This window comes from Nyctereutes procyonoides, unplaced genomic scaffold (assembly GCF_905146905.1).
Source record: "Nyctereutes procyonoides isolate TBG_1078 unplaced genomic scaffold, NYPRO_anot_genome, whole genome shotgun sequence".
Classification (NCBI taxonomy): Eukaryota; Metazoa; Chordata; class Mammalia; order Carnivora; family Canidae; genus Nyctereutes; species Nyctereutes procyonoides.
In genome coordinates, this window is record NW_026575145.1 from 13,376,558 (window position 1) to 13,448,646 (window position 72,089).

A 72,089-nucleotide genomic window follows, 5' to 3' on the forward strand; every position below is an offset into this window, starting at 1 on the left:
CAGTTACACTGTAGTCCCATTTCCAACTGCACCTCCTCTTCGCTCCCTGTACCTCAGGGTGGAGCCTCAGGCTGGCAAACACCCTTCCACGAGATCTCACCACTTCTCTGTCACTGGTTTCCCCGAAGTTTCCCCTCCATGGCCAGGGTTCTCTCTGGACTACAGGGAAGTTCAGATGGTTGACTTTGGTTTCCTTTGGCTGAGAACCCATGACTTCCCATGAAGAGTGTGTTTCAAAGTAGTTCTTCAAAATTTTAATAGCAAAATATTCGCAAAAGGGAACCGGAAGAAGACCAAATAAGTGCTGTTGTTGTTTTTTAAAACTTTTTTGATGTTTTCTTTGGACATTTCCTCACTAGACCCTTCCATTCCAAGGAATAGGTTGGTTATTTGTTTTGTTGTAATCATCATCTTATTCATTCAGTTCTGTATCCTGCTACTTTCCATTTGTGTTCTTTTACTGTAACTCTATGACAGAAGGATTGGGAGCAAATACTGGTCGGCTTTTTAATGATAATTTCTATTAGAATACTGTCACCTATTTAGAAAAATAGATTCTCTACTTTTTGGTAGGACAAACAATAATATGCATGTCCAAAACACATTTTGGGGGGACAAGAGACATTCCATATGCTCCCTGAATCTTCCCATCTTCCTCACTACCCTATATGGGGTAGTTGGGGTTGCATTCTCTGTCACTGTCAATGTAACACTGTGCTTCCTGACAATTTATGAACCAGAACTCTTCCTTTGCCACCATATTCACATTCAATCACGTCTTCTAGTCTCTATGATGGTAACGGGTTGGCCTCAACCACCAGGTTGACCTGTTTGCCATCTCTGATGTCTCGTTTATCGTGAAGGAATTTGTTGTAAAATAACCAGCTGTGAAGCCTGCACACCCTACAACTCTGTGAAAGCAGGAGCTAAGTATATTTATAAGTCTTTGCCATGATTCTGTATCCTCAGTATGATGCCCAGTATACAGAAGACACCTAAGAAATGTTCAGTGAGTGAATGAAGGGTAACTCTCTACTTGGGATTGCAGAATAATCTTCCTTTTTTGGTGACTCCAAAAGAAAAAAAAACACATCTATGTTGGGAATATCCTCACCAGAGTATTTCCTATAACAAGAGAAGAAACAAACTGAATCAGAAATTGAAAGTCAGAAAAGCTGAGAAGTATCTTGGGTAGGAATGATGGTCCCTGGTTTCTCTGGTTCTTGCTTCTTATGCTTCATAGCCCAGAAACCCTGGATAGTACAAAATCCTTTTTATCATTTAAGAGTCTTCAATGCCTGATTTTTCTTTGTTATTCTCCTTAATTTTGAAGCAAAATTTTGTTATTCTCCAAGATAGGAGCAACAAACTCCACTCTAAGGGAAAGCCCAAATCTTCATAAATTCCCCTTAATGCCTCAAAATCTTAGTCATGGGCTAACCTTGCTTGCAATGTAAAATTGCTTCTCAGTGGAAGACTATCCAGCAGTAAAAAAAGAATGAACAACATGATAGATACAACGACCTGAATGAGTCTCAAAATAATTTTGCTGAATGAAAGAAATCAGAGCAACAGTACATATTGTATGATTCCACTTATACAAAAATTCTAGAAAATGCAAACTAATCTGTAGCAATAGAAAATGCTTGACTTATAGGCAGGAAAGGAAGAAGTAGGAGGCAGGGGTTCTAAAAGGGCACCAGAAAACTTTGAGTTGTGATGGCAATATTCATTACTATGATTGTGGTAATGGTTTCACAAGTGTACATGTATGTTAAAGCTCATTGAGTTGTACATTGTAAATATGCAAATTATATTGGATGTCAGTTACATACCAATAAAGCTGTTTTTAAAATTATTGCAAGGAAATAGACTCCTATTCCCCATCCTATACTTCCTACCTCACTTTCCAGCTTCCTCCTACTAAAAGGTGATCACACTCAATTTTATTCCTCACATGCAGTCCTTCTTTATAGCAGACACTGAGATTTCTTTGCTTCTTCTGGAAGTAAAGAAAGTATTTAAACTGGGTCACCATTTCCTCCCACTGAATTCCCAGGCCCTCCTGAATGTTGCAGAGAAGCTTACCCTCTTCTGTCTATAGCCATTTGGGGACTGCCCCCACCCACTCCTGGCTCCAGTGACAGGTTTTTGAATAAACAGCAGCTGATTGTGTAGCTGGCACTTGCGTTACTGCAAGCCTGGGTGGGCCATGACTTACCAGCCCCAATGATGACAATTCTCAGACCCTTCACATGTCTTGAGGATACTTTTCAAATACCCATCGGTTCTACACAGGATGGTCCAGGACAGTGACTTGCCAGTGTTTGCCTGTCCCTTCTCATGTGGTTTCCTCATTGCTCTCCAAGGTGCTTTAGGGTTAGGTAGGTCCAGATTAGCAGCGAGAAGCGCAGGCAGATCCCCTCCAAAGGAAGTCAACATTATTCTAATGTTAGAGATATTTCTGGAACCCCAGGGAAGAATTGGAAATGAGCCCCTGGAACATACAGATGGGGGCATCGCTGACCTGCTGAGATGTTGGCTGCATAGACAAGAGGTTCAGGGTTTCTGTGGCTAAGTAAGCAGCAAAGGCCTCATGTTAGAGCAGAGCTACTCACACCTGTGCTGGCCTGGGAATAAGGTGAGAAATTGAGAGCAAGTGTTTAGAAGCGTTTATAGCAACATGCTAGTATAATTTTATAACTGTTGGATCTAATAACAAAAAAGTTGGACTTATATTTTGCATGTCTTTTAAACTCTTTTTTAGTAACTTTATTTTATAAAAGTTGGAGTTCATAATGGATTGGAAATTACAAAACAAATGAACTGGCTCTTCACTACACATCTTTTGAGAAGCACAGCTAGTTCCATGGCTTCTGAAGGACAGTTATGGGCACCTTCCTTCCAAAAACATGGTAGATGAGCTATGGAGGGATGTGGACAATGCCAGGGAGGAGGAGGGCAAGGAGTCACTCTTTGTCTCTAGTTCCTTCTCCTCAGCCAAACTGAACACACATCCCTGGGGAAGCATTGCACCAAGAATAACCACAGTTGAGACGAAATTGGAGGGGACTACAATCAGAGGAGGGACAGGAAAACCTGTGATTATCACCTGGAACTCCTGCCTTAGGCAAATGGATCCTTCACAATAGATCTTAGGGGCAGGTGGAGGAAGTAGCTGAGAAATAAGGATTTGAGGAGAACCATAGCTCATACTTTACTAGTCTGGAATGAGCTGAAAGTGTGAGTCCGACTTAAGGGAATTTTCTACATTTAAGATGCTTCTATAACCCGGGAGGAGGAGGTAGGAAGGTGGCAATCATTGCCGTGCAATAGATGCAAATACACCGACATATTTTTCTGGAGTCAGAGTGGGGCAACCATCCCTGTAGAAGGCAGAGAGGGAATAGCACACTGGACAGAAAAGTTTTAATGAGACGAGTTGGGCTCAGAAAAGGGCTGAGTGTAAAATGGCCTAATTTTTCTGTCTTAAAATGGGGAGGTCCAAGTAGCTGAGAGGCATCAAGAAGGACCCATACTTTACCATCATATTTTAGAGCTGTCTCTGCTGTCCCTGCTCTGTTTTTGTAGTAAGTCATGATGTGAGGTGGGATTCAAGTTCTCAGGGGACATGAAACACTACCGCCCCGCTTGTCTTGGAAGCAGTCAGCTGACAACCCCCTTGCCATTCCATATCCTGGAGAGGTGGTAGGACAGAGATGACAGATTCCTCTTGTTGCCTCTTTACGTGACTCAGTATGCCCTCGTCCCTGTTGTTGATTGAGAGGAGAGAATCAGGTTGGGTGGGTTCCGGCTCTTTAATATGGGGAAAGCTTTTGTGTCTTAGCTTTGGGAAAGAAAGGAAACACCCAGCCCTCTTGCTTTTTTGTTAAATTAGAGGGTGCTTTCTGCCTTGTAAATTCTCCTGAAATGTATGTTGGCGTTGACTTGGTGGTGACACAGGCATGTCTGAGTGTGCCTGCAGTGTGGCAGTGCAATGCATTATTTCTAGTCTGCAGTGTTGGGGTTCAGGGAAAGCTGAGATTAGACCTTGGGTCTCATGTTAGTTGGCACCATGCCCGGAAGAGGAGCTTGCAGGATGGTGGGCTATTGGAAAGCAGAAGCAGGACTGAAAACTTGGCTACCTATTCCTCTTGCGCCAAACCCAAGTGAGTGACAATGCAGTCATAGGTTACTTACTTTGAGGGATGCTTTGGAATGTCTGGACCCAACTGCAAGGAGTTTTAAAGGGAATGACAAAGGAGGGCAGGAGTAACATGAAGGCTGTTACCAGATAATGTGATATAACTTATGAAGCCAAGCTGGCAACTCCCTTGATCAGGGAGACCAGGCTGTGGTTCTAGGTCTTTACCTCTCCCAGTTTCCTGCCCTGAAATACTCAACCCACAGCCACTGCCCCCTAAAAGTTATCATCTGTTTGGCATACAAGATTGGTCCAGGAGGAAACAATGTTGGTAAGCATTGGATTGTGGCAAAGATTACAAGTAATACAGGTGTTTCAAGAAAGAGGGACGGATATGGGTCTGAGGACTCAGGGAAGGCTCCAGGGAGAGTGGGGCTTGGACTGGCACTGAGTCCTTCCCTCCTTGGGAATGGGGTTTGAGTTCTGGGCTTTACATTAGTTGAATATATGACACCTCTGGGACACTAAACGGGAAGATAACAACTACATCCCACACTCTCTGTGAGCATTAAATCCTAGCTGAGTATATGCTTAGTCACATTCCCTTTCTTCCTTCATTTCCATGGCTGCAAGGAGTTCCTTCTGGGACAAATTCCCCGGGAATGGCTCACCAATTTGGGTCCAGAACATAGATATGCAAGGTTGTAATTTCTCCGTGTGAGGAGGCAGTGCTGTAAACAAACCAGGAGTCAGGGCACCTGCATGGCTCAGTGGTTGAGCATCTGCCTTTGGCTCAGGTCATGATCCCAGGATCCTGGGATCGAGTCCCGCAGCAGGCTCCCTGCAGGGAGCCTGCTTCTCCCTCTGCCTATGTCTCAGCCTCTCTCTCTCTGTGTCTCTCATGAATAAATAAATAAAATCCAAACAAAACAAAACCAGGAGTCAGCAGCAGCTTATCCTAACTATGCACCCTGTTCCTCCACTGGGCTGAGTATGTCTCTCTTATGCCAGGATCTCCAAGGCAGAGCTTGTGTACCCAGAGAGATACTTTTTCCCAAGTACTCACTTGGCTAAAAATACCAGAGTTCTCAATATTCATATTGTGATTAATATTAATCAAGTTCTTGAACAGTATAGCTTCCTTCCTAGCTTCTCCTAATTTAGAAACATTTCCCTATTCTACTATACACAAAATAGGAAGTTAGAAAATCCTAGCTCTGTACTAATCCTAGCTCTTTCCTTCTGAAAAAACAGACCTAGGAATATGATGCCTTTAAAATTTTGTAATCAGGAAGAAATTGGTCACAGATAGAGAGGAAAGATAGCATGATGGGTAATAGCAGAGATGCTGGATCCAGAGTACCTGCACTTGCTTCCTGGCATTGCCACTTCACTAGCTACATGTGTTTGGGTAAATTATTTCACCTCTTGGTGCCTCAGTTTACCCATCTGTTAAGTGGAAAAATAACTGAGCACATCTCATAGGGTTGCTGTGATAAGTAAATGAGTTAAGATTTATGTAAATCACTTAAAGCAGTAAGTGGTCAATGTAAGTAGTAAACGTGTTGGCCATAATTAATATTATTATATCCTAGTGAAATGGGGGGAAGGAAGGCTACAGGTCTTGGGGGATGCTGTGCCCTAAAGAAGAGGGCCCCAAGAGAGCCAGCATTCATGGGGCCTTGTGACAATGGGAAGTGTAGAAAAGAATAAATACTCTTAGGGAGATAGGAACCCAAGTACCAAATCCTAGCAAGATAACTCAGGTTCGATGACTAGCATTGAAATTGCCATCAGAGAGTCCATTAGAATTTGACAATCTCTGTTCTAGATTCTGGAATTCCTGGATACAGCCTCTATGCCAGCCTGGCCCAAGACTTGTTTTGGTGAGGATGACGTGCTAACACAGGACTGAGTCAATAACAGGTCCTTTGTTCTGTCTCCTGGACCTCTGGGTGCCACTGTACGGACATGTCCAGCTTGGCTGGCAACTGGCATCTTAAGGGTTCAGGTTGTTATCAGATGGACACTCGCTAAACAGAGTCCCTCCCAATCTGGTGGTGTGTGCAGCAGCGCACGTAGGCCTGCATACCTCATATCTCTGCCTGGGCAATTACATCCCAACCACCCTGCCCCATTCCAAGGCAGCCGGAGCCAGCTGGGACACAGCACTTGGGGAAGGAGCCAGGTGTTTTTCCCCTTTCATCCTTTTTGACTCCATAGGCATTTTCTTCTAAGCTGGGGCTCTAACTGCAATGTCCAACATGGAAAAACAAATCCAAAAGGCAGGAACTGAGCTAGGTCTGCTCACAGTGCTTCATTTTGATGTTCTGAAATGAATCCAAAAGGCACAGCCTCTGTCCTCCAGGACAGAAAACCTAGAAGCAACATGTCCTTTCCCCAGCTGCTGCCTGCCTGGGGAGGGTACTGCATATCTCTAGATGTGAGTGGTTCACCGCCTGCTCTGATGTGCAGATCTATATATAAGTACCAATACGGGTTTCAAAATCCAAGTATATAGAGTGCATGTCTGGGCATGGTCTCTTGGCCAGGCCCCAGGCTTTGTAACCCACCCAGATGGTCCCCAAAGTTGGTCTCTTGCATCATAAGTGATCCCACGCAGTTTAGATGACATATGGTTCATGACAATTCATCCTGGTTTGGGAAATCTCCCTGCTAATGTTCTCTTATCTCAATGGAGAGAACCATGTTTGAATACTAACAATTGGTACCATTTATTGAACACATGCTATGCCCCAGGCAGCTTGCTAAGGAAGCCTTACATGGTGATTTCCCCACAGTCTTCCTGCCAGTACTCCGGTGCAGGTAGAGGATCAGCTCTACCTTACACATGAGGACCCTGAGACATGGTGATGTTAAGTAGCATCCTCAAGGCCACTCAGGAGCGAGGTGGTAATGCCAGTATTTGAACCAGGCCGTCTGGTCCAGGGCATGTTCCTACCCGCTACAGTGCCCACTGCTATGCTGTCTCTCTGTTTACACATCTCCAAGGATTGAATCGATGCCTGAGAATGATCATCCTCATTGTTATCATTAGCTTTATAGCCAGTGGGGCACAGAAGCCTCTACCTGGTTGATACTTTGTCCTGATTTGCTACATCTTTGATATTAGGGATAATAATGAAAAAATCAAGTAATTTCCTTATTGATTTCTAGTACTTTGATTCAATAAATATTTAGTGAGCATATACTCTGTGCCAGCCATTATACTAGGCCAAGCAAAGAGGGCTGTTGCAGGGTACTTGCTTTCAAAGAACCATAGTCTTAAAAGATAAATAATCTTGAATTTCCAAGGTGGCCCACAAGGCTGTCTGAGATGGGCCCTGCCTTCTCTTCAGTCTCATTGCTTTGCATTCCTTGCCTTTGTGTCCTTTTGTTTGTTGAGCTTCCTACCACCTCAGAGCCTTTGCACCTTCTGTTCCATCAGCCTGAACTACTCCCCACCATTGCCCAGTTAACTCCTCATCCTTCAGGTCTCATCTGAAACCGCTCCTTCTCTTCAGGGGATTCTCTCACAGTCCTAAAGATTACGTCAAATTCCCCGTCGCAGCTCTCATAGCTCCTTCTGCCTTAAATTTTTGTAATTATTTGATTTCTTCACCAGCTCCTAAAGGGCTTATATAATACTTTTGTGGTTACCCATCGTACTCCCAGCACACAATCGTTGCCTACTAAATACTCTGAAGGGAACAAAGATTATAGGCAATGTATTAGAGCAAAAAACTGGGATGTGCTAATAGTCCTCCAAGAATCAGACATCAACACAGGATTAACTGTGCCAAGATTTTGTTCGGGGGAAGCCATTTGGGGGAAAAAATCGGGAGAGGGGAGTCATCAGAGTGTGATGCAAGTCTAATCCTGGAGTGAAGAAGGGAAGACAGGAAGGTGGGGAGCATCATCACATGCATCTTGGCGCAGCCTAGGGAAAGTTCCAGAGGCCAGCCAGCCAAAGCTGAACCCTGGAGGAGTGCGGGTCTCCCAGGAGCAGCATCCCAAACCCCGCCACCTTCCCTGATTGGCTGGGAGCGCCGTGGGAGGCGTGGCCTGGCTGCGGGCGAGGCCTCCGGGGGCAGCTGGGGGCACTCCTCCTGTGGCTTCCTGCCCCGCCCAGGGCCAAGTCTGAGGGGCTCTTTCTCCCAGGGGCCAAGTGGCAGTTGCGAGGTGAGAGGGGATGACATCTGGTTGATAGGGAGGACGGAGATGACCAAAGGTATGGCTTCCACAAAAGGGCAGGAAGCCTTGGTTTTGAGGCTCAGCAAGTCTTTATTGGACACACACTATTCTCTGGCACTGAGGAAGATACAACAGGATTGGCTGTACCTGGGGCTTCCTCAGAAAGACTTAAGCTAGTTAAGAGACAAAGTCAACTCACACACATGCTCCTGAACCTTAGCTTTCTCGCTTCTAAAAGGATGATGACTGTGTCTACCTGGTGTGAGGTGTGACAGGTAGATCCAGTGGCTTCCATGAGTAGGGTAGGTGATCCACAAATAAGATTTGAATGAATTTAAATAATAAAGATTCCTTGTCTTCCTCAGTTTTTCAGCTTTTCTAGACATTTGCACAGGGCTGAGAGTTTTCAAAGAAACTTTTGACTGGGGATGCCTGCTTTCCTTGTAATCACTCATCAACAGTCCCCTGAGGCTTTTTCTTTAACAACATTTCAAGTAGAGGAACCGCAGTTTAAATATGTGATCAGCAACAGCACCAAGGGAAGATTTAGTGTTGAGTTACTACATTGAAGGAATCTCTGGGAAAAGGCTCCCTGGTGTGTGCTTGGCCCAGTGAGCTCACTCCGGGGTTGGTTTCTTAACTCTTAACCCCAAGGCAGTGTTGAGTTTGTTCTCTGTTACAGGAGAGTCATTGGGACGTTGCTTAATCAGATTCTTTCCATAGGTGAAGGCTGTGGATCCCTGAGGGAACTGGAGATGTGGGATGAAGTGGACCTCCTCCCTTTCCTCACCGGAAAGTAAGGGGGTGGTCTGCCTTTGCCTTTCCCCACCTGCAACACCCTTATATATTCCTCTTCCAATACATTTCCCCTTCAATGCTGCCCTCCCCCCCCCCTCAATTAATCTTATTTTGGTTCCACTTGTTGAACTGGCCTATTCTTTCTAGGAATTGGTTTTAATCCACAACTATTTCCTGAGCAACTAAGTAGTCGATGAAGATATCATGTCTCAGTATTCTCATATATATAATGAGGGAAATAGACTGGCAAAGGCATAAGATGTATATATGAAATGTGAACTACTCTAAAAAAAAGTATCATGGGGATGAAGAAGAAACAGGTTTTCTGGGTGAGGAGGCAGCATTTGATCCGGGACTCAGGGTTAATCACTGAGAAAGGGGTGAAGTAGCATGAACAACAGCAAGGTGTGTTTGCCATGCTCCAGGGAGACAAGTAATTTGTAATGGCTGGAAGATAGGAAGGGATCCAAGGACAGATGAGAAGAAAAAAGTGGAGTGGTGGGTATGCTATGGCAGTCCTTGAAAAACCTGTTTAGAAACATCATAGATCAAGGAGAGCATTGACGTTTTAGAAGCAGGGGGCAAACTTTGGACTATTTAGGAAAAAAAGTCTAGGTGAAGGATTAAAATAAGGCAGAGCAATACAGTAATTTTGGTGAGAGAGAATCATTTCCATAGAAATGAAAATAAGAGGGCAGGTTGGAGAGATAGAATGATTCAGGAGTAGAGAAGAAGGCTGTGAAGGTTTCAAGTTCAAGGTTTCAAGCCCATGTATACTGGGGTCAGGGGTGGGGGAGGATGCCACTGAGAAGAGGAACTGAGGAGGAAGTGTCTGCTAGGCTGGGAATGGGGGTCTTCACAACAGATCATGTTGCATTTGAGGGGCTGGCAGGATATCTGTCTAGATATGATCCTGGAAATTCAGATGTGGAGCTCAAGAATGTAGTGAGGGCTGAAGATGAAGACTTGGGAGTTGTCATCACAGGGGTAGTAGTTGGAATAGCAAATTGTTTCACTTCCTCAGTCACCTAAAGAAAGGCCTGGGTTTCCAGTTGCGTGGGTGAGGGCAGGTGGAGGATGTTTTCTGGTGCCTTGATGGCTAGTCCTGATCCCCCCAACACAGTCCTTGGATCTTTGAGATTCCAAGAAAGGAGTACATTAGTCTTATCCTCCTTCACTTAGCACAGTTTTGCCTCTTCTCCCTCAGTTGTCCAGCTTCTAATTCTGCAAACAACAGCTGGAGAGGGTGAGTGAGGGCCAACCTAGCAGCTGTGTGTTGGGAATCAAGAAGGCATCCAGGATGAAGATACTGTCTGGCTACAGCTGCTGCCAAGATGAGTGTGTGTGTGTGTGAGAGAGAGAGAGACAGAGACAGAGAGGGAGGGAAGGGGAGATAGGGAAGGGAGAGAGAGACAGACATAGATAGATAGATAGATAGATAGATAGATAGATAGATAGATAGATAGATAGTTACGGGTGGTACTCATATACTCATAGCAGGGAGTGGGTAAAAATTGCCAGCTAACTTTCTGAGATGATTTCATTTCATCTCTTATTCCAAATCCTGGTGATTAGAAAATTAGAAATCAACTTTTCTGGATCCTCCAATTGCTAGTGACCGTGCTTTGCACGCATACCCTGGCCACGTTGGCAGCAGAGTATTCTCAAACACTCTGGGGTTGGCTGGAGGCTACTTCCAGGCTGGTGCCTCAAGGAGAAGCACAGGGATCTAGAAATATGTGAAAAGATTGAAAGTTCAAGAAAAGGCTGTTGTTCCCAATCCCAGATGAAGAGAGGCCTCTTCCTGGAAAGTGATTAGGGATTTGGGTGTGTGGTTTTGTTCCTGGCCAAACATAAGTCTTGAGCTGGGTAATCTGTTTCTAATCATAATTTGGATTACCCTTCACACTAACCAAATGTTTGTTTGTCTGAGGAGGCCAATCTTCAGGCCCCAGAGAGGCACGACAAACCTCTGCTGAAGAGCCGGGAAACTCCCAGCTAGTAGGCTCATTCTGAGGCTGGCAGGCAACGACTGCTGCCTCTTTGTGCTGGAAAGGGCTGGAAGTTACTGTTCACAGTATCTGGGCTTCACCAGCCTGGAGCTGTCCCCTTTGGTCACTGATGATATACTCCTTTCAGAAATGGCAAGGAGCTGCCCCTCAGGCCAGGCTGAGCCACTGGAGCCATGTCAGGTTTGGAGGTGGGGCTCCTAGAAGGAAGCCACGGTGAATATTGAGACATCAACAGTTCCCAGGTTTCTCCCAGGTCTTATTTTGACGGGTAGGAGAGAAACCAAAGGGCTAAGCACATTTCATTGATTTTTGAAAGTAGCCAACTTTTAAGAACTGTTTCACCCAATTTGGAGAAACACTGTTCTTTAGGAAGGAAGTACTGCACTTCAGGACTATAAAATGAGCTAGGAGATGAGACAAGGGTGGTTTTGCTAAGTCAGGGTATGGGTGGCTTCGAGAAGATGAATGAATAAAAGGAGGCAGGCAATTTCACAGATGAAAATGGATTCCATTTCATTCATGATGTGTAGGAAAACTACATCATTATTAACACTTATGGTATACAGATGACATGGGTGCCACCCCTGCTGTGAGCACAGGACAGGATGTGAAGAATTCCACTGCTGTGTCACTGTTAAAAAATCTCTCTCCTCCTCTCTCTTCCTCTGGCTCCCTCTCTCCCTGCACGTGCATACGTGTGTGTGGGTGTGTGCATATGTTGTTTCAAAAGAAATGTTGGTAGCTGTTTAGAGAGCAAGACATATAATTGTTGTGTTTCTCTTTTCAGGTCTTAGGAGGAAATACCTAAGAAGAGGTAATTAATTACTATCTGAAAAGTGCTTTGAGATCCTCTGAAGAAAGGTAATTAGATGTATGAGACGTGATTCCTGGATGTGTGATTACACGTGATTATCTGTTAGATTGGTGCTAGGTACTTCAAATGCATTCCTCTCCTGCATCTCCAAACAGGCACGTATGTGCTGGGAAGGGAGGAGAGGAGAGCTAGAAGGAAGAGGAGATATTAGAGCAAAGACTAATATGTCATGTGACCCAAGAGGAAGACAGCCTGGGGTCCCGGGTCTTTCCAGAAGATGCACATCTAAGAATGGAACCAGGGCCTTCCCTTGCTCCCCAGGGGAGCCTGCCCACCCACCCCCTTACAATCCCAACTTTGTTGACTTTTAGGGTGGTCTCTTTGCTCAATTTTCACCAGAGGAGTCACTGACTGCTGTGGCAGCACAGGGGAGACCACCTTCAATTTTCCAAGAGAGCTAGAGGATTGTTTTCTGAGTAATTGTTATGCGGGTAATAATCACTGATCATTAAAATCTTTTTTATTCTCTGCACTTATGGAGCTGCTTTTCTTAGAAGCCCTATATATATTTTTTTCCAACCAAATCTTATTTTGAGAGGAAGGTGCTCTAATATCCAGTATTTATCCAGAGTGAGGCCATTTGTCAGAGTGTCAGCAGTCTCTGACCTCAGGGGCCTAGAGGCAGTGCCTGTGCTGGTTAGACCTTGGATCCTGAGCCGGCTTGAACGCTGGATCAAGTCACAGGATTTGAAGCAAGTTATTCTACCCCTCAGGGTGGTAGTTTCTTGATTTGTGAAATTGGATAGGAAAATCTACGTCTTTGAATTATTGTGAGCATTCGAAGAGTAATTGTATCTCACGCTTGTAATAGGGCCTCGTAGGTTGGAAGCGCCAAATAAGTGTTTGCTGCTGCTGCTGCCACTGCCTATGAGAAACTAGAGGCTCATTTAGAGCAAATATTATGACTGTTATTGTCATCATTATTAAAGTACTCCTAAAGAAACGAAGGTGGATTTCAAGCTAAATGCTCAAGTAGCTAAAATTATGTTTGCCATTCTTCCACTCCTATTCTTAGTCTCTCCCTTTTTTGTTTTGGATTTTCCCAATTTCTGACACATTACCATGGTTTCAGGTTTTTGAGATATATTAAATATATCCGTCTCCTATGAGCATAAGCTACTTAGGTACAGATACCTACAAGGATGGATTCACACTTTCATGGACACTGAAAGCTTGATGCTTTTCTGAAAAACAAAGTAATAAACCTTATAGACCTCTAGAACTTTGAAGCTGGACTTCAGAAACCATCCAGTTCAAACCCAGGGCAGGCAAATGATTCACCCTTGGAGACAGGTGTAGCTGGTTAATGGGAGAATGGGATTAGAGCCTTGGGTTAAGATGGACAATTAAGTACGATGAACATGTGAAACATGGTATGACTCCTTGTAAAGCTGCTTCTACTGAACTACACTGTGGCAATATGCCATTGGTTTCCAAAAAAGAATATTATGATTGCCTAATAAGTGCTATTTTGTGCACTAAAGGAAATGTAGATGAGGATGTTATCCTGATACTCTTTATGAAAACACTTGTGTGACCACATCTTTCAGTTCTAAGTACTGAGTAACAGCTGGCACTTCTGGAACAACTGTGTTTTCTGTCTGATGAATGTCATGAACTTTTTAGGCGATCATTGATCATTTGATTAATGCTTTTTGCATTGGCTACTAGGAAGCTCAAGGCCAAGTTTACATGCTACCTCTGTGAATCAAAGCTGATTGCTACTACAAATTACAGATGTTCACTATAGCTGAAAACTTCAGAGTCACTTTTTTCTTTTTCATCTGCACTCCTGTTTGGTTGTAGACTTTAACCCCTCCCCCTTCCTGCCTTGATAAAGGCTTACATAATGGGGTGATGCAACTTCATGGTGTATCTTGAGTGGGTTGTGCAACTAGGTTTATTCCTCAAGTACCCAGCACATGTAGAACCCACAGTGTTCATTTCACAGGCACCTTTGCCTTTAAGATCCCTTCCTCTCCACTCTCCATTAAAACTCAACAAACAAAAACCAGCAAGGACCTCAAACACCAGCCACATGTGTATTACTTGGGTGGGAGCCTGGGACTTGCCTCAGACAACACATACAGCTTATGGGGTTGCTCCATCCCTTTGACCTGTGACCTGGACCCAAGGGGAAATTTCGCAAGGCAAAAATCACTGTCAGAGAGAAGAGATAGGCTGCAGGGAGAAAGGACAGCCTCTTCCGGTCAGGTCCTTGCTTGACCTCCAGTTCCTTCAGTGGCCAACCTGACATGTCACCATACCTCCGGTGGCTCTCATTGCCTTTTCTTTGTGTATGACTGTGGAAGGTATGCAGTTCTGTTACTTCCCTGGTCTGCTTGTCTCCCTGATTTTCTTTCTGTGCTTTTCTCCATGTCTGACAATACCTACTATATATGTCAGGTATCATGTCACAAAAATGCATATGTTCCTGTCCTTGCCCTTGAGGAGCTCACAGTGTAGAAGAACAGATGGGGCACTGGAACCAATTTCCATTCAATGTGACAAAGACTCTAAAAGAGCCATGTATAATGACCAGGGAGGCAGTAATGGAGGTGACATTTGAGTCAAGTCTTAGAGGATGTGTTGGACACTGATTTTTCCATTAATAGAATTACTTTTTCTGGTTAATGGCAACCAGACTGCTAGAAGGGGTGGTATAAACCAATAACTTGTTTGGGATTAAATGAGGAGACTGACAGAAACTATTAACTGAAGGCTAGACTCTTATTTCAAGCAATTTCACTGAATGTTCAGACCTTCATCATTTCAGTGATCAGAGGACAAGACCATCTAGAAAGTGGACTCTCTAGAACTCACTCTCAAGCTTTCTCGATGTAAAAATGTTCTAGGGATAGTCTTTGATTTTGGAAATTCCTAGAATTAGCTTTGCTTTATGTTCAATAATGCTTCATTTCCCAGTCTCATGGCAGACAGAAAATAAATGGCATGTTTAAATTGCTGTGTGGATGAAAATAAAGCTCATTACTGAAGCACTGGTTTTAATTTAAATTTCAGAAGAAATTTTACAAAGTGCCAGAACATGTGGGGTGAGCTGGCTCCTTGAGTTTGCTGTTCCTAAGCTGACACTGAAAGGTGGTTAGCAGACCTAACACTGGGCAGAATTTTGTGGATTTTTTTTTCAAGTTACTTTTATGAGGCAAAACCATGGTGTCAACCGTGACGTTATATCCATTGCCTCTCTGTCTGTACGAATAGTTCTCTAATGTTAATGGAAAATCTTGCTTTTTAGCAAATCCTCTTTTTCTTTAGACTTAGCACTTCAAATCTTCCCTTTCTACCTTCCCAAAATTTAGTTTAGTAATGATTTTTGACTCTTTATGTTTATTATATCTAGACCTGATAGTATCTTCATCTTCTGTTCTATTGGGGTTGAGGCTGTATGCATCTTGATGGTTTTCCAGACCCCAAACTTAAATAGGACCCTTCACCACCAAAACCATGGGGTCAGCCTAGCATTTGAAAGCAGAGCTTATGTTCCAGTGTCTAGTTTGAAACTTAGGATCTTCTACTTCCAGACTTGAGAGTTTTGCTCCCCACTATCTCTCATCATACACTCCCTCATGGTATTTTAATATGTATGTGTGACTCCTACCAGCCCTCAAACTCATTAAGAACAAGGAATGTGTTTTATTTGTCTTTGTATTCCATAGTTCATTACATAAAGGAAGTGCTTAAGAAACATTTGTTAAACATATATGTTTATCCTAAAAGTTCATAAATTGGACAGTCAGATGTAGCTTTCCCTGTGCAGGATGTGAAAACAAGAAAGTATGTGTACAAGTCTCAGAACTTGACTTCTCATAATAATTCTTTTTGAAAAGAGGGCAGATTGGGGAATCTTCTCATAAATTAAATGTGAATTCCTCCCCAGTGTAATCCAAGAATCCTGATTTACTTTGTGCTCAAATGGGACATTCTACTCTAGGATCTTGCATTTGTGGGTCAGATACTCTCTCAGGAAAGATGATATCTGGACTGAAAGTAAAGAATCTTGCCCTCTGTGGAAGGCCAAGACAAAGTTGCTTCAGTATTTCTTGTCTAAAATCCTAATAACACAGTTACCGGCTACTGGGCATCTACTCTGTGTCAGGTATTTACAGGTAAATGGTTTCATTTAATCCTCACAAGGATTTCAAGGCAGAGAGAGGAAAAGGCTTCCTTGGGGTCACACAAGTAAAAGGTATGTAAAGATAACCAAGGAACAAGCCTCCCCCAAACTTGGCATTCTTCAGCGCTCCCTGTCTCAGTGAATGACAATTTTAGCATCCACTTCCTCCAGTGAAGAATCCTCCCTCTATGTCCAACTTTTGAGTCCTGCTGATGTAACATCTACCCATCTGTAGACACCCTGCATGGCTTCCATTTCAGGCCCAGCCACCATCTGCTCTCCACGCACAGTTCAGTAGCCACCTCAGGAGTCTACCTTGCCCTCCTCAAATCTATCTGCCACACCAAAGCTTGAGTGGTCTTCTCAAAACCCATGTATAATCATGTAGTTTTCTTGAATAAAAATCCTCCACTGGGACCCCTGGGTGGCTCAGTTGTTGAGCATCTGCCTTTGGCTCAGGCTGTGATCACAGGGTCCCAGTATCGAATCTTGCATCATGCTCCCCAGCAGGGAGCCTAACTTCTCTGTCTGCCTGATCTCTGCCTCTCTCTCTGTGTCTCTCATAATAATAATTTATTATTTTATAATTATATTATTAATAATATAATTATTATATATTATTTATATTTATATATTTATGTATTATATTATATTATATATAATAATTAAATCTTTAAAATAAAATAAAATAAAATAAAATAAAAATCCTCCACTGATGTTTCTATTCTTTTTTAGAGTAAAAACCAAAGTCCTTAACCAGGTCCACCATGCCCTGCCTGGTTTGGCTCCAGATGACTGTTCAGTCTCTTCTCATTTTCTGGGCTTCCACCATTCCAGCTATTCTTTCAGCCTAGATGGTTCTATGAATTGAGGGACTATGTCCCTTTCATAGTCTAGGCTGTTGCTCACTCCACTGATAGAGCTCAGCTCCACAGTGTCTTCCTCAAGACTTATATATACTTTTATGGCATGTGTGCCTCTCTTTGATAGTTTTAATATTGTTTGTACTTGCTTAATTATTTTATTGCTCCCTGGCTCTCCCATGAGCCTGTAAGCGGTGTGAGGGTGGGGTATGTCTGTTTTCATTCATTAGATTCTAGCCCAGAACCTAAAGGGAGTAAATAGTTGGTAAGTATTTATTGCCTAAATTAACACACTAACAGCTGGCAAGTAACAGAACAGATTTGAAGTCAGAAGTTCAGCACTCCATGTCTTTGGTGTATGGCCAGGACCCCAAATGGCCATTCTCATCAAAGGACCTCAGGTGGGGAGACAGAGGAAGGTACAGGTTGGGAGTCTGGCTCATGCCACCCTCTGGGCCGGGGAAGGGGCTATCCAGTTAGCTTGTGATCTTTGAACACTCATCCTGCCCCGGCATTACTCCCATTACTCTGGGCGCTTTGTATACATTCTTGCAATTAAGTTCTCTCAGCAAGCCTCCAGGAGGTTAAGTAACTTGCTTAAAGTCACCCAGAAATTAGGTGTGGAGCCTGGGTTCAGGCCTGAGCCATTTAGCTCTCGACCCCCATTAACAAGCTTTTTTGCTATCTATCCTTGGCTTACTTTGTTCCATGCTTCCCCCCAACTATGAGTCCCTCTCTGATTTTGGTTTCTGTTCTTTTTCTTTTAAATCTGCACCCATTTCTTCTCTAATTTATCATCTCTCTTCTCTTCCCCTACTTCTCTCTTCTCTGTCTTCCCTCCCTTTCTCCCTCATAATTCCATTAGTGATGAGAACCATGATGCTATTTACTTGGAATTTATATCTCAGGAAGCTTTCTCTCAGCATTTGGGAGCTTCCTGCATGCTTTGCAACTTTGTAGAATGAAATGCAGATGAGCATTATAAATCTCTACACTTGCATGCCCTTACTTTTATGAATCATTAAGATACAGTTTTAAAATCACCTCTGATTTTGAGCTTTGAATTTGGACTAGTAGAGGTAGTAAAAGCAGTATAAAGAAAGGGAAATAAACTTCAAAACTGCTTCCACCACCCCCCCCCCCCCGTGAGAAGTCCACTATAAATTGTGGAGATGCTTCTCAAATAAAATTAGATTCCACTGCTGCCTGATGCCACCCTCCACACTTCACCTCTTTTTTCTAAATCGCTGGAGCCTCTCTCTCGGGACACTAGGTAATCTGGAGAAAGAATAGAGTGTTCAGGCACAAGTTCTACAGAGAGCTCAGGCACATTGATTTGCATTTCTGGGTCAGCATGATTTCGCTTTCATTTAACCCTTGTACTGACCCTTGTTTCTCAACACTTTGGCTCTTCCCATCCTCTGAGAACAAGCAGTGTGCTTCACCTGCAGAGGGTAAGTGGCCCCCAACAGCGCAGAGCATGCAGACTACTCCAGACTCCTGTTTCCAATGTTTCCAGTATCACTAACATACTAGCCAACATTTGAGGTGTCTCTGAATGCAGATATTAGTCACATTGAAGAAAACAGTTTTGTGTGTCACTGGAAAATGAAATGAACATTACAAGATATCAATTCAGATGTGTCCATGGCTTCCACGATTTTGTACCTCCTGTGTGGTCGTTAATCTTTGATGTGATGAGAACAGCAGTGGAGAAAGACAGATGTCTTATTGTCTCTTTTTAAACATTTTTTTTTTTAGATTTTAATTATTTATTCAGAAGAGACACACAAGAGAGGCAGAGACATAGCAGAGGGAGAAGCCGGCTCCCTGCAGGGAGCCTGATGTGGAACTCGATTCCAGGACCCCGGGATCACGACCTGAGCCGAAGGCAGATGCTCAACCACTGAACCACCCCGGCATCCCTGTCTCTCTTTTATATGAGTCATGCTGGGAATTCTGTGAAGACCCACAGTGTTAGAAAGGGGGACACAATGTAGATCTAAGGCTTTAGAATAAGGCTCTTTCTATTCTCTATTTCACAGTGTAATTTCTGTTAAGAGGGAGCAAAGACCTCAGCAAGATTTAGTTACCTGTGCTATGTATGGTAGGTATAGATCATTAGTTGTTTGGGATGAGGTCTTCGCTAGAAGAGCCTTGTGCAAAGGTAAAGGTGCATTGTATGATGCAAAGTGCTGCACAGATGTGGGATATCAATCTGATGTTAAAATAATTGAGATAAAATATTAATGCAATGAATGAAATGTTTGTCCCCCAAAGCTTTGCCTCAATCAGTAAGAATATTGCCTTTTTCTTAGAATAACATAATTGTGTGACAGATGGATAAATCTTGACATAATTCTTTTAAAAATGTAGTAACAACATTATTAAAAAGATAGGTAAATAATGAGAATCCAGTAAAACTCACCAGTATTCTCAATTTGCAGAGATAATCACTGATAGCATGATTTATTTTCTATTAGTTTTGGTGTGTGAAAACTGAAATAGTAGTGTTGAAATATTTTCACTCTCCAATGAGTATCCTTATAGCTATATTTTAAGTACATCTCTGTGATGCTTTCTTAGATAAACTTTTAGATATCTAGTTGCTAAATTGAAGAATGTTTATTCTTTTAAGGCTTTAAAACACACATATGTACAAGCACTCCTTCAGAAAGGCCGATCAATTTATACTGTCAGTGCATACCATTGTATTTATTTTTATATCACTCCCAAATACTACATATTATTTTAAATTTTTTTCCAATATGACAAGTGAAAAATGGTGTCTCATACTTGGAATTTTGACTCCTTAGATTCTCAATGTCCTTAAAATGATTGAAAATGTCCTTTCAAATGATTATTGGCTATTTAAAAATTATTTATGTCCTTTGAACATTTTTCTCATGTGTTGTATATCTTTCTGTCAATTTGTAAGATTTTTAAAATCTAATAAGGCTATTAATTCTTTTTTTATTTGAGTTTAAAAAAAAACCCTCTAAAATGAAAGTGATTCAGATTTTTCCTTAGAAATCTTTTCCTTAGGGATCCCTGGGTGGCGCAGCGGTTTGGCGCCTGCCTTTGGCTCAGGGCGCGATCTGGAGACTCCGGATCGAATCCCACGTCGGGCTCCTGGTGCATGGAGCCTGCTTCTCCCTCTGCCTGTGTCTCTGCCTCTCTCTCTCTCTGTGTGTGTGTGTGACTATCATAAAATAAATAAAAATTAAAAAAAAATCTTTTCCTTAGAAAGAGAAGTAGCTGAAATTGGTTACACAAAGGTTGCTATGCATTCAACTGCGTGTGTATGGGTTTGTTAACTTTGTGTATATCTCAGTTGTTTTCTGGCAGATATTCCTGAATCAAGGGTCAGAAAACATCATTTTTACAAATAGTTGTGGTTTCCTTTTGAGACAAATAATTAAGTTAAGGGAAAATTACAAATAGTTTTGAGCATTAGCTGATTTTATATTTATAGCATCCATTTCCAAAGACTCAATTCCAAATATTTTAAAAGGAAAATTTGTATTTTCTTTTACTGCACCTGCTTTTTGCGTGGGGTTGTTGTTTTCTCTGTTTTAGCAATAATCTAAGTTGGGACAAACAGAGGCCAGAACTCCAAAGTAGAGGACAGGAACTCCTAAGATTGGATGGTCTGCTGGGCTAGGTACTTAAATAGAAGCTGATGTTGGATGAGACCACATCCTTCCTCCTCCGCCCCTTCCCTTGCCCTGCTGCCCTCTCCCTCTGTCCCTCTTTTTTTCTCCCTCTCTTCCTCTCCCCGCCCCTTCACTCCCCACCCCTACTCTCTGTACTCCCTTTTCTCTTTAATCGGCCACAGGACCTTGAGTAACTCCCCTCTGCTTCTAGGCAGAAGGAAATATTAGTGCCTCTACCTGCCTGAGGCAAGAGGCTGGGGGAAGTGTTTGAGCTGCCAATGAGATCTCTTAAACATGCAAAATGTAATTCTTCCTGCTACTTAAAAATGTAAGTGTACTCAGGTGTGCACATGCTCAGAGGCACACGTGTATTAGTTTACCACTTTTGTTGCTCAATCACTCAGCCATAATTTTTTTTTTCAAATTGCCTTTCAGAATGATAAAATGTACATGCAGTATTTAAAATCTCTAATAAGACTACTATTTTTTAATGACTGGTAGTACTCCTTTTATTAACTAATGGAGATAGTGTTGGCTACATCTTGACCCAAAGAGGTGTTGTGTAAGGGTGACTAAATGGGTCTGGTAAGTTGCCCCTCATCTAGAGAAGGACTGCCATCTTTAAACAATGGCATGGCTTGTTTCCAGATTGTGGGATGGGAGTGAGGATAACACTTTTAGTGATGAAGTTGGCATTTCCCATCTGTTGTACTTCAAACAGAGGCCTCCTTCTCTCTACCAATCACAAATATAAAAACTCTGCTGATACTTTGACCATCTGGATTTCCCATTGTATCCTGTTTTCACACCTGGAGAGTCAGAGCAGAACTTTGATTGATGTTTTTCAAAATTGTCTCATAAAATTAAAGGACAGACAAACAGCATTTTTCCAAAATTGTAAGCAGTAGAACCAACATTCATAACTTTTGTTACTGCTTTTAGAAAAATGCTTTTTTTTTTAAAGCAAAACATTGCATTCTGACTCATTACTGCTTATGTTTAACAGGGTGAGAGCTAAGATTAAAGCAGTGGGTAATAGTCCCAAGTTCAAAATTAAATTCAATGAGTTCTGTATTCTACTTTAATTAAAATATTTACAGGTTTGTGGTTTACTTTCTCTTAGGGAGCCAGATACCATCTTCATTTGGTCAGCTGGCAGACTTTGCTAATTGGAGAGCCATGTAAAATACCACTTTGAATCTGTTCTAGGGTATGGCTTTATTCTGAATTACTATAAATTAGCCATTTCCGCAGACCTATCTACTTCTGTCTGCCTCGGTACCAAACCCAGCTTGAGTTCCAACGGCTGCTTTAGAAAAATGCAGTAGGCCCCAAATTTCCTTTTCTCTCCTTAGTTACTCCTCAAGCAGCAATTTGCCTATTTTTGCTGTTTCCTAATTTTTAAGAGTGACAGGCAAGGTATTAAGCTTTGGTTTCTCTCTAGATCCTATCAGTTTCCTCAAACACAGTTATCTCCTCTGTTAGCCCTGGTGTGCTGCTGGGGATTACCGGGCCCCCCTGGCCAGCTGCTGCCTTGCCCCTGAAGAGCTATTTGCTTTTAGGGAGCTAGGAACTAAGTCCCCTAAGTGTTACACACTTGGAGACCCCTTAGCATGAACCACAGTGTAGAAATAGGAACTCTCATCCCTTTCCTGGCATCGGAAAAAAAGGACCTGGGCACTTTTAAATATCACATTTTTTTTTCCTTTCATTTTTAGGTCAGAATAGGAAGCAGGTGTAGTCCTGTGGCAGAATGAAGATGACCCTGGCTAGGATTCTTTTGTCCGTTAATTCTGCCCCAGTGAGGGAAAGTCTTCTAAATAATTATTAATATGTTTGAAAGGTACAGGGCACAGGGAGACAATTAAATACAAGATTTGGGCCATCCACTCTGAACTGCATAGCATTACTAATAAATATGATAAAAGAAACTTTCATCAAGTTAAGAATGTGGCATTTGAAACACATAGCTGCCTCATTGGTGGGTTTACTTCCTTCTTTCTTTGTAAAGCTTCACAGTAAGTGGCCCAGTGTGAAACTGGAACTCGGTATGGGGAAAGAGGACGGGTGGAGGAACGGTCATGTTATTAAGTTATTGCAAATGTAGTGACTGGTGATTTCACACGTACGCATTCCACATTACAGGAAGCTCACACATATAAGAAACCATGCCCTGTTGGCCCCTTACCACCAGATTTTCCATTGCCTATCTCTAAGATCTAATGCTTGTTTTTTTTTTATCATGTCAGTTTGCTTTTCTATAGTGAAGAAGGAATGCGGTCATATGAATTTCAAGGATAAGAAAGCAATCTACATGCATCCAGCAAATCTAAAGGACAAAAGAATTTTTTTCAGTCACTTGAAGCATGGTATGTTCTTCCTTCACTTCACAATGCTTCCTTTGAGATGACTTTTTGTGTTGTTGTTTTTTTTAATGAAACCAAAATAATCTTGCCAGTAGGGTCATGGAAAATTTTACCAACTCCATTTGTTCATAGTTGCCCATCCCTGCTCATTTCTTTTCCTTCTTTATAGACAAAAACTTAAAAAAAAAACCTTTCCTTTTTCTGTTATAGAAAGTTATTTCTGGAAAAAAGCTTCTAAAAATTTGAACAATATAAAGGCATACAAATTTGAAAAAGACATACTGTCTCCCACTGCCCTTTCTTCCTGCCACATTTGCTTTTTACCTGTTGGTAGAACCAGAGTCTGTTTTCTTTCTTTCTTCTTTCTTTTCTTTTCTTTTTTCTTTTCTTTCTTTTCTTTTCTTTTCTTTTCTTTTCTTTTCTTTTCTTTTCTTTTCTTTTCTTCTTTCTTTTTTCTTTTCTTTCTTTCCTTCTTTCTTCTTTCTTTTCTTCTTTTCTTCTTTCTTTCTTTCTTTCTTTCTTTCTTTCTTTCTTTCTGATTTATGTATTGAGAGAGAGAGAGAGAGAGAGAGAGAGAGAGATTGAATCCTCAAGCAGAGGCCCTGCTGAGTGCAGAGCCCAACACAGGGCTCCATCCCTAGACCCTGAGATCATGACCTGAGTGGAAACCAAGAGTCTGACACTTAACCAACTGAGCCACCCAGGCGCCCCTCACTTAGGGTTTCTATGAATCCTTGACAAGTGTAGTAAAGACACATGGAGAACTGGATATCAACTCTCCTTTTTCAACACTCATGTTTCTAGAAGATGCACAAGGTGAAGGAGGGAGAGAAAACTGAACTAGACCAAAGAGAGATGAGAAGAAAGATGCAGCTCCTTTCTCCTCCCTTGAAGGTCAGCTCCTTGAGGATGAGGTTTCTCTATTAACTGTCTTTATAATTTATCAGGTTAGGAAAATGCCTACCAAGTAGTAGTGGTGAATAAATGAATAGGAATGAAAAGCAGGAAGAGTGCGTGGGTGGTTCAGTGGGTTGTGTCTGACTCTTGATTTTGGCTCAGGTCATGATGTCAGGGGTCAGGAGATGGAGCCCTGTGTCAACACCGTGCTCAGCATGGAACCTGCTTAAGATTCTCTCTCTCCCTTTCCCTCTGTACCCCCTCCCACAACCAGGCTTGCACACGTGCTCTCTCTCTCTCTCAAAAAAAAAAAAAAAAAAAAAAAGAAAGAAAAGAAAAACAGGAATTAACTGGCTAAGGTTAGGCAGAATTCACTGAAATAATTTAAAGGTTTCTTGTATTTAAAGGCTTGTATTTTCTATGTCTACCTTAGGTTTTTATTCTGTAAGTAGCCAGCAGATGCCACTTTGAAGTTTAGTACCATAGGTAGTTGCTGCCAAATTAAACTAATATTAAAGATAAAAACTTGTTTGGAATAAATCCATACTTGGAAGAAGAAACTTTGAACCATTTCTACCATTAACTCACTGGGGGATTTGTACTTCAATGGTCATTAAGATTTATAAGCCCATGGTCTACTTTTGGGAAAAAGAGGCCACAGGGAATTCTCTAGACTTAGTGCCCATCTCTCCCACCACTGTGGCAGCAACTGGTTGAGCCAGGAGCCAACACCTGACCAAAAGGATAGCCTGCTTTAGGCTCTCCAGGCCCCCTCGAAGTAGCTGGGAATGGCACTAGATTGTTATTATCTGAACCAATCAAAGCCTTTCTCTTGGGAAGTCGGAACTTGAGACAGAGAGACCTGGAAAGAGAGAAGAGCAGACTCATTTACAAACCAGGTAGTCCAGTGTCTACCTGGAAAACTAGGGATGTGGGAAGAGAAGACAGTAAGCAGAAACTATGAGCCAAAAGATGACTTCAGTAATGGAAGTGATGAAAGAAGGTGTAGGAAACCATCAGTTAGTAGAATAAGTCTGCCAAGAAAGGAATAGATGCAGCAGTTGCTTCAGGAGTGGTGAGATGCTGGAGAAACTGCTGTTTTATTTCAAAAAACATGTTAGTTCTCTGTGAGGCCTGCCACATAGCTCTGGAAACCATTTACTTTGCTTCCTCAACCCTCCCAAGTCTCTCTACACTGGAAACTCTTACCCTGAGGTGAATGAGTAGCCTCCATATTTTGCAACTTGAAAAATCCCCATATGTCAGAAGAGCAGGTTGTTTAGAGATAATCACAAACATCCCTTCCCTTGCAGTTGGAGAGAGACATTATAGAATGACATATAGATGGTCTGAGCAGAGCTTTACATGGTGGCAAATGCTTTGGGAGGGTCACTACAATTCAAGGTCTTATTTTCTCTGCTGTGGACTTTGAAATTTGATTTCATCCATGTAGCCAGTGTTGGCTTACATCAAGTATACAGAATTACAATGTGAGGTAGGACTTTTTAGAGATAGGGATCTCCTTTTTACAGTTTTTGGCACTACTGAACTCCTTTTCTTTACCAAGACTCCCTTTGGGCTCCTCACCCTTTTTTCTGAGCATTACTTTTTTTCCTCCTTTAGTTTCATAAATGCATATGTTCCTTATGGTTTGCCTTTCATCTCTATCTCCTTGCCTTCCATGGAAGTGCTCTCCACTGCCAAGGTTCTCCTCTATCCTGATGACCACTTTAACACCCTTCCAGATTTCCAAATCTCTTGGACACTTGCACCTGAAAATCTCACCAGCATCTCATTTTCAATGAGTTCAAATGGAGATTACTTTCTTTTCCTTGGAAGTTCTTCCTCCAGTGTTCTTTCCCCTTCTCTAAAATGGGACCTCAGTGAGTCAGACTCAAAGTTCAGAATCCTTTTTACTTGTTTTTTTTCTCCTATGGCCAACAGCTATCGTTACAAAGTCCTAGCAATTCTACCCATGTAATGCCAGTGTCATCCATTCTCCTCTATGTTCATTATCTAGTGCTGCATAATAAATCATGCTGAGGTTTAGCAGCTTAAACATGACATATTTATTGTTTCACACAGTTCTTGAGGATTAAGAATCTGAGAGTGGCTTAGCTTAGTTGGTCTCATGACCAACTAAGGCAGACTTCAACTAAGGCAGACTTCAGCTGAGGTCGTAGTCATCTCAAAGCTTGATCAGGGCTAGAGAATCTGCTTCAGAGACCATCCATGTGGTTGTTAGCAGGTCTCTGTTCCTTTCTGGCTATTGGCCAGAGACTTCAGTTCCTTACATGGTGGGTCTCTCTACAGGGTTGCTTACCACAGGACAGCTTGCTTCTCCCCACAGGTAGAGAGAGGAGGGAGTGAGAGAGGGAGGGGATGGGCGAGGGGAGACTTAAGATGAAAGCTGTAGTCTCTTTATACCCAATCTTGAATATCATACACCATCAGTTTTGCAATATTCTATTTGTTAGAAGCTAATCACTAAGTATAGCCCACACTTAGCATGAGGGAATTAAGGGAGAAATGTCAAAGAATTTGTGGACATTTTTATTTTTAAACCCCCCCCCCCACTTCTTTGTTTCTACTTCTAAGGTCCTAGGTCAGGCTCTTATCACTCCTCATCAGTATTTGTTCTTAAGATAAAAGCCAAGATATTTAATATGGGCTACCTGGCCCAGGTGTCTACTGTATTCTATTTATCTATTGGTTTGCTTTTTTCTCTTTCTGGGTCTTTCTCTCCCTGTCTCCCATATTCACACTTCCCAAGAGAGAAGCTTTAAGTAGTTCAGGCAGTCAATAGCTGGTGTCACTCTAGGTCACCTCATAGGGGACTGGAGAGCTTCGGGGAGTCTGTCTTTTGGTCAGGTGTTGGCTCCTGACCCAATCAGCTGTGCTTAAGGTGGTGGGTGACTTAACCCTACCTTATGCTTCCCTATGTCAAGCCACAATCTCCCCCCAGCTTCTGCTGTGCAGCACTGGCCTTTTTTGGAAGGTCACAAGAGCCATTTTCCCATCTGCCATAGAGCCTGTACTTGGCCTGCTCCTCTGCCTGGCCAGCTCTTCCTTCTCTATCTCCTTCTGGTCCCCGCTTGACTTCAGAGCATCTTTACATCCCAGTAGATGTTACCACTTCAGGTGTGAATTCCTGATCCCTTCATCTACATTAGGTTCCTTGTGAGCTCTCCCAACACCCAGTACTTTTCCTTCACAACTCTTGCTTGTGTAGTCATTTAACAGTTCATTCCTCCATTGGACTATAGCCTCTGTGACCCTTTTGCTCACAATGTCTGACACTTGAAGTGAGCACAGTGACTATTTATTATAAGTTTCTTGGCTCTTCTGTCATATGCTTGGTGGCATAATTACTCTTTTTCCTGCATTCATGCTTTTCTCTTGCTCACACACTTTCAGTGATCCCTGAGCGCCTGCAACACAGAGCCATCACTCTTTTGTCTGGCATTCAAGGTCCTTTGTAATGGGGGCCAGCTCTCTTTTCTGGTTTTGTTTCTTAGCATTCCTTTTAACAGACTCAAGAGCTCCAACTGAAGTGAATCACTTGCTTCTTCTAAAGCACACTTTACGCTTTACTCATTACATCTTTGCTCCTATTGTTCTCTATATCCTGTAATGTATTCTTACTGAGATTATATAAAAATCTTTAGGAAATCTTTTAGTTTGTTTCTTGTCAGTTGTTTGTTTATATATATAACTTCTGAAAATTTTGCTGAAATTAATTTAAATCATAGATATCATGATATTTAACTCTTAAATACTATGAGAAAATAACACTTTCTTTCTCAAACACAATTCTATTTTTATACTTACAAATGAACAATAATCTCTTCATGTCATCTAATATTTAATCTGCATTATATTTCCTCAATGTCCTCCAAATGTTTAATTACAATGACTTAGTCAAATTAAAAGTCAGACCAGGTCCACACACTGCATTTGGCATTTATGCTCTTGATTGAGTAGTCATTCATCACATGCAGATTTGGGCCAGTGTCATTTAGCTTGGCCTCAGGGATATAGGTCTGACAGGTTTAGGGCACAACCAGTTTGAGAACCCCAAGAAGGCCACAGGTTCAGAATTTTGACTGCTCTGGGAGCAAGCTAAGATGACCCAACTATTTCTTTCTAAACCCTTCCAAGAGTAAAATCTGGCCTGATCTCCTGCTCCCCACCCCTGTTGGTCATGCTCCAGCCACATTGAGCTGCTCTCCCTTGTCACTCACTATACCCAGGCCCTTCATATACCAAAGCCTTCCTATTTGCTTATGTGGTCACCTAGATTCTCTAACTCCCACTTTCCTGCCCTCCTTCCCTTCTCCCTCCAGCCTGCCTTTCTACATACTTTACACATTTTATTTGCCTGATGAATTCCTATTCTTCCTTTAAGAATCAAGCACAAATGTTACTTTCTCTGAGAAGCTTTTTTTTTTTTGTCTCCCCCACTTCCCCACCCAGACTAGGCCAGAAATCCCTAAACTCCTGTTAAATTCTCTCATTGAACCATACTTTTCTTCTAGAGCACTGATCCAACTGCAATTATATAATTACTTATGGAATTATCTTTTGAATGTGTCTTTCCCAGCGGAGACTTACAATTCCATAAGGAAAGAGCCGTATTTATATTGCCCACAGTTGTATCCCAGAATTTTACATAGGACCTCACAAATACAGGCCATCAGTAGAATATTAATGACTGGATGGATGAATGGATGGATGGATGGATGGATGGATGGATGGATGGAAGTAGATATGAAGCCAGTCAAGTTTCGGGGGAGCTCTGAACAGTGAACTGACTGGGCCAGTAGGATACTATAGGGCCTGCTTTGAGTCTGGATGGGCAGATCTGGAGAATGGTCGGAGGTAAGCTCCTTTTGGGTAAGAGAAAATGAAAGGAAAGGCAATTGTTCCATGGTATCAATCTGGTCAAAGGATATCTTTACTTTCCTTGCATTTACTCTGGAGATACAGAAAATTTTTCTCAAATCCACTTATCCTTGATGACAAATTACAAGGAAATTTAAAAGTCCCTGCAATTTCTTGGCTTTGGAAATTTTTTTCTTTTTAGGTGAGCATCTCAGAAATTGACTTGGATTCCACAGATTTCCCTGAAAATTATTAGACTCAACACAACAGAAAGTCTGTTCCAAAGTATATTCATCTTTTGGAGAATTTCACTAAATAATTTCCTACAGAGATGTCAGCAGTTCCTTCCATAATGTTCTGAACAAATGTGTTGGAGCCACTTACACACGGTGCGAACAAATGTGTTGGAGCCACTTACACACGGTGCTTTCCTCATGATGGCAGAGCCCACAGACACTATTTACATGCACCAGTGCCATTTAGATCTTAACTATAAATTACCGCATAAAGGTTAATAGAACTGAGCCAAACTTTAGGAAAGGCCTTATGCACAAAATTGCCTCATATATTGGTGGATGATAATAGAAATAAACACTGGAAAGAACAAGAGGTGTGGCAGGGATAAAAGAGCAAAGTTCTTTGAATATTACTGGAAATCCCTATCCATGGATCAGCAGGGCAGAGATGTTAATTTCTAGGGAGCTTTTTTATTCCAGCAGCAGAAAATTCATTTTATGGTCATTTGTTTCCTATTGCCCTTTTGGCCTTCAATTGGTAAAACAGTCTGTTTAAAATGCCTCCTGAATTAGCTCCAAGATTTTCCTTTGGTACCGATAAGGCCTTTCTCCTGAAAGAGTAACAGCTAGCAATGTTGGTCAGAGAGGCCTTCCACTCCCCAAACTTTATAAATGTCCAGTGACTTTTTTAGGTGAAAAAAGGCACACCTGGCTTATATGATGCTAATGTGATGGTCAAATGATTTTACTTCAGCCTCGTGTGTGTTGGTTACATTTCTTATCTGCTTTTGAACAGTTGCTGGGAACCTAAAACATGTCTAAGTCCATCACTCTCTAAAATGAAGCATGACAGGTACATGTCTGGGTTTGAAATGAGTTACAACCAACTTTGTAGTCACTCTGACAATTTATACAGAAAAGCAAACAGATGAGGTTGGTAACTTCAGCTCTCATTTTTTGAGTCTGTCAGATTCTAGATCAGAAGGTGTCCACCATACCTAGTTCTTACTGGTTTAAAGACCTAAGTGAATGTACAGGACTTTAGCCGATTCTCACATGTCAACCCAGGACACTGAAAGGGTGAGTGATGCTCAACGTCTGGTCTTCGGGTCTCATCCCATAACTGTGAGAGCAGTTGCAGTGATGCTTCCATCAAACCGTCCCCTCAACACCCCCTGATCAGGCCTCATGGGCTGCAACAGGTTCAGACTGATCCCATGTCTCCCATCCATGCACATGTGGACCTCTGATCTGGAGGATGCAAGAACCAGCAAGGCCCGGCAGAGTTTATAGGTGTCACCTCATCCACCACGGTCTTGTAGCTCCCTGAGGAACTGAGTGCTGTTCGGCAGCTCAGAGGAAGGCACTCCAGTAAGAAGTAGAGAATACAGTCTGAGGAGGGGAGAAGAATCAATCATGTGTGGGTGCAGCAAGAGAACAGTGGTGTGAATGACCCCCCCCCTCGGGTAGGAAAGATGCTCTCAGCTGCCCAAGATGCCAGGTTTCAGTTTCCTCCCTCAAAGAGCACATGAGGACCTTCCCTGTTTGCTCTGTTTGGACCGAAACACATCCACGGTATAGTGTGGTGGGAGAGGAACAGTTACGTCAGCTTTGTTATTCTCCAAGGAAGCCCCAAACCGGGGATCAGAAACAGAAATTGTCCTACTGTGTCGGCTCTAAGTCGCTGGAAGCTAGGTCTGTCTTGGACAGAATTTTGCAAGTTGGGCTGAGGAAAAGCAAGTTTTCTGTCTGACCGAGGCTCAACTTTCATTGCAAACATCTTGTTTTCCCTGACCTCATTTTGAATCTGGCATCCCTGAATTTATCCAAAAAATTTAAATCTTTTTGTATTTTCAGCCTCTCTGGATAAAAGGGCCCCACATTGCATAAATAACGGTTTCCTTTTCTTTCTTTCTCTCTCTGTCCTCCCCACCCCCATTATCTCAACCTATCTATCTGCCCATCTGTTTGTCCAGCCATCTATACTAAAGCTACTTTTTTTTTGTTTCAGGGAGGTACTTCTTGGCTCTGGTAAACTGGCATTTAGTAAATAAATCCAGACTCCCTTTATGATTTTATAGATTGAGCATGTATCCCTACTGAGCTTTTTGTTTTTTACATTCATCCTCTAAACTATGAAAAGAGCAATCTGAAATCCTTTGCACTCAAAAACACTTTCCCTGATAGCTTTAGTCAGCATTGTTGTCTCTCCCCTTCCTAATTTATTTAGGATAATACTTGAAGTTTTATTATCAGCTTTCTAGCTGCTGTAACAAATTATCATAAACTTAGTGGCTGAAAACAACTCACATTTATTCTGTTGCAGTTCTATAGCCTAGAACTCTAAGAGTGGTCTCATTGGAGCTAAAATCAAGATGTTGGTGGGATTTTGTTCCTTCTGGAAGCTCTGAGGAGAATCTGTTTCTCTACTTTTTCCAGCTTTTAGAGGCTCCCTGCGTTCCTTGGCTCATGGTTCCCTTCCTTCATTTCAAAGACAGCAAAATAGTATCTCTGTGAGCCTGCTTTCTGTCATCACATCTCTTTAACACTGTCTGCCTCCTTCCCTTTGAAGTACACTTGTGGTTACATTGACCCACCTTAATAATCTAGAGTAATCTCCCTATTTTAAGGACAGCTTATTAGCAATTTAATTACATCTGCAACCTTAATTCCCCTTTGCCATGTAACCTAACATAGCTAGGGGTCCTGAAATTAGGATGTCAACATTTCTGGAGGGTGTTTCCCATTATTCTGCCTCCCATATATTGTTGTTCCTTTATAAAGTTTTCCCCATTTTGATGTATGGAGATTTTGATCTAAGTAGATGGTGGACTTCTTGAAGGCAAATCTGTGACAAAATATTTTGCTTTTCTGTGTTTTTGGTCTCCCCCATTAACATTTTCAAAAATGCCAGAATTTGATAGGATCTTGGTAAATACTTACCAGCAGCTCCCAATGGCTTTGATGACTATAGTCATCCTTCTTCCATTTGATTCTATCTTTCCTGGAAGTTTGTACATACAGAATATTCAGGTGCAGATGCACTACGTTTATACATCTGTTGGTTAATTTTTACTGGAAAGACTTATTGAAAATGGTTAGTGGTTAGCCTCTTCACAACTCTATTCAGTTTTATGGTGGATAAAATAGACTAAGTGGAATTCTGACAGCCCTTCCTTCCTGGAAAGTCCCAGAACCTCCTATGGTAGAAAACAGCCACAATATTCCTAGCAGATTTCAAAGAGAATCCTGCCTCTGGCTTGGACTTGACCAGGGATGTCACCTTCTCTCCCTAAGACCAAAGAAGTTTTTCCAACAAGGAGCTCAGAAATGAAAAGTAACATTTTACTCTTGTTAATTCCACTTTCTGTTTAAGTTTTGGCCCAGTTAAAATATGTTTAACCACAGGCACTGTAATTATTAATCCATTTAACTACAATAGCTATTTGTCAGGTACTGGATTGGTCCAATGGTCAAAAAACATTTTTCTGATAAACATTTTTATAGGGTTTACTATGTGCTAAAGTTTTTTTCTAAGTGACTAAACCATACTATTTGATTAGTCCTTGTATTAACCCCCCAAATAAGGTACTATTATTATGCCAGATGGGGAAGAAGGTTCAGAGTGATTAAATAATTTGGTTAGGTGGAAGATCCAGGATTCCATCCTAATTCTGCAGTTATTGCTCTTGGCCTCTATCTACATCATGCTGCCTCCCTTTTAGCCAGTTCCTGCTTACAAAGAAGTTACGTGATAGAGAAGGTTATATGATAGGTTATGATACAGAGGACAAAGAATATGCAAGAAACCACAAATACAAATTGAACTACTACATGTTTTGTACATTGCTGTATCCCCAGCACCTAAAACTAGGGACAGAATAAATATTTGTCGAATGTTGTTGAAAGACTTTGTGATAAATATTGTGAAGCAAACAAATTGGACGAAATGACAGACTCTCATGGGAACTGACTTGTTTTATATGGGATGATGAGGGAGGGCCTCTTGAAGGAGGTAACATTTGAATGGAGACCTGAAAATTTTAAAAAAGGGGAACCATGAAAAGAACATGGAAGAGCATTGGGACAGAGGACCAGTATGGTCAGAGGCTTAAGGTGGACAAGAGCCTGAGATTTGAGAATGGTGGGAACCAGCATGTGGGGAGCAGGTGTGGAAGGAGGTGAGGTGAGGGTGGGCAGAAGCTGGATGGCATAGGGCCTTAGGTCACTATGATTCCCTGTGGCAGGATACTGTGTAAATGCCATAGAGGGCCTCAAAAGGAGGGCACAGGGGACCTGTCCTTGGCATCTTTCAATTCTGTTAGAAAGACAAGGCAAGCAAGAAAAAAAGAAAAGAAAAGAAAAGATGTATTTTAGGCACTACTCCCTGTTCTTTGGTGAATATCTTCATTTGTGACTTTTTGTTTCATTCCTTATTTCCTTTTTGGTGACTTAAAAATTACTCTTACATCCTTTTTTGATCTTTAGAGGACTTTGACTCAAATCAGGGACTGGCTTTTAACTAGTGCACCTTGAAACATTGGAACATCTACTTCGTTATCTGGTTAGATTTTGATCCATGTGATGAAGCTCTGATCTACAGTAATTTTAACTGGGTCCAACTAGGTCATGAGGTCCTAAAGCTAATATTTTACATTTGCAATGTTTTCCACAAGGTCTAAATTTGGTTTGCCAGCTTGTTCTACCTTGTGGCCTTTGTTTGAAAGTTCTGACTCACCGCGGAACATTGTACTGGAAGACCACACACTATTTCTGTAGTGGTGTCTTGGTTATGAAACTATATCCAGGAAATATTACAGCAGGCCTGATAACAGCCAAAGAAATGTAGGAAGCTGAAATGAACTTGTAAAACCATAATTTTCTTCCTTTTTTCAAAATGGCATTTGAAATAACACCCACCTAAAACGTACGACACAGTGTTTTAGTATATTCAGAGTTGTGTAATCAACACAATTAATTCTAGAATACTTCCTAACCCCAAAAAGAAACACTCTACCCACTAGCAGTTACTGTTGTGTCCCCTCCCTCAGCCTCCTAGGCCTATGCAACTATTAATCTAGTTCGTGTTTCTATAGATCTGCCTGTTCTGAACATGTCATGTAAATGGAATAATACAGTGTGTAATCTTTTATGACTAGCTTCTTGCACTTAGCATCATGTTTTCTAGGTTCCCCTATATTATTGGACCTGCCAATACCTCATTCCATTTTGTTGCTAAATGATATTCCATTTTACAAATACTGTATTTTTGTTTATCAGTTGGTGGGTATTTAAACTATTTCTACTTTTTAGCTATATGGATAATGCTGCTATGGATGTTCACCTGTGAGTTTTTGTGTGGGTGTAGTTTTCATTTCTCTTGGCTTAAGAAATGGGAGTAGAATTGTTGGGTCATGTGATAACTCCACATGTAGCATCTGAGGAAGTGCCAAATTACTTTTCAGAGTGGTTGCATCATTTTACATTCCCACCAGGGCTCTATGGGCCTTCTAATCTCCCCATCTCCTCACCAACATTTCTTATTGTGTCTTTTTTAGTACAGTCATCTTAGGGGGTGTGAAGTGGTAGCTCATTATGGCATTAATTTGCTTTTCTAATTATCATTTTCCTTTTTAAATGCCCCAATCTCCAAAACCATGTTTTCTGAATCGCTGTGGTATGAGCATGCCCCTGCGAAGGAGGTCACATTGTGACCTAATGGTATTGTGAAAGTGTGGAAATAATAGATGAACAATGAGCCCCATGTAGAACCAAAGGTTTTTAAAGTAAGGACTTGCAATCCTAGTTTAAGACATTCATTAAAGATTCTAATGTTATAGACGATGCTGTAGCCCTGAGAATTGCATTAGATCATTTACAACAAATGACTTCATTTATCTACTAAACGTGATCTAAGTACTTCAGAAACATTCTCAATCTTACCCGTCAAGTTTCCATTGGTCTAATCAGTGTTATTTCTCCTATTTTAGAAACAACTGTCAGAGGGAACTTGAGTTGCCCAATATCATATGGTGGATGAGTTGTGAGGACTTATCTCCTGATCTTTATCATTAATGTAGAAAGTCATTTAGGCTCAGAATCAGAAGAGATCTTGGAAGTCCTATATCTTATCACTCAATATAAGAATTCCCACAGTAATGTACATGATTGAACACTTCCAGTGACGTGGAAGTTTTTCACTGTATAAAGCAGCCTATTCTGTTGGAAGTTCTCTTTTTTTTTTTTTTTTAACTGAGCCCCCTTCTACTCCCATGTCTCTTCTATCCACTGCTACTTATTTTGTCCTTTAGAACCAGGAAGAGTAGAAGTACCTAAAAATATGCTCAATAAATATTTGTTGAATGATTGAAATTATTATCTAACTATTTAGAGTAAATGTTCATGTATTGTTTTTATAATTTGAAATAAAAATAGAGAAAAAACAATAATCTCTCTCAGCATACACATACACATATTCACACATACCCCCCTGCCACCTCAACATTCCAGACTTTTGTTTCTGCTTTCTCTTTTGTCTATATGCAGATTTTAATATTAATATAGAAATAATATTGTAGAAAATCATAAACATTAAAGAAGAAAAATTTTATTTTTTAAGCAAATTTGTTTTGTACTTGTACTCTGTCACTTCGTTTTTTGAATGTGAGATTCTTAATGGCTGTGTATAGTGCCTCATAATACAGACATGCCATAATATATTTAAATATTTTCCTTTTTAATTATTTTTATTTGTTTATTTGAGAGAGTGAGTGAGTGAGAGAGAGCATGAGCAGGTGGAAGGGCAAAGGGAAAGGGAGAAGCAAATTCCCCTGCTGAGCAGGGAGCCCAACATGGGTCTTGATCCTAGGACCCAGGGATCGTGACCTGAGCCAAAGGCAAGATCCTTAACTGATTGAGCCATCCAGGTGCCCCTAAATATTTTCCTTTTGATAGACATTTATGTGCTTTCAAATTTATAAAGAGAGTGACATCCTCTCTTTCAGTCTTTTCTCCAAATGAACCATACCTGTTACCTTAAAACCCCCTTATATTCCCTTTTGCCTCTGGCTTGTTTTACTATTGGACACATACTCTAATTTGCCAACCTCCTTCTTCAAAAGTGGCTTGCAGAACTGAGCATATGATCCAGACAGAAGATGATGAATGTGGAGTGCAGGTGAACCACTACATTTTTTTGAACATTGCACTGTTATCCATGCAGACTGAAATGGCAGTAGTTTTTCTTATTTCCTTTTATCAGGCTTCTAGAAGCACAGATCTGCCCAGCCTCACAGAACTTACCTGCTGTTCTTTATTTCCAGTGTCCCTGGCTATTCCTTTGTGGCCATCTGAATTCTCAGGTCTCTCCATTTCTGCTGCACTATGGGTGATTCGTCCCCATGCAGTGGCCAGCCACTTCGTTTGGTCTGGCGGATCTTTAACACCAACAATTTGCATCACCTTAAAAATACTCTAGATAGAAGTCTAAGTGATTAAATGCAAACAGCTTTTCTTACTTGACAAGACTTTCCTTCCCAATGGATAAAAGTAAGGAAGCTAAGTGATATATGAGGTTTCATAACTCATTTGTCTTCCTCCCATTTTGCAATTCGGGAGCTAATATTGGAGATTAAATAATGGACTTAGTTGACTTCAGTGCACCTGCTGCTGAATGTGTAAATTCATCCCTTCTCATACAGTCAGACATGACTTGCTAAGCAGCTTCCAAAGTAAAAGTAGTGACATGAATAATTCTGCCTGGAAATAAGGTCAACCCTGTTCTCCTGAGATCTGCACTGTGCGCAAGGAGCAAAGAGCTACATAAACCTTGTACCTCGAAGAACTCTGAGATCTGTCCTCCTCCCTTCCCCCAATGCCTCAACACCAAGAAATGTAATACAGGATAAGAGATTTTTAAAATCTGGATTTTTGTGGAAAGAAAGAGCATAATATATTAAGACATGGCTGCCATGTAAAACTATTCTTGCAAAAACTAGAAAATAAGGATATAGCAAATCAAAGTGTTAACAGTAATTTTCTGAAGTTAATGATTGGAGAAGAGTTTTTTTTTTAATCTTGATTTAAAATAATTTTCTGCAATGACCATGTATTACATTGTAACATGAACAAAACTAATTAGTGTGTTTATTCCTTGTACTTTGACTAAATTAAAGGGTCAGATTTTTTTCTTCCTTGCGATAAATTATTTGAATGAAAAGTAAATTTGAGTGGGAGACTGGACAAAATTACTTCAGAATTCATTCCAGCCCCTAAGTCTTTCTGAAATTACCATCAGATTCAGTCAGCAAAATAGATGGCAAACCATGACACAGCACAAATCATATTTTTTAGATTTACAGTTGTATATAACAGAAATCACTCAAACTACCTGAAATGAAAAAGCAGAATTTTTTATAAGGACACAGACAAGGCTGATAGTTGGTTGATTGCTCTTATATGGTGATGTTGGTTATTTACATTTTTATTTTGTTTTTTTATAAATTTATTTTTTATTGGTGTTCAATTTGCCAACATATAGAATAACACCCAGTGCTCATCCCATCAAGTGCCCCCCTCTGTGCCCATCACCCAGTCACCCCCACCCCCCACCCACCTCCCTTTCTACTACCCTTAGTTCATTTCCCAGAGTTAGGAGTCTCTCATGTTCTGTCTCCCTTTCTGATATTTCCCACTCATTTTTTCTCCTTTCCCCTTTATTCCCTTTTACTATTTTTATATTCCCCAAATGAATGAGACCATATGTTTGTCCTTCTCCGATTGACTTACTTCACTCAGCATAATACCCTCCAGTTCCATCCACGTCGAAGCAAATGGTGGGTATTTGTCATTTCTAATGGCTGAGTAATATTCCATTGTATACATAGACCACATCTTCTTTATCCATTCATCTTTCGATGGACACCGAGGCTCCTTCCACAGTTTGGCTACTGTGGACATTGCTGCTAGAAACATCGGGGTGCAGGTGTCCCGGCATTTCACTGCATCTGTATCTTTCGGGTAAATCCCCAACAGTGCAATTGCTGGGTCGTAGGGCAGGTCTATTTTTAACTCTTTGAGGAACCTCCACACAGTTTTCCAGAGTGGCTGCACCAGTTCACATTCCCACCAACAGTGTAAGAGGGTTCCCTTTTCTCCACATCCTCTCCAACATTTGTGGTTTCCTGCCTTGTTAATTTTCCCCATTCTCACTGGCGTGAGGTGGTATCTCATTGTGGTTTTGATTTGTATTTCCCTGATGGCAAGTGATGCAGAGCATTTTCTCATGTGCATGTTGGCCATGTCTAGGTCTTCCTCTGTGATATTTACATTTTTAAATGCTCTGTTCCTGGGGCGCCTGGGTGGCTCAGTGGGGGTAAGGGTCTACCTTTGGCTCAGGTCATGATCCCATAGCCCTGGGATGGAACTCTGCATTGAGCCCTGAAATGCAACAGGCTCCTGCTGAGCAAGGAGCCTCTGCCTGCCTCTGCCCTTGTTCATGCATGCATGCTCTCTCTCTCTCTCAAATAAATAAATAAACTCTTTTTTAAAAAGGGAATTCTTGGGGATCCCTGGGTGGCTCAGCAGTTTGGCGCTTGCCTTTGGCCCAGGGTGCGATCTTGGAGTCCTGGGATCGAGTCCCACATTGGGTTCCCAGCATGGAGCCTGCTTCTCCCTCCTCCTGTGTCTCTGCCTCTCTCTCTATGTCTATTTAAATAAATAAATCTTAAAAAAGGGGGGGGGGATTCTTCTTTCCTTTAAAAATAAATTAAAAAATGCTCTGTTCCTGGTTGCTCTGAGACCCCCAAAGGCCTCCTCATGCCTCAGCCACCCCTGCTTATCTTCTGGGGATTTCTCAGGATTCTGTGCTCCATCACAAAAAGGGTAATGCCTGGAAGGGCAGCATACTTCCAGGACTGTGTAGCAGCCATCTGACCTTCACCTGATTTTTTTTTTTCCTATGCCACTGTTAAGTATTTTGAAAGTCACCCTAGGTTACATAGAACTCAAGGACAAAGATTTAGCTGGGCTTCAGGAAGGCACTAGAAGCTGTCTGGCCTCTCCTACCGTTCTTTTCTCTGTGCATCTGCTCCATCCTCTCTTAATGCCTTCTCTTCCTTTGTGTTCATGGGATGGAAATTATGACCTTTACCAGTTCACAGAATTTTCATCTGATGCATCCAGCCACTTAAAGAGGGACTGGTTTTTCTCCCTTTCTCTGTCTTTTCCTTCTGATTTCAAATGTCCAGGGAAGAAAATAAATGGCCAGTCTTCAGTCATGTGCCTACCTGTGCCAAACATTTATGACCCTATAGTGAGAGGGGAACATAGCACCCAACCATTGCTTTTCCCATTATAACACATAGATGGAGGGGTGGGCACTTCCAGATAAACGGGGAATCTTCTAGAAGTCAAGGAGTGAGGCATAAAATACAAGGTCCCTAGTACATAACTATTTCTCAACCTTTCCTTAATTAGGGCTTCTTTTTCCAACAATCTCATCTCTCCATAAAGGAGCCTCTAAATAACTGCATCCTTACACTTACAATTTTACATATATATAAGTACCCGAAGTAAGCTTTTAAACTCTTGTTCTACAACACATTTTTACAAACTTGCTTACTAGTGTTTATGCTCAAAGCAAATTAGAAGTAGAAATTAAGAAGGGGGGGACACCTGGGTGGCTCAGCAGTTAAGCGTCTGCCTTCAGCTCAGGGCGTGATCCTGGAGTCCCAGGATCGAGTCCCACATCGGGCTCCCTGAATGGAGCCTGCTTCTCCCTCTGCCTGGGTCTCTGCCTCTCTCTCTGTATGTTTCTCATGAATAAATAAATAAAATCTTTATAAAAAAAAAAGAAAAAGAAATTAAGAAGGGGCAGTAAGGGTGCCCCTGGGTGTCTCAGTTGGTTGAGCGATTGAGCATCAGACTCTTGATTTCAGCTCATGATCTCAGGGTTGTGGGATCACCCTTCATGGGCCCCATGCTGGCTTTGCATCAGGCTCTATGCTCAGTGGGGAATCTGCTTGTCCTTCTCCCTTTGCTCTCCGCTGCTCGCTCTCTAGCTCTCAAATAAATAAAAACATAAAATCTTAAAAAAAAAAAAAAAAAAAAAGAAGAAGAAGAAGAGGCAGTAAGAAAGTAGGCAGGTTTGCCAGGATGGAATCCGTGTGTGTATTTGCACATGTGTCTTTGTGTGTATATGCACATATATATTCAAGAATGCAAAAGGTAAAAATATATCTGGGGCCATTTTTCCAAAAAAAATGATTATAATTCTAAATAATCTAAGAAGTCATCACTGCAAAGAAGTTAGTATATCCTTGTTGATAAATCATCTTCATAACTAGAACTCTCCATTTTGAAAGGCTAAATTATGTTCAATATACATTTAAGAAGGTACAGAAAATTTTGATGCATTGATGAAGAGAATAATTCTCAATGTAGGAGTGGGAGTCCTTGATATCTAAAGACATGAGTTTCATGTAGCTGGAAAATTACTGCTCAGCAATGCTCGATGAGTACAGATTGCTGGGCAGTTGTTATCAGTTAAGCAGTCAAAAGGCTAACTATATTTTTCACTTGAATATTTGGGCAGTGGATTATCTTGAACATGTCTTTAAACAATTCTTCCACCACAAAATGAGACTGACCATTACTACCCACTTGTTAGAGTTAGAAAAGCTTCTTATATGAGAAAATCTTTTGAGATCTTTGAAGATGTTAAGAACGTTATTAAGAAAGAAGTTATATAAAAATCTATTTTGGATTTTGTAAGAAACACTGTATTGGTAACAAATTTACTTCTGATGAAGGAACATGAAACTAAATGGTTATTCTGTTTTGGGGCTTTATGAGTCCATTTTAAATCATTATTTATTCAGATCAGACCTTTATTGGTCACTTGTCTTAAAGTTTCTATTAATTATTTCGTATTTTAGTAGTTTGCAACTCCAGATTATATATCTTTTTTGAAGTTAGATTGAGGACTTTATTTCATAAACCACAGTTGTTCAGATCGTGTTTTCTCTTATTTTTATTATGATTATAAAATAACATCATGCCTCATAAAATTCAAATTATAGAGAAAATAGTCACTCATAAATCCCATTCCCTATGCAACTATGATCATTTTCAATATAAATACGTATTTTTATGAAGCTTCACTAGTAGTTATGTTCAGTATTGTATTTCTCTTTTTTTCCATGCTGCTACTTGTTATTGTAATTGTCATCTTCAAAATGTGAATAAAATTCTATTGAGTGAATGTACTAAAATAATGAAATAATCTACTTCACTGTTTTTGGATATTTAGATTATCTCCCTTTTTCTGTAACAAAAAATGTACCCCTTCTCCCTTCCTAAACTGTGTAGTTCTAGATAGTCCATGAAATTCTAAATACCTGCCATGGTCATAGCCTGCCTCTGAGGAAAATAGCCACAGACAATTCTTTCCTCATAAAGTTTTGTACTCTAGGTACGAGTGGACCAAGAGATCTGTGTCTGGGCCAAAGGAGACACGTTTAGGCTGGATATCAGAAAGGCCCATGAAGTGGCTCTGTAAGACACTCTGCCCAACAGCATGGCACCATGTTGGATGGGCTCAAACTGATCCAATTATCTCCTATGTCTTGGTAAGTATAAACCTGAGATTACACAGAGAAGTCAAGATGCTCTGTATACCCTTTTGGAAAGGGCAAAAGAGTATCCGTACACAAGTCATGACTCACCAAAGCTACTACCATGTTCTGAATAACTATGAACTGCATTTCTCAATTGGCATGAGGTGTAGTGTACTTGCCAGTGTCAGAGTGCTGGGACTCATTGTTATAGGTCAGCTTCTGATACTGTCATCCATGTCAGTTCCTCATGGAAGTAACCTTCCATTGTCTAATCATTTTTTTTTATTCTTTTAGATGACTTTCTTAGGATAAATTACCCAAAATGGGATTAAGGAGTATAAATATTTTTGTGGCTCTAGATACATATTTTCAAATTATTTGATTCTGATATTTCTGAGACTTTTTCAGCGAATCTTCTGCTCTTTTTGTTCTGTATTTTCTGAATCTTTTAGCCATCTCTATGGCTATAAAGACCGTCAAGTTTTAGAGTCCTTTCGATTGTAAGGTTCACCATTACTCTGTGAATGGCAGGAGTAAAGCATGGTGTTAATTAGGTTGACATGATGCTTTCATATCACTTAAAAGTTTCATTTCATAACTTTTTAAAAGTTCTTTTAGACTTGTGCGTGTATAAAAAGGAATTATAAGCACACTATATTGATCAATATATTATTTAAGATTTTTTGGAATCCACCTCCTCGGAGCTACTTTTTGACTCAAATTCATCTATATGTTTGTTTTTGCATCATAGCGCTATCTCTTGTTCTATCAAGAACATTGATAAATTGACATTACTTGAAAGAATTAGTAATGTCTTGAAGAATTTCTTCCAAGTCATTGACACCTACACTGAAGATTTTTAGGTTGGCTCTTTCTTGAGCTTACCAAAACTTATTAACAGAGAGTCTTCAGACAACAACTCACATACCTTTCTCAAACAGTCTTTGGGTTTTGTTGACTGAAATGTCCAGAGATAACATTGTTTGTCTAGCCACCTGGACGTGCATAGACAGCACATCTGTTCCCTGACAATAACAATTATATTATCAATTGTAAGACACATCCTGATTTCAGAGATGTTAAAATATACATAAATACATACACACATATATATGACATGTGCAAATGACTAATTATAGATAGCTATATAATTCCATCCCAGACCTCTATATAAAACTGTCCTAGATCTCGACTTGGATGATTCCTACATACCTCAAATGTGTTTATATTAGTTCTCCATTGCTGCTGCAAAAAAATCTCCACCAACTTAGTGGCTTAAAATGACAGAATGTGTTATTTTACAGTTATGAAGGTCCAGAGTCCAACACAGGCTTCACTTGGCTAAAATCAAGATTTTAGCCATACACCCCACATTTGGTGAGTTCTAGGTAAGAACCCATTTCTTTTTTTTTAAAAGATTTTATTTATTTATGACAGACACAAAGAGAGAGAGAGAGAGAGAGAGAGAGAGAGAGAGAGAGAGGCAGAGACACAGGCAGAGGGAGAAGCAGGCTCCATGAAGGGAGCCTGATGTGGGACTCTCAATCCCGGGACTCCAGGATCATACCCCGAGCTGAAGGTGGCACTAAACCACTGGGCCACTGGGGCTGCCCAAGAGCCCATTTCTCATCTATTGCAGCCTGTAGAAGCCATCCCCATTCCTTGGCTTGCAGCCCCTTCCATCTTTAAAGCCAGCAGTGGCCCATCTTTCTCACATCCCTCCACTCTCTCACTCTCCTTGCCTCTTTCTTTCACTCAAAAGGACACTGAGCCCATCTAGACAGTCTAGGATAATCTCATCTTAAAATCTTGAATCACATCTATAAAGGCCCTTTTCTAGAAAAGATAACATGTTCATGGGTTCTGAGAATTAGAACATGGACTTCTTTGGGTGGGGCATGATTCTGTGTACCACAGCGTAGAAACTAAAGTCATGATACTCCTTCCTGATCCAGTGTTCTCCTCCTTCCATCTTCTCTTTCTCAGTAATTTAAACCACAGTCTATCAATTGCCCATATGAGAAGCCTGGATGTCACCCTAGGATCCTTCCTCTTACTCATTTCCCACATCCAATCAGTTCCTCCTAAAAAGCATATTAAGTCTCTTGAGTTCTAACTGCATTGTCACTACCTGGGGCCAGATCCTCATCACCATCTCTTACCTGTTTCCCTACAAAGGCTTTCCAGCCAGTCTCCCTGTCACCAGATATGATTATCTCAAAAAATACCAGAGTGAAATTTATGCACAGACGTTTTCCATCCTCTTCAGCATCATAGCAGCCGGAGAGAAGATGCACTCATAGTAAAATGCTGAAGACACATATTTGGATAGCACTTTACAAAACACTTTCACATTCTGACCACAGTTAGTCAATTCCATAGCCAGGTGAGTCAGGTCCTACTCTCCTTATCAGTGGGAGATAGTTACAGACTAAGGTTTTGAAACAAAGTTTCATGACTCTCAAATCAGCTTTCTACCATGTCACCTCCTTACTCACTGTCAAATGACAGTGTCAAATGTCACTGTCATTTCAAATTCCACACATTCAAAGGCACTTCCTTCCTCTGGCTTCCCTGGTTCTGTCATTGAAATCCCCACCCCAGCCTTCACCCACCTCCAGATTTACCCTTGACTTTACTCCATCCTTATCCCACATCTAGCCGGACACCAAGGCTGGTTGAAATTTCCTTTGAATTCTCTCTTGCCTTTTCCCCGCCTATAGTCAGAATGTCCTGTTTTCCTTTACTGCTAAGCCAGTTCAGCTGCCTTGTTTCTAGTCTTACTTCATTCTCTGTATCACTGTCAGAAATAGAATCTGAAAACATTTTATAATATCACTCCCTAAGTCAAAATCCTCAGTGGACTCTGATTTTCTATTACACTAACCACTAGCCTCTTATAGCTTTATTTTTTTTTTTAAGATTTTATTCATTTATTCCTGAGAGACACAGAGAAAGAGGCAGGGACATAGGCAGAAGGAGAAGCAGGCTCTATTCAGGGAGCCCAATGTGGGACTCCAACCTGGGACTGCAGGATCACGCCCTGAGCGAAAGGCAGATGCTCAACTGCTGAGCCACCCAGGCGTCCCTTGTGTAGCTTTAAAGCCCCATCGTAATTGGATGCCTATCTATCAAATTTACATAATTGCCAGAATACTCCAAACCCCTGTTGTAGACAGGCTGACCACCCCATTGACCACACTGGTTTTTCTCTCTGTGCATTTGCCCTTGTCAGCGTCTCACTTGGAATGCTTTCTCTTCTCCCTCTGCCTTTCCAAACCTTAGTCTCCTTTAATACTTGACTCAATTTACCTCATCTCTGAAGCCTTTATTCATTAACCAATCCTCAGGGATTATGGCCCCCTCTAATTTACCGAGCACCATTATGACTTAGTAATCAAATGCCTCACATTGTACATGTTGTCTTATATACATTAGTCTTGTCTCCAACCAAACTGTAACCAGCTTGAGAGAAAGGCCTAAGTTTTCTGTTTTTACCAGAAGTAATTTTTTTTTTTACTGGTTCCTTTAATTACCCCCAAACTAGAGATTCATCTGAGAAGTAATTAACTACTTTAGGAGTTAATCCAGCATATACTTTGAAGCAGAAGCAATTCTGCTTATTAGTTCAATTCCTTTTAGTATTTCAAACCATTAAGATATTGAAGTCTACTTGACAGTTCAAAAATTTACAGTGATTGATGACGGGTAACTGATAATAGCTGAAAACCCCAACTGAACCATCCACAGTTTTTGAAGAGGGACAGAATGTAAATAACTAATATAAACTAAACACAACCATCAAGATAGTAAAGTCATAGACTATTTGATGAGATCTTCCTTGCTTGTCAAGTGTTGCATGAGACTATAAAGTTGGAGAAGATGGAAGCATTTGGAAGGTCTGACTTGCTTCCTCAGTCACAGGGAACTCAGCAAGTTTAGGAAGGGTAGTATGCAGAACATAGTCTAATGATCAAATCAACATAGGCATAAAATGGAGGCAATGAGAATAGTGTTAAAATAAGATCTTTTTTTTAAAAAAAAGATTTTATTTATTCATGAGAGACACAGAGAGAGGCAGAGACATAGGCAGAGGGAGAAGCAGGCTCCCTGTGGGGAGCCCGATGTGGGACTCAATCCCAGGACCCCGGGATTGTAACCTGAGCCAAAGGCAGATGCTCAACCACTGAGCCACCCAGGTGCCCCTCAAGTAAGATCTTTTGATCAAGAAAATGAGAGGTTAATTTACAAACTGATGGAGTTGTTGCTCTGAAGACAGTCACAGCACTGATTTACAAACAGTAGCAGCACCACCAAAACCAACCTGAAAGCAACTCTGTAACCAGTGTATCCAAGTGCCAGAGCGTAGACTCCAAGACACCTTATAAAGATTTCTCTCTACATATTATTGATTTACTAGTTTTGAAACTGAAAGTCTAATCAAATAAGCGTTGTTCAGGTCTTTCCAGTGAGAAGAGACAACTTTCTTATCATACAGTGATTTTCAAGACACTATTCAGAAAGCAGTACAACCTCTTCCTCTACAACACACACACACACACACACACACACACTTACACACACACTACAAAATGTCAAAGTCATTAGCTGTTTGTACCCAAGATGCGGAAGAAGGAACTCCCCAGATGATTTTTAAATTCTGGGGCAATTACTACATACAGTTTCAAGAGCCAGAAGTAGGAATCAATCTGCCAGGCAACTATTAGGAATGGAATTGCTTCTGCTTCAAAGTATATGCTGGATTAACTCCTAAAGTAGTTAATTACTTTTCAGATCATGCTGTGGTGACACAGAGCCTAAACAGAAAACTGCTGCCACCCAGGCCTAAGGAGGCGGAAGAGAAGGAAGGTCACGATTTCTGTTATCTTTTGGACTGTGTCTAATGGGACTAGCTTAAAAGCCAAAGAAGCAAAAAGCAGGGTTTTGTTTGTTTTAGTCAAAAACGAAATAACAAGTCTTTTTTTTAAGTAAATTAGTTGTTTAAGTGAATCAACTACTGGTTGTTTGATCATTATAAAGATTTTACTGGAATTGAGCTGCTTGTCAAAGACTCTGTAAGTAACCAAATGCTTTGGTTGAATTACCTTTAGATCCATTTCGACTTTGATAATGGACTAAATTTTCCTAGTGGAAGATGATAGAATACCCAGTCCCCAGACTCATTTCACTTCAGAGGTACTTAACGGGAGGTGAAGAAAACACTGGTCTAAATGAAAAGATGGGGAACACAGATGGCATGTGGCGTGCCTGTATTGCTGTCTTTCCCCTTTCGGACCCAAGACCATCCCTGTTCCTCATGGCACTCTTTACTCCCACCAGGTTTGCACCTGGCTTCAGAAACCTTCTCAACATAGGGGTGTGGGAAACTGCTAGTGACACGAGATTTCTCTCCCCGTAGCGCCCTCTGTTCTCGGTCACACGCATGCAAGGATGAAGAGGTGGACCAGATGGGGAGTGGTGGGCAGCCAAGCAGAGTGCTATTGAGGATAGTACAAAGCTCCCGAAGAGGGAGGGGATCCGAGAGGGTTGCCCTCGGGGTTTTGAAGTTTAGGGGTCTAATGAACTCTTTTGCAGAACAACCTTAAGCAATCAGGGTGTGCTGAGTGGTGCCAATCAGGGCTTTGGTCATGTATCTGTCTACCTGGTGGGCTGATGTCCACGTGCTGATGGTTTTTGGGGGCTGACATTAGGTCCTCACTCCCCATTGCCTGTAATAGGGACGAATGCTTTGTGGTTAACTGTCTTATTTTAGGACGTTCTGCAGAAGTTATTTCTGCAAAGGCTGCAAAGCAGAATGCCAATGTGATCGTGTCTAAGTTGCAGACAGGATGTTAGTGCTGTCTTCTCTTAGCTTTCCTGACTCCATATTTTCTCGTTGGGGACCCTGGCCCTGACCACCTCACTGTCCAACCAACTCCTAACACTACTGGTCAAATGGACTGGACCTGGAGATGACACTTATTTGCAATGTCTGATTTAGAAAGAACATTAATTTTGGGGAAAAAGAAACAATTAGAAATAGACACTCATTTTCAGAGTCTGTCAATATCTGCCAAACCTATGGGGAAGAATCTATTTAGTTGTTTTTTTTTTTAAGAGATTTATTTATTTATGTACTCATGAGAGACACACACACAGAGAGAGAGAGAGAGGCAGAGACACAGGCAGAGGGAGAAGCAGGCTCCATGCAGGGAGCCCAACGTGGGACTCAATCACAGGGCCCCAGGATCAGACCCTGGACTGAAGCCGGCGCTAAACCACTGAGCCACCTGGGCTGTCCCTATTTGCTTCTTTGAACCTAAATGGTTCATTGATACCTGTGATGGATTTCAGTCTCAGGATACCTTATCAAAATATGAAAGTTGGGGACACCTGGGTGGCTCAGTGGTTGAGTGTCTGCCTTTGGCTCAGGTTGTGATCTCAGGGTCCTGGGATCGAGTCCTGCATTGGGCTCCCTATAGGGAGCCTACTTCTCCCTCTGCCTGTGTCTCTGACTCTTTCTCTGTGTCTCTCATGAGTAAATAAATAAAATCTTGAAAAATAAAAAAAAGAAAGTTGAAGAGGCCAAAGTCACCTTGTTCTAGCCCTCATTTCTATGACTTGGGAAACTGCATCTGACTTGAACCGTGTCAAGCTGATCATCCAGGACTCTTGCTCCTGTGTTCTTCCTCCATCTCATGCTGCCCCTCTGCTGACCACGTGCCAGGCTCAACAGATGTTTAGTGTCTTGCTTATATTAGACAATATATTGTCTAATATATAAAGTCTATATAATATATAGACTTATATAATATAAAAGTCTTATATAATATATAGTCTTATATAATATAAAAGTCTATATAAAATATAGACTTTTATATTGTATGACATATTCCTGCATGAAAATGATTCGTTAGTAAACTAGCAATTTTATCGATTTGTAAAATTCTTTTTTCTTTTTAAAGATTTACTTATTTATTTGAGAGAGTAAGAGAGAGTGTGTATGAAGAGGGGGAGGGCAGAGAGAGAGAATCCTGAAGAGATTCCCTGCTCAGTGCAGAGCCCGACCTAAGGGCTCGATCCCAGGACCCTGAAAGCATGACCTGAGCTAAAGGCAGAGGCTTAACCGGCTCTTACACCCAGGTGCCCCAGTTTGTAAAATTCTAATCACAACTTACTTCAGATGTTAACTTAACAATCAAAAACTGTATAACCTAGTTTGAATAGCAGTAAATTTAGCATCTCTTTCTAATGTGGGCAGAAAGAAATTGAACCAGATTTCACAATGAAAATACTAGTTTATATAAATTCAAAACATAACAGAGATGATTAAATGATTTCTAACAGCTTCTAGGATTTCAGCATTTCCTATGCTGACTTAAATTTCTAATTAAAATGGAAGACTCACTAGTGTTTTTTTAAGGTTCAGAAATGTAATATTCCTGGGTCTTCCTAGGACCCACAGAGGAAGCAGAGCGCAGACCCCCTCAGGCTTCCCTTTCACTGAGAAAATGGCCCTGGCCTTGCCATTGACGTCTTCCTCTTTATGCCAGAAGCAAAGATAATAATACCAACCCTCTGTCACATAAATAAGAGGCCTGCTACTTTATTTATTTTTAAAGATTTATTTGAGAGAGAGAGAGTGAGTGGGGGGAGGGACAGAGAGAAAGAATCCTCAAGCAGACTCACCAGTGAACACATAGCCTGACACAGGGCTTGATCCCAAGACCCTGAGATCATGACCTGAGCTGAAATAAGAGTTGGCTGGTTGGCCACTTAACGGACGGAGCCACCTAGGTGCCCCAGAGGTCTACTACTTTAAACCAGCAGTTCTCAACCTTGGCTACAATTAAGACCATCTGCTTTTAACACTCTCGGCTCAGATCAGTTGAACCGGAATCTCTGGGGCTGGACTCCAGGCATTGCTAGTTTTTAAAATTCCCCATCGTTTCCAGTGTGCAGTCAAGTTGACTAACCACCGACTTGAACCAAAAGGATGAAAGGTTACTGCAGGAGCATCATAAATCAGATGAAGGTCAGGCCCCAGACGCAGTTCTGAGAGCATCAGAGCCACACCCCAAACTGTCTTTCCTGTTTCTTGTGCACATCACTGCAAAATTTAGCATGCTCCTCCAGAGTGTAAGCAATCCCAAGACTGAGGCAACAGATAGATAGATCCCAGTGTTCTGGAGCCAGCTGGTATTAATCTTGCAAGGTGCAAATGTGAGCATTTCTCATATTCCTAGGTTGAACTTGACCATGGTGAGAGTATTTACACCATGGAAATTGGCAAACTCTATCAGCTGGAGCTTGTTTTTCCCTAGAGAGGCAGTGATTAAGCATTTATCAACACTAAACTGAATAGATTTCTAGTCCCTCACCCGAGTCAAACCTGAGAAAGGGAAACTTAAAGTCACCCTTGGCTCATTAGCAAGTCTGACTTTATAATATTATTGCTTCTTTAGTTGTTGGCTAAGAAGAGGGGGGAAGAGGGGCACCTAGGTGGCTCAGTTGGTTGAGCTTCCAACCCTTGATTTCGGCTAGGGTCATGATCTCAGAGATCCAGCCCTGCATCAGACTCCATGCTCAGCAGGGAATCTGCTTAAGATTCATTCCCCCTGCCCCTCCCCAAACACCACTGGCTCACACTCATTTGTGCACACTCTCTCTATTTAAAATAAATAAATCTTTAAAAAGGGGGGGGGCGAGTAAAGTCAAATAGCAAGAAAAAATTAGTAGTTCGCTACTACCATTATGATCCTAGTAGCTTCTCTGGTTAAGTAGGAGAGGATAGCAAGAATTTAACATAGCCCAATAGATCCCTTTTCCTTATTATTTCTGTTTAAGTATCTGTTATTTCTTTATTTTATAAAAATTTTTTGTTATTTCTTTAGGTAGAAAACTAAGGTAAAGGAAAGGTAGATAGTTACTGTAGTAGTTATATTATAGTATAATCTGCTCTAATATAGACACTCCAAAACACAGTGACTTAGACCAAAAAACAAATGGTTATCTGTCATGGAAATTTCCATAGGTAAATGGTCCAAGGCTGTTTTGGGAGCTTTCACCTCTGACTACTCCCAGCTCCTGTCATCACATCTACATACCGACCAGTCAGAAGGGAAGAGGGAGTAAGGGGAGCACGTACCTTTCCCATTAAGGACACAACCCGGAAGGAGTTACATCACTTCTCATACCCCATTGGTCAGAACTTTGTCTAATGGCCACACCTATAAGGGAGGCTGGGAAATGTAGTCTTGACTAGGCAATGTGCCCAGCTAAACCTCAGAAAATTTACTATTAAAAGAAAGAGGTGGGGGGCAGCCCCAGTGGCTCAGCAGTTTAGCGCTGCTTCAGCCTAGGGTGTGATCCTGGAGACCAGGGATCGAGTCCCACGTCGGGCTCCCTGCATGGAGCCTGCTTCTCCCTCTGCCTGTGTCTCTGCCTCTCTCTGTGTCTCTCTTGAATAAATAAATAAAATCTTAAAAAAAAAAATAAAAGAAGGCGGTGAGGGTGAATACAGATGGATAAGTAGAAGACTTTGCCACACCATCCTACTTGTTGAAATGCAAGTTTGTGTGTTGTTATGCTGGAGGTAGAGGCTTAGAAGAACAGTACTTTAAAACGTTTTACAGACTACAGAAGAATATCTTCTTAGGGTTTTCAAGTCCTGACTGTACAAGGAGCTTCCTATGTTAGTAGAAAACATCATCTCTGGAACTTCACTGGAGATAACTTTTAGAGTTTATTTTAATGAACACATGTAAAAATATTGTGTATTATAAAACTTGGTCATAGACTTTCCAATATAACATTTTATGTGATATATTTTTGGCCCAAAAAAGACCATTTTATTAGGACTTATGAGAACACATGGGATGTTTTTGCAATCACAACCTACAAAACTGTAGCCATAAATATGCTAAATGTAAATAAATTGGACTTAATGTAATTTCCAGTCTTTCCCTCTCCAATTCACTTTACAATCATCACACTAATCTTTCTTTAAAAATCACTTCTTTCATAGCACTCTTGTGTTTAGAAACTGTAGTGCTTAAGTTTTAAAGTCAAAATGCTTTTGATTGGCATTGTAGGCTCTGTGTACCTGTGCTGGAGTCCTAACCAAACACGTATGACAGAAAACACAGAACTGATCAGGAACTTAGGAGACTTGGATTCTAGGTCTAGTTCTCCCATTATCTAGGTGGCTGACATTGGACACACCCACATTCTGACATGAGATAGAGCTGACCCTGAAACTAAGATTCAAGATTGACTAGACCAGCAAGAAAAAGAGCCTTCTTTAAAGTAGTTGTGGAGATCAGCTTCTCACGTTATTTTTGATGATCCCTGCCTTTTGGTGTGCACCCCCTTGTTTAATCCCTTCTCCTGGAGTGCGGGCTGTACCAAATGACTTGCTTCTAACAAAATACAGCAAAAGCAATGGGATGTCACTTCTGAGATTCAATACAAAAGAGCAGGCTCTTTGCTCCTATTCTATCTTTGGCTTTTCTGGCTTTCTCTCTGATGAAGCAAGATGCCATGTTGTGATCTGCTCATGTAGAAGCCCATGTGGCAAGGAACAGAAAGCAGCCACAAGCCAGCTCCCATGCTGTGAGCGGCACTCTTAAGAAGCCCGCATGGCAAGGAATTCATGCCTCTAGTCAACAGTCTGCTAAGACCCAGGGCCTGCCAACAGCCATAGGAGGGAACTTGGAAGTACATCTTCCCCGGGTCGAGCTTTGAGATGACTGCAGTTCCTGCTGACACCTTGATTGCAGCCTTTTGAGAGGCTTCCTCTGAGCCAGGGAATCCAGTTAAGCTCTGCCCTAGTTCCAGACTCCCAGAAGCTTATGATAATGAAGATGTCGATGTTTTAAGCTACAAAGTTTTGGGATGATTTGTTACACTGTGATAGGTAATGGATACAGTAGTACTAAAGACCAAATATCATCTGAAAATGTAGGGGAATTAGGAAAACATTACTTAGAAGTTAAAGCTATTAAAACTGAATTTAATTTTTAAAATCACATGCACAGTACAAGGAAATAAAAAATTAAATGAACAACACCAATAAGTCTTGGTCTAGTGACTAAGATTTATTCTCAAACTTTGGCCTTCAAAGGGACATGTTTGATCTTCTAGAGAATGGCTATTGTTCTGGCATAATATAAAACATTGTCTCCTCAAAAATTGAAAGGTAAAAGATCTGAAGAAAATGTTGGTAGGTAGGCCAGAAATTATTGGTTTCAACCAATTTCCCAAAACTTGTGATGAAAAAGAAGAGGAACCTCATTTTTATGAATATTATAGAGCTGCATTGGCCAGTACACTTGTGTGTACTGTACACGTGTGATTTTTCATATATTCGTTAAAATTAATTAAAACTGAGTAAAATTTAAGATTCAGTTTCTCAGTCAGACTATCCACATTTCTAGTGCTCAAAAGCCTCAATAGCCAGTGGCCACAATATTGCACAGTGCCAATATAGAACATCTCCAAAATTGCAGAGGGTTCAATTGGGCAGCTCTACTATAAAATGCTTTCATGATTCCTAAAACCAATGTTTATGAAGTCTGTTTCACTATTGTTCTCTCCACATACAGTTAAACCAGTATAAAATGTCAAGTGTTCCTGGCTACTCTGGAGGTATTGGCAGCTCAGCCAAACTAAAGATATTCTGAACACAAACTGAGCGAGGATAATTTATGTTCTAAAAAGCATTAGAAGGCTGGTACCATAAAGGACTACCAAAGACTCGGTCTGAAGGTGAGCCAATGGGAGGCACCACTTCTGATACCAGTTCCAAACACAGGCCAAATCACATTATCGCTCTAGACTTTAGTTTACACATTTGTCAAATGAGAACAAAGGGCTGACGATCTCTCAAGTTCCTTCAAGCTCTAAAACTCAATGACTATACAGCCATCAAAAAGAATGAAATTTTGCCATTTGCAACTAGGTCAATGGAACTAGAGGGTACTATGCTAAGTGAAATAGTCTGTCAGAAAAAGACAAATGTCATATGATTTCACTAATAGGTGGAATTTAAGAAACAAAACAGATGAACACTGCAGAAGAGAAGGAAGAATAAGATAGAAACACAAAGATAGGCAGACCAGAGGAGACTCTTAACTATAGAGGACAAACTGAGGGTTGCTGTAGGGGAGGTTGTGGGGGGTGGGGGGGGCAAGATGGGTGATGGGCGCAAAGGAGGGCACTTGTGATGAGCCCTGGGTGTTGTATGTAAGTGATGAATCACTGACTTCTACTCCTGAAACCAATACTACACTACGTGTTAACTTGAATTTAGATAAAACTTGGAGAAAGGGGCATCTAGGTGGCTCAGTTGGTTGAGCCTCTGCCTTTCCTCAGGTCATGATCCCGGAGATTGAGTTTGCATCAGATCAGGCTCCCTGCTCAGTGGGAGGCTGCTTCTCCCTCTGCCCTTCACCCTGCTCCTGCTTTCTCTCTCTCTCACTCCCTCTGCATAGCTCAAATAAATAAATACATAAATACATAAATAAATAAATAAAATCTTAAAAAAAAACTTGGAGAAAAAAATAAGAGAATAGAAAAAAACAAAACAAAACAAAACCCCATAACTATATATGTTACTCTAATGAAAAAACTGACCTGCGTAAATTATTGATGACTCACAGATGCAGGGTAGGAATCCTACAACTGGTTTTAAACTGCCTCCTTCAGGTTCACCCCGGTGTCCAGACTCCTTTTTTCTACCAGGATGATATTAGGGCAAAGACAGGAGAAGGGGGGAGGGAGTAGGATTGCACCTAGGGAGTTCAGCCACCTTCCTCTAAAGATCTGGCCATTCCTAACTCCTAGTCCCCTTCTGTATCCCTCAATGGGTCATGTAAGCCCTTGGGAATTTCTTTCATATCATGTGACTGCCATAGACAGTCAGGCCAGGTGGTCTCTCAGTGCTTTCTCTACCTAAAGATATTTTGCCACCATTTCCATTGCCCTGGGGTTACTTCATGTTGTGGGCTAAGATGCTTGAGCTTTTCCTGAGCTACTAGGTCTTGGAGGGCAAGAAACAAGCCCTTGTACCCAGGATTGTCTCAAATTTATCTATTCATTCCAAGTACTCCCTACTCCCCATTGACTCTTGGGTCTTTAGGTTTGTCCCAGGGTGGAGGTGGGGGAAGGAGCTCCCACATTCATACTTGACCTCTTGCCCTTCATCTCACTTCTCCTTCATGTCTAACCAAAAATGAGTTTTCACCTTACCCTGCCTTTGTACACTGTTTTTAAGCAAACTTTCCTTTTACACCCTCTAAAAGAATTCTGAAAGCGCTCACATTTTTAGGTTGACATCTGAAACTTTTTATCTCAAAATTTAATAGTTGAAAAAGATGTTATCTCTGGTGTATTTTACATTGGATGTGTGCTCTAAATATATTTTTGTTGAAACCTTAGAACATTAGATTTTCCTCATTCAATGTATGGAAAATAACCACACAGAACCTGGCTGGCAAAGTCGGTTTTTGTTATCTAGCCAGTCAGCGAAATCAGCCATACTTTCTGTCTGGACAAGTCTGGATTTTATTTTTCAATTTAAGTCAATGTTTCAATATAAGTCCTCATGACAACCATATCACTTCTGAATTCTAATACATAGAAACAACAATAAAATAGATGAGGCACTTAGCCATGGATGACGCTATAGCTTTGTTGAGATGAACCCCCCCCCCATGGCCCTTAGTATTTTCCTGGGAGCTCACCTGGTGTTGCTCTCAAAGAACCTTCCCTCAGGGGCATGCATTCTCCAGTCATTTGGTGACCTAGAGGTTTTTGTACCCTTAGGTAATGTACTATTTTAGGATTCTGGATAATGAGAGGTAGGCTTTTCTTTTGTGAAGGAGAATACTTTTAAAAAGCAGGGTAATCTGCAAATGCTAAAAGCAGGGTAATTTTAGGAACGAATACACATGGAAGTTGATCATTTTGAAAACTGTTCTCTTAAAATTCCCAGTGACCATGCATCCCTTAGCAAATCTTCATGTACTCCCAGAGGGACACACACAGCAGGGTGAAGACCAGAACATTCTAGTGAAGTTCTGGGCTCAGACCCCTGAGCTTTGCTCTTTAAATGTTGAAAAGAAACTTTTTGAATTTAGGCAAAACCCTTTTTTCTCTTAACAAAGCCTAGAATTATCTTGCTGTGAACTTAAGAAATCTAGTTTGACACTCCAAGCTGGGTAATGACTTTGTTCTACTTAAGTATGCAGCCTTTCTCTGAAGTAGTCAAACCCATTGATTCAACGAGTGAGGGGTCATAGGACAACACCACTTATGGGGAATGAAAATTACTTTGGTTTAATATTTCAAGGGCATCATCTTTCCTTTTTCTTTCATTTGGAACAGGGATGAAACGGACTGAGTTGTTACAGAGCAGAACCAAAGGCACGGAGGCAGATGCAGATCGGGAGCTGCTCTGAGGCAGGAGCAGAGCTGTGGAAGGGGGGAGGAGGCCTCGCTGGGGCCTGTGGAACACAAGCAAGATGGAGCCTCCTCCCTCAGTTTCTGCCAGGTGAGGGTCCAGAGCTGTGACCAGGAGTTTGGCAAGTTCTGGTCTTGTGGTTAATGCCAACTCTGGGGGTCCACCTTCACTTGTTCAGTGTCCGTTTCACAGCAGATCAGTCAAGGCTTAATGTCACCCACAACTCTGATTTTCACTAAAAGACAAGGAGCTGTTAACATCACAGGAGAAAAAAACCCCAAACAAACCAAGTAACAGTCTCGTGGTGCGCTAGGGAGAAAGACCGCCAGCCAGCCCCTCTCAGAGATGGCTGCGGGGGTCCCAGCTCTCTCAGCTTGTGAAATGCCCCCTCTTCTCATCTTTCTCCGCAAAGCTCTCTCCCATTCGCCTCAGGAAGAACAAAGATTATCCCTCTTGTCTTATACAGAGCACTGGGTCTGCCCCCTGGTCTTGGGGGCTCACCACACCCTAGTACCTTTAATATTTCTCCAAACTCTCTTCCCCTCCCAGATGGAATTCTGCTGTCATCAGAATTATCTTGTTATACTTGGAAAGTACTGAGTTTCCCATTCATATATTTCCATGTCAACAATTATGAGCCTACATCATTTTTAATAGCTACAGAGATTTCTATGGCTTATTTAACCACCATCTTATTGTTGGACATTTAGGTTGTTTCCAGTTTTTAGATCATGCTGCAATAAAGATTCTAGCACTTAGCTCTTTTAAAGAGACTTTCTAAAGTTTGCCTTCCCTGAAAACGTTTGAAAGTAACCACTTATGGAAATCCATTTTTCCTACACTTTCTTAAGTTATTTAAGATGCAATTGCAAAGTCATTTTAGAAGATGATGGTTATTGGGATCCCTGGATGGCTCAGCGGTTAAGCATCTGCCTTTGACCCGGGGCATAGTCCTGGAGTCCCAGTATCGAGTCCTAGGATCGAGTCCCAGGATCGAGTCCCACATGGGGTCCCTGCATGGAGCCTGCTTCTCTCTCTGCCTGTGTCTCTGCCTCAATCTCGGTGTATCTCTCATGAATAAATAAATAAAATAAATAAATAAAAGAAAATGATAGTTATCAAATCAATACCATGTTGTTGTATCACTAGGTAAAGGCAGCTCTTAAAAAATTTAAATAAAGACTTTTTTTTGCATACACTCCAATGTAATATGCCATGTTAGAAAATATTTCCTGTAATTATTATTGGTAAACCTCATAAGGATAATTTTTATCAATTTGCAGCTCATTCTATCACTCCAGGAAAAGTTGGAATAATCTCAGTCTCCTACAGGGAAATCCAATTTACATCAAGTTATATATCCATGAAGAAACAGCTGGACTATGATCCAAATGACTGTAATGAAGCTGATGATATTTAACAATAAAGTTTTCTGTAATTAAATTGAAGTGAGCTCCAAAAATTCTACCTAGAAAAAAAACTCTCAGATGCCCTCAAATCTAATGGCAGGATTTCCTCTGGAAAGAGAAGTTTCTCTGTTAATGCTTTGGGGTTGGTCCATCTGAGTTTGTATATGACCTGGTGGCTATATTAGTTATATACTAACTATACTTAGTTATATACTAACCCTTTCTGGGTCCAAGTATCAGAAATCAGTTCATGCTAACTTAAGGTAAAATGAGAAATATGTTATGGGAATACAGAGGTGTCTTGTCAACGGGATCTTGAGGAGGTTCTGACACAGGACCTGGAAAGCTGCGTAGCCGCTCTGGCTACCCAGAGAAGCCACTGCTTCTCTGTGCACGCTGCCTCCTTCTCTTTGCTTATGCCCTGGCCTCTCCTGAGTCTCTGCTGTGGAAAGGGCTTGCCCCACCGCTCAGCTTCACTTACCTTTTACGTGTCTAGCTCTCCGGAGAAGGCAAGTCAGCTGATCTTTTGCCCTCTCTCTCTCTCCCAGTTCCAAATGTATAGAAAAAGGAACTCGGGACTGGGTCAGATGACTGCCCCTTTTTCACTGTGGCCTGAGGGCCAGAGCACATCACACAAGATGGGTGCCTGGGAGGTGGTGATGGAGTAGTCATGGTGAGTTGGGAAAATGCTCCGAAGTATTCCCTCTCAGTATGATGAAACTTGTGAGAGAGGTGAGTCCTAGAGAAAGTCAAATGATATTACATGATAGGTCTTGATTATAAACTTGGGAATAAATGAGATGGTGTAATTTTTAATTGTGTGAGTAAGGAGGGAAAGACAAGCAAAGAATCCTGAGGAATCTGACATGAGGGCTGAGCAAGGGAAAGGGAACCATTTCTCCCAAAATAAACCTGACTCGGTGAAGAGAACTCCAGGAATGTGTCAAGAGCTGCCAAGGGCATTTGCTTTTCATTTCTGGAATTTATCAAGTTCACTGCTTGTTTCCCTCAAGGGATTTTCTAGATCCTTTGTCTGCTTCCCTTTCCACCTGGTGTAGGTTTTATAAATTTTCCACTTTGATCAATAATGATACAGTTGTGCTTTCTGTTCTGGCATTTCTTTACACAGGGATGAATCCAGGCTTGAATGGGACCTTGAAGCTCACATGATAGTGGAGGCCATTTTAAGAAAAAGAATACAAAATTGTGGATACAAAACAAGGTATGCAAATATTTATGTAGAATGACAACAAAAATAACAATCATTAGAAATTTTTAAAAGTTGAAAAATACTACAACATCACAAGATCTAGAAAGTCATATAAATTTTTTTAAAAATTTACTCTTTTAAGTACCACTAAAATGGGTTTCCCCTAAATTTTTTACTTCATAGTTTTTTTTTATCACTGATTCATATGATAATGAGTTTGCAATATCACTCTTCCGTAAATAGGTATTTTTTCTTTCCTCTAGCATACTTGTGTAAACTTTTAAAAATTGGTAATTTAGAAACTTTTCTTTAAGCTTCACAACAATTATTGATGATGTCACGTATATATTTAAGATTGTTGTCAAATCTGGGAAAACTGTCAAGCTTCTTTCCTCTTTGAGCTGTAAAATTTGGAAGAGTTTTCCATAGACCAGCTTCTGGCTCCATATATTTCAAACCTGCTTCTCCACTAAACACATGCATCCAGGGCTGGGCTCTGCAGGATGCATTCATGTTGCAATATAGCTTCTGTCTCTGTACTTTTGTGTTAGGAAGCTCACACAGGAGAGGTCAGCAACTTTGTGCGGAGGCTGGTCTTGAACAGGCTAGTTGCCAGGGCGGGAGAGAGACAGGTAAATGTGTGTCTTAAGGTAGGAGAAGGGATGGTAGGAACTGGAGAGAGTTCCTGCTAATGACTTCAGATTTTACCAGGAGACAAAGGTGGCTGTGAGAGAAAGGGAAATTAGGGGCAGGGTTGTCAGGTTTTAGCAAATAAAAATATATGACATATTAAATATGGCAGGGAACATACACTAAAAATTATTCATTGCTTATCTAAAATTCAAATTTAACTGGGCATTCTGTATTTTTTCTTACAATAGATAGTAGACCCTTCAAGAGAAAAGTGAAGCTCTGGAACAGTCACTGAGAGAATGGAAGAGCTAACCAAAGATTAGTGCAAGGAGGGCCCAATTAAGATTAGACGCCAGAAAATTCATGGGGTGGATCTCTAATGGAGCTTAGACGCTCAGGTGCATTGGGATTCACACAGCCTGTGATTACCGAAACAAGGTTTAATGTAGATGATAAAGGATGGGATTCAACTAGGTTTCTCATCTCTTTATGCTTACTATTTGTGCTTTCAATAAAACCAAGGCAGCAGAAATTTTAAAAGAAAGATGTACTGATTATGGATTGGAATCCAAATCACAGAATATGTTAACATAAGAATATTTTATTCTACACTTCCCAAACATGCCATAATATATTCACCCAAAGCAATAAATCCCAAGCTGCACAAGCAAATTATAAACAAATGATAGAAGCTGAAGTTTCCTCTCAAAAGAGGCTAAGGAACAGATAATTTAGAAAGAACAGATTTTATTGGAACGTCAATAGTTTTCATGACACAGATACTTAAACTACTCGTTTTCAACATTCCCATATAAAGAAAATTATAAAAGGTTTTTTGTTTTTTTTTAAGAAAAGATAATTTGACAGATGGAGTCTTTTTATGGGATCAGTAGAAGTGATAAAATTGAATAAATTACCAAGATTTTATCTCCATTTCTGTAATTCTCCCTAAAGATTTAGAGGTGGCAGATTGAATCAACTGGGAAATAAATTTGCATGTTTATAACATGTCTAAAACAGGAATTAAAGACAAAAAACTTCTCACTTGCTTTCGAGAGTGGTTTGTCTTGAGGAAACCTGCTCTTATGAGATCACACATTTCCTAACCAAGTATCAAGGTTCATCAAATGGAAACGTATTGCAAAAGGTACACAAGGTGCAGTGAACAGAATAATGCCTATTATTATCATTAGTGTTAAAGAACAAATAAAAATAATCATGAACTGAAAAAAATTGAGGCAACTTAATTGAATTCTAGGTAATTTTATATGAGAGGATTTACTTATGCAGGCTGGACTAGATTTTGAGTAAAGTTGATCCACAGTATTTGGCTCACAAGATAGCCGCAAGGTAGATAGCTTTTATGATACCTGAGCCATGTGACCACACTACAGAGCCCACAGTCCTGACTGCCCTGTAAGGAGCAAGTGCAGAAGGACCCCTGCCTGGGTGGTGGTGGGATGTTTTATGCACAGTGTATGTGTCTTACTTCAAGAAAAGCACCTAAAGAACACATGCGCCTCCTTCTCCTGAAGAATCCTTAGTGTTACTCACACATCCAGCGGCTTTGGCTTAGACCAGAACATGAATGAGAAAAGGCGGTGGGATGTAGAGTTTACATCGAACCATGGGAGATGGTGTCTGGAGAATCTGCCAGTCGTGTGCCCCTCACCTGACAGGTGAGAATCATGAGACCTGGGGGGCACAACTGACTTCTTCAAGCCTCATACACTTACTATGTGAGTGGCAAAACTGGCCCAATAGCGAGTCAGACAAAGGCTGCAATGGGAAGCCTTAGAAAGTGGAAACATCTTTGAGGGCCTCGTCCTAAGTCCTAAGTCAGCTGGCATTATCATTTTCCATTGGTTTCTTGGCATTCTCTAATTCAGGATTTACATAAGGAATATTCTGTGTTCTGTAATTATTTTTCTTTTTCGTTTGAACTCGTTCCATAAAAACAGCTTTCTGGATGTACTTTATTTATGTACCCATTGCTAAGAAAAATCTGCAGTAGGCAAGGAGTCATGTGGAATGGATTCATCAATTTTTTAAAAAGCAGAAAACCAACTCTTGTTTCCTGGTATATTTTTGGCTGCTCACCCCTCTCCTCCATTTGCAAATGTTTGCCTTTGTTCTTGTCTTCAATTAATTTTGTAATATAAACAGTGAGCACATCAGAACATTTAAGGATTCTTTCTGCTTAATGTATTTAATAGTACTGCACAGTGTTTGAAGTGGGACCCCTCTTATCTCCCAACTAAATCTGTGGTGGGTAAAAAAAAAAAAAAAAAGTTTAGAATTTCTTTTCCTCTTGGGTGTTTTCCCTCTTTGTGTAGGATTCCAATTCCAAATTAGTGTGGTTGCTATGTGTGGAAGAGAGATGTCTCAAGAGAATGTGGCCCCAGGGGAATTGGAAAGGAGTCAGTGCATCCAAAGTAAGCACACTGATACTGTCTTTGAGGAAACATTAAGATATTATTTGGATAAAAGATGGCCCTAGAACAAACATGACGTTGACTTGGCTGGAGGGAGAAGCTAAGAAAACTTGTAACTACAGTTCTCTTTTCCTTCTTCTGCCAAGAGCAGAGCATATCTGCTGGCCAGCTCACCTGGCTGAAGGCACATCCTGCACTCACCTGGAGACCTCCCTGACTCCACTTGGCCCGCCTGGCCCATGTTTTCGATAAGGGGAACTTTACTTTTTCTCTGATCGAGTGATAGGTGAGGCGTTGGAAGTAGACCGGGCATAAATCCCGGCACCATTGCCACTCAGCAGTGTTACTCTAGGGAAGTCACTTGACTTTTCTTAGCCTCTGTTTCTGCAGCTCTAAAACAGGGATCATAATTTGAAACTTGGAGAACTGTCATGAAATGAAATGAAGCAAAAGATGTAAAGCACTTAGCAGCGTCTGGCCTGGCAGAGGTGCTGCCTATGTGCCACCTGCTCTTGGGCCTTCCTTGCCCAACTCCCCTGTTGGTCTGCTCCACTTCGTGCCAGGTTCTGAGAGCAGCCTGCTCTGTCCCCTTTTTCTTCTTTTCTTCTCGTTTCAGTTCCTGGTCCTAACACGGCCTTTCTCCAAGTTTAGTATCACTTGGTATTGAAGGTGTTCCTTTGCTAGAAATCCTATGGATGTAGGCTTCATTTTTTTGCCCCTCTTCACCTCCACTGCATTCTGACTTTGTGATCCCATCTGTAATTGTGGCTTTGCCTCATTCATAGTGAAGACTCTTGAATCAACTTCCTATTCCTATCCTGACTCCTTAGGCCAGTCATTGCCCTCACCGTTCCTAGATCTGAACTGTTAAGAGGAAACCATACTATCTGCAGTTAGGCATTTTGCAGACACAGCCTGTGAATGCATATTAACATTACCTGTTTTTTGAGCATGTAGTAGATCCATGCCTCTGCACCAGAATACATACTGGAGGGAAAAGATGTGGTTCCTGCCCTCAGGGACTCCTGGGTTATAAGGGCCTCCAGTGCCAGTTACATGCGTAGTATTACTATAAACCGGTGTCACTGAAAATAGAAAGATATTTCCATATAAACACTGTATCACTTGTCCTTTAATGCTATCAGTGGAGGCGAGAATAATGCATTGGCAGTACTATCAAGTGGGAGAAGATAAAGGAAAGGAAGGAAAGAAAGAAGGATGGACGGGAAAAAAGATTTATGAACAGAAAAGAAGGAGAGAACCTATGAAGGAAGAGAAAAGTGGGGGGTATGTATGATATACCATGGAAAATCTCAGAATCTTGGTATTCTTGGTAAAAAAAGAAATGTCACAGAGTTGAACTATCAAATGATTGTTTCCCCTAGCGTTTCCACCCAGCTGTGTTATACTTCTGCCTAGAAAATTCTAGGACCAGCAACTCGCTGATGAATACTTCTAGAGCCCAGTCCATGCAGGACAGTGATAATTTTTAGGATAATTTTAGGATAATCTAATAATATGTAGAATCTGAAATTGCTTCCTATTTTTAAAAGATCTTTACAAATTAATTAATCAATTAATTATTTGATAGAGAGAGAAAGAGCACAAACATGCAGGAGAGGTGGAGGCAGAGAGAGAAGCAGATTCCCCACTGAACAGGGGCTCAATGCAGGGCTTGATCCCAGGACCCCAAGGTCATGACCTGAGCTGAAGGCAGCCACTTAGCCCAGGTGCCTCTAAAATTGCTTTCTATTTTTTTTTTCCCCCTCATTGATTTTGGTTCCCCTGTGGGGCCTTGAAGCTAGCCCATACTTCTTTTCCTGACCTTCAGAACCTTTATGATTTGGGCCCTTTCTAGCTCTTGCATTCCTTGTATACTGTGTTTGCTAACACCTGGGCCACATTCCTTCCTTAGAGCCTTCTGATGTGAGTGCCTGTCTCCTGCTCTTTGCATGCATGAGGCCCCTCACACAAATAGATGAACATGAGATCTTTGAGGTTTCAGCTCAAGTGCCACCCTTTCTGGAGGCGACTTCCTACACTGCCATCACTAAAATTGCCCTCTCTTGGAAGGCTGAATTGGATGACATTTAAAAAAATCTGATGGTAAAGCCCCTAGAAACCAAGTCAAAAGACCAATAAAAAAAACTGGGAAAAATATTTGCATATTACATATTGCTGGGATAATTTTCCTAAAATAAAAAAGATTTATATAATTCAGTAAGAAAAAGACCAATTAGGTTATTGGTCTACTGTAAACACAAAACCAAACAAAACCAAGCAAAGGATACAACCAAGCAAAGGATACAAACAGTTCAAGTAAACAACCCACATATGCTGCTCAAATATATGAAAAAGCACCCCTCCCCCAAAAAAAAGAAAAGGAAGAGAGAGAGAGATACAATTTTTCATCTGTCACATTGGCAAAGATAAATAAATAATAGTATTACCAGCAAGGGTATGAGAAACAGGTACCCTCATTTCCTACTGTTAACAGTGTATGCTGGAACAATTTTTATAAAGGTAATTTCATAATATTTATCAAAATTAGATATGCACAAATGTACCTTTCACCCAGTGATTTTAGTTTTGGAAATTTGCCCTACAGATATGTTCCTGAATGTGGGAATTAATGTATGTACAAAAGTACTCATGGCATTGTTCTATATAATAGCAAGAAGCTGGAAACAATATATGAATCTATCAATATGGGAATGGATAAGTAAATTATAGTGCATTCATACAATAAAATAGTATGCAGTTATTAAAAAGAATGAGGAAGATCTGTTTGTGGCTCTGTAGTGCTCTAAGTGCATTTCATATTAGCTTACAGACATTTTATATCTGCTACTTTGTTTTTTTTAAAAGAGAGCCCCTAAAATTCTATCAGCTTCAAGCCCCACAAAATCTGGATATACTCCTGGCCCCAATGCACTTGGAGACAGACACAATCCTGTGGGTAACAGAAATTCGTTCTACAGAATAAGGTGGAAGAGGAGGGTACGGAGGGATGTGGGGTTGGAGGGCATGGCGGAGAGGGTTGGATCAAAATGATCCAGTTTGAAAAAAAATGTACAGGTGATTCTGGTATGCTTCCCTCTTTGAAATGCACTACTACCCTGTGTTCAGCCCACAATTCCCCAATCCTGCATAGCCACCCTTTCTTCCTCTTCTCCTTTAAAGCTCTAAAACCACTTTCACTCTCAGATGAAGACTAACCTTGCAGCTAAAGTCCAGATGGCCTTTGTCAAGCCTAGTTCTCTGGGTCCTTAAGGTGCCTGAAGAAGGTGGACCAGCCATGCAAACTCCAGAATTGTTTCCTCTCTCGGATTTTCTGACCTCTAACTTGAAACACAGCTACTATTCACCTCATGTTTATTTAAAAAAAAAAAAAGGCAATATGCTGAAGTTCCCAGATCATTCTCTAAGCCACTAAGTCTTCTTATAAGCAAGCAGCCTTTAAATAGTTCTTATCTTTTAAAAATCACCTGGGTATTCATTTTCTCTTTGTTTCCTTTTTGCCAGTTGTCAAACACGTGCTGCTGCTGGGAAGGTTTGGAGAGATTTTGAGGAGCATGGGGAGTAAACCATATTGGCAGGAAAGATTATGGTCTCATAAATCAAGAAGTGAAGTTATGTGGGCTTTTTTTTTTTTAACCACATTTTTTAAAAAAGGGAATGAGGCACAGAACTTTGAAAAATGAAGGAGCACTCAGGAGTAACTCCACCGTATTTAGTAAGACATGATTCCATTTATATTCCTAGATTTTCCTCCTCCCTCCTTCCTTCCCTTCCTTTCTTTTCATGAATAAAATGAACTAAAAACACTCTATAAAGGTTTCTTTTTTTTTGGTTTTAAATATTATTTTGTGGTACCGCCCAGGCTCTGTGTTCATCTGAGTTGCATTCAGACTTATAAAACAAAGACGTCTTCAGGCAGTCCCCAAACTAAAGATTCCAACTCAAATCTACAATATTTGAGAAAAGCAATTTATGTTTTAAAAATGGAATTGGGGTGCCTGGGTGGCTCCTCTGGTTTAGTGTCTGACTCTTGATTTCAGCTCAGGTCATGATCTTAGGGTCTTGGGATGGAGCTCCGCATGGTACTCTGCGCTCAGCGGGGAGTCTGCTGGAGATTCTCTCTCTCTCTCCCTCTCCCTCTGCCCCTCCCTGCCCATGCACATCTGCCCACTCTCTCTCAAAATTAATAAATAAAAGTCTTTAAAAATTGAATGGAACCTGAATGCAGTTGAGAGGGAACAAATGAGATGTGGCCGAAACCAGCTACTCTCAATCGGTCCAGGAAGTTTTGTCAAAAACCCACAGCCCGCTCCCCTTCCTTTGCCAGTAGGAGCCAACACTCAGAAGAAAGCAGATACAGAGTGGGCTGAGACAGCCACCAGCCAAGTGGCTGACTCAGTTCTCCAGTTAGAGAAAAGAGTCCACTTTGGTGGGGATCACACTGAAGAGGCACAGGCCTGTTTTGCATAAAGTCTCGGCTCTTGAGCCGGGAAGCCCATGAAGGTAGGCACATCAGCAGAGCTCCAGAAGACTCTCTGCCCTGTGATAAGGACCAGAGAGGGGGACACAGCACCAGAACTCTGGCATTAGCCTCCCATGGTTCTCAGCAGCTTGTCACCGAGAGAAGCTAGGGAGTGACAGCCACATCCGTACTTGTGTTTCCTACAGCTCGGGCAGCTGGCAGGGGCCTGGGGGACTCCCAAGGCATCTGGGAACTAGATTGGGCTACCAGTGTTCCAGAGGTTCCTGTGAAGGTCTGGAATGGGCCTCCATTCCAGAAGTACATCAGAGGCCTCTCAGATAAGATGACTAACCAAATGGGGCGATTCAAAAGGCATCTTTTTCTACTGATAAGAGCTAGACACCAGGAAGGATATGAGCCCTTTGGAGAGAAAAATAAGCCCATGTTGTTGGGAGACTTGACACCTACTGGTCCCATGCCAGTCCAAGCGCTGGGGACTCACCACAACTCCTGCCAGAGCCTCTACCTGCCTGACTCCGCCATGCCCGGGCCTCCCCGCACATTCTCGGCCCAACTGCCGAAGTCACCTTTTAAAAAGGGAAAATGAAATCACGCTCCCTCCACAGCTGAAAATTCACCAGCTCTTGATCTAATTTCATACATAAATAAAATAAAATAAAATCCACGGAGCAGCAAACTTCTGTGTACAGTGGGCCACTCAGTATTTTAGGTTTTGTCTGACAGGGCAGCTGTTGTGCTGTTGTCCTGCGGTGGTGGGCTGTGCCTGCGGGAGACAGACAAGTCGCCTGAGGGAAGGAACAAAGTTAAAGGAGATAGTTCCTCTTGGTGACTGTCACGCAAGTGTGGAAGTTGACACAGATGATATACAAAGAATGGGTAAGGCCATGTTCCAGTAAAACTGCATCGGGCCCCCAGGCTGTACCTACCAAGTTCTCAGTCAGAGTCTTTGCATTCGCTCTCCCTTCTTCCTGGAATACTTTTCTCTTCAGATTTGTGCAAAGATGACTCTAAGTGCTAGATGACTCGGGAAACAGATGAAGAGTATACTTGGAGACTCAGAAAAAAAAAAAAAAAGCCCTAAAAATGAGAAAATATTTTGGAAAGAATTTGATTTTAGATATTTTCTCCAGTGGGGACGCCTGGGTGGCTCAGTGGTTGAGCGTCTGCCATTGGCTCAGGTCATGATCGTGCGGTCCTGCTTCTCCCTCTGCCTATGTCTCTGCCTCTCTCACTGTGTCTCTCTTGAATAAATTTAAAAAATCTTAAAAAGAAAAATTAGATATTTCCACAAACGTATTAAGTAGTTGTCATTGAGGGTTGGGGGGGTAGGGTGATCAGAGCTTTGTTGACCTTCTTCACACTTATTTTAAGTCTCAGTTGGCTTTTTAAATTTTTAATTAAGTGGGGGGATGGTAAGGAGAGAAAAACACCATAATTTTGATATGTTCCAGTCTTAGTGCAGCCTTGCTGATGTGGCCTTCCTAGGGGAAGATTTCTCTGACCAGTAACTTGAGGACGCCCCTCCACTGCATATCACATTCTGCTGTTGTATTTTCCCAGAGCACTTAATCACCAGGTGAAATTATTGTGCTTTACTAATGGGCTTCCTTGTTGACTGTCTGTCTCCTTTTGCATGTAGGCCTCCTCCAAAGCCCAGGAATCCTGTCTTTCTTGTTTACCTCTGTAGCCTGCCCCTAGTGCAGTGTGTGGCACAAGGAAAGCATGCAAGAAAATATTTGTTGACTGACTAACTGATTCAATGAATGAATGTCTGGCTGAAGGATGTAAGAGCTAAAAGTATTTGAAGAACGAGATGTGATCCTAAGTGAAATTCTCTGCTTGACCTTCATGAAGCCTTAAAAGAGAATCAGAAGTCAGGCTGGATAACTGAGCTTAAATCAGTTTAGGCAAAACTGTATTTGTCAACAGAAGAATTTGGACCAAATCAGATTTGGTTGAATGTTTTGCAACTACATTATGGGAAAGTTGTTTAGCTCCTTATTATCTTCTGTCAGTTTGGTCTACTTTCCAAAATGTTTACTTGTTTTCTTTCTGCTTTTTAGATTTGTATTAACTTTTGGCTTATTCTCTACAGAAAGATAATGTAAACACCCAACAATGAAAAAATTATTGAGAAAATCAGATTTCCTTGAGTTCCACTCATGAATTTAGAAACACACTTAAATATGCAGCACGTTCATTCAGTGGATCGCAAACATCTGATCTGTGTCAGATAGCATGGTGAACATGTATGTCCCTGCCTTCAAACTTCTGGGAGAAATAGAGGTAAAACACACACACACACACAAAAAAAAGAAAAGTCAAGTTTTGATAGGCACTATTAAAGGAAATACACAAGGAACCGAGATGGGCAAAGCCCACATCTGTTAAGGGTGATAAAGAAGGCCTTTTTGAAGAAATAAAATGTAGGAAATGATAAGAAGAAGCTACCTTATGTAGGGTAGGGAAGAATGTATCCCAAGGGGAAGATACCACATATGTAGTATCACGAGGTAGGAAAGAGCTTCACTTGTTTCAAGAACTGAAAGAAAAGTGTGACTGGATCACAGTAAGTGGAGAAGACAAGGCACAATGATGACTTAGTCACTGGGGCTTTGTAGGCCATGGTCATGAATTTGGACTTTTAAAGGCAGGGGTTTCACAAAGGGGAATGACGCCATCTTGCTTATGTCTAAGGAAGATTTCTCTAGCTTCTATGTAGAGAATGGATGGTTGTAGGGCAAGTGTAAAAGAAGGAAGACATGAGAGAAGGCTGTAGGGACATGATGGTGGTCTGGACTGGTCATGGCAATGGAGACAGGGTGCAGAGGAGAGCTGGAGTTACAGATTGGCAGTAAAGGAGTTGTCGGTGAATTTGATGCAGGAACTGAGAGTACACAGTCAATATCGATCCATGTCCAATTGGGAAAACAGAAATCTTTCTAGGTATTTCAAACAGAAGGAATTCAACTTGAGCAGTCAGTTACAAATGCTGGATTAGAGGAACGAAAAAAAGAAGGTGTGGTAACCTGGAGGTAAGCATCTTCAGGAAGTCAGGACCAGTCCTAATGCTGGAGGGGAAAAGGGAGGTGGTGACGGTGTGTGACCCTGGGAAGCTGCTGATGCTGTTGGAACTGGCCACTGCCCCAACCACGGATGCTGTTGCTGCAACTGCTGAAGGCTACCGGAGCCCTTAGCTGCTGGTCACTGCCACAGCCACTGCCAGAAGCTTTTAACAAAGGGGAGGGTGTCTCTCCATCATTTCATCCAGTTTCCCACCAATGCTTCCCACTGGCAGCGTCTCACTTGGCCAGCTGGCAAGGGAGTCTGGGAAATGCAATTCACAGGATTCCAGCCACCTCCAACAGAGCACTGCACAGAATGACAGGATTGGTACTTGGCACTGACAAGCCAATGACCAGCACATGGAAGAATTAGAGATTTGTTTTATGTAGGAAAAACAATCCCATGTCCTTTATACAGATATATTTCTTTGTTTTTACAAAATCGATATGTGCCTATTAGAGAAAAATTAGAAACTGCAGACAAACAATAGGACATAAAAAAACTTTCATATTCCCACTTATAAATAATTATTAATAACATCTTGGTCTCAGTCTCTCTCTTCTTTTCTCTCTCCAAAAGGGATTCTTACCCTACATTCAGTTTTGTAACCTACGGTACTAAATTTATGCAATAGACATTTGTTGGACATTTACTTTGTTCCAACTAGCTCCCAGTGTTGAATATTTATGTTTTACTAACATTTTCTTATTATAAATATAAAAAAAGGATCATTGCCTGAAAACAAATTTGCAATTTAAGAAAACAGTTCATGAAGCATACAATTGTAACCTCCAATTTGACTATTGTGAGATTATTTGCTTAGGTAGATAGATAAAACTAATTATTTTTACAGAAGGTAAGATGTCAGGTCTCTCCTCATCCTGTTCATTTCCTCTGTCGGGGAGAAGAAAACACAATTTCAGAGCTGGAAACGCGCAGTCTGTAAAGGGAGAGGTGCTTAGCCACAGACTATACCAGAACTGTACTGCTGCCTCATCTGTCTAGTCTTCGTGAGTCAGATTTTTGACAAGAAAGCAGGTCCCTTGGAGTGTACAGAAGGGGTGACACCGAGCCAGGGTGTCTTTAAGAGTAGAAGCTATTTGTTATGGCGACAGGACGACCATTTCTCTGGGGTCACCTGTTAGAATGTTTCTCAGCACTAGTAGCTGAAAACCGTGACTTGAATTGGTTTTTAAAACGAGGAAATGTGTTATCTCACATTCTCACATAACTAGAAGTCCAGAGGTAGGACAGACTCCCAGAACAGTAAGATAAGCCACTCAGTGATGTCACCAAGGTCCCAAGTTCTTTCAACACTGTGTTCCGCCTTCCTCTGTGTTGGATTCATCCTGACACTGGCTCCCTTCATGGTGACTAGATGGCTGCCAGAGGCCACAGAGCTGCATGTTGCTTTTCTCAACATTCAGCATAAAGAAAAATAGAGAGACCTCTCCCTCCACTAGAAATTCTTTTCAGTTTAAGCAGACCAGGGGTTCTCAATACTGCTACACATTAAAATCATGAGTGCTTTATTAATAAATTTATTATTTATTTATTTATTTATTATTTATTGCTATTTCATTTTAATTGATTTTTAAATTAATTTATTGCTTATTAATTTGTGATGGTCATGATGATGTATTATTTATTTACTTGCTTGCTATTTTGATCTTTAAACTGCTGGATAACTAGGCCTTATCGCTGGAAATACTAATTTATTAGTCTGGGGTGGGCCCTGGCTGGAGGTAGTTTTTAGGAACTCCCAAGTGAGTCTAATATACAGCCAGGAAGGAGAACCACTGGCTTTGGCTGGTTAAGGTCACCTATTCACCCACTGGCCTAATGGTTACCAGGGTAATGTCAGGAACTGATTGGCTTAGAAAAGTGGATCTCAAAGTGTGACCCCGACCTGCAGAAGCAGTTACTGGGAACCTGTCAGAGATACAAATTATTGGACCCCATCCAGAGCTACTGAATCAAAAATTCTGGGGGTGGGCCCAGTAATCTGTGCTTTAGCAAGATTGACAGGTGATTCTGATGGATGCTAAAGTTTGGGACTTAGACCAATTGGTCTCCTTCTCTGGAGCTAGGCAGGAGGTAAATATGTGAACAAAATCGAGGTCTGTTAGAACAGTGAGCCCCAGGTCGCTGGAGTCTTTAGCACCTCCTCCTTTCATAGTCAGGCTGGAAGAGGGAGGAGAGAGGAGGGATTAGTGACATGAATCCTAGAGACCCCTGGTTGTACAGAGTGTCTCTCAATGGTGCCACCAAGGCTCAGCCACCACAATGGGTTGTTAGGATGGGAAGAAGACATGTTCTGTAGGTATCTGTTCCTTCTTATCCTGGGGAATTACTGGAAGTTTCTGCAGGAGCCCAAGGGATGAAAAGACTGTCTTGGTCTACACTTTCCTGAAAAGACTGTGAACTCATTTCAACCACCGTACAGAATAAATACTGTCCTCAACAAAATGGGAAAATCACTTAGGAAGATTGGGTTTGATAAAAATACAAGATATTTGTTTCTTTCCTCCCTGTCATGCATTCGTTATTCATTCTTGCCCACCCTTTAAATATCACAGTGTAGTCCACAAGATCCTGGAAAAGAAAAAGGCCATTTGGTAGAAACAGGAAATCTGAATACAATAAGGACTTTTGTTAAAAATAAAATATCGATATTGGTTCATAAATTGTG

The 72,089-nt window shown here is 41.2% G+C and overlaps 1 long non-coding RNA gene across 1 annotated transcript; it reads left to right on the forward strand.

The window, feature by feature from the left end:
• Positions 1-11,937: 11,937 nt before the first annotated feature.
• Positions 11,938-58,762, forward strand: LOC129499494 (uncharacterized). The gene is made up of 7 exons (XR_008662390.1): positions 11,938-12,009; positions 22,926-23,045; positions 41,532-41,688; positions 42,981-43,064; positions 53,283-53,445; positions 56,065-56,230; positions 58,679-58,762. It is a non-coding gene; the product is annotated as an uncharacterized LOC129499494 (long non-coding RNA).
• Positions 58,763-72,089: the final 13,327 nt, after the last annotated feature.